At 41.5% G+C, this 72,089-nt stretch overlaps 2 protein-coding genes across 3 annotated transcripts; one reads left to right on the plus strand and one right to left on the minus strand.

Moving 5' to 3' along the window:
- Positions 1 to 1,094: 1,094 nt before the first annotated feature.
- Positions 1,095 to 27,521, minus strand: LOC139401840 (uncharacterized). 2 transcript variants are annotated; one of them, XM_071145824.1, is made up of 9 exons: positions 27,403 to 27,521; positions 19,674 to 19,766; positions 16,834 to 16,902; positions 16,094 to 16,141; positions 15,464 to 15,511; positions 14,991 to 15,175; positions 14,696 to 14,794; positions 5,260 to 5,337; positions 1,095 to 4,885 (listed from the first exon to the last, which is right to left on the minus strand). In XM_071145824.1, the coding sequence occupies exons 1-6, from the start codon at positions 27,489 to 27,491 to the stop codon at positions 15,079 to 15,081; spliced, it is 444 nt and encodes a 147-aa protein (XP_071001925.1). In that variant the 5' UTR covers positions 27,492 to 27,521; the 3' UTR covers positions 1,095 to 4,885; positions 5,260 to 5,337; positions 14,696 to 14,794; positions 14,991 to 15,078. The 2 variants fall into 2 exon arrangements, with proteins under 2 accessions (XP_071001925.1, XP_071001924.1); XM_071145823.1 differs by lacking the exons at positions 19,674 to 19,766; positions 27,403 to 27,521 and having other exon boundaries at positions 1,106 to 4,885.
- A 128-nt stretch (positions 27,522 to 27,649) lies between these two features.
- Positions 27,650 to 32,413, plus strand: LOC139401841 (heat shock 70 kDa protein 12A-like). The gene is made up of 4 exons (XM_071145825.1): positions 27,650 to 27,981; positions 29,531 to 29,755; positions 29,921 to 30,092; positions 30,863 to 32,413. The coding sequence occupies exons 1-4, from the start codon at positions 27,700 to 27,702 to the stop codon at positions 31,915 to 31,917; spliced, it is 1,734 nt and encodes a 577-aa protein (XP_071001926.1). The 5' UTR covers positions 27,650 to 27,699; the 3' UTR covers positions 31,918 to 32,413.
- Positions 32,414 to 72,089: the final 39,676 nt, after the last annotated feature.

Consider the following 72,089-nt stretch of genomic DNA (forward strand, 5'->3'; position numbering starts at 1 on the left):
TAGAATGAATATAGTAGTAAAGTGCTTAAAAAGGTGAGTTGGTCTAGTTGACTCAAAGAGAAACACAAAATACATTTCTTCAAAAATGAAGAAAAATCAATAGAGAGAGCTAGTTATATTTCTTCGTATTTTTTTTCCACTTACTTTGCTAGCGAATGCTAGCTAGTTTAGCATACTCAAAACACCCGGCTCAAACAGAGAGGGATGTTATGTTAGCTAACTGGCTATGGCTATCCAACACTGGATCTCTTCCAAGTCTAGGTTTATTCATTTATTGCCACAGTGTAAGTTTCTAAACTGCTTGCTTACTGTACTGCATGACTGTAGTGCGTTTACTCATGCGTTAGTTCTAGTAGCTATATTGACTATGATGATAGCTAAAATGGTGACAAGGATGTAGGCTGTGTGCAACGGTTATGGTATGCATGTTTAAAAAATGTTTTTGCCTGGTACCAGACAGCTGATATGTTGAGCACTGAAGCGAAGGGAAAAGGTGAGAAGAGAGGGCGTAGATGCGAGAAGGAATTAAACAAAGCAAAGTGACTAATGTTGGACTAATGATTACACCCTAGATCAGCTTTGAGCAGGCAAGAGGGTACAATCCGGTATTGAATGTGTCACTGTCTGTCAACTCGATTACAAAAATGTATCTCGACCTATGCACATACGTTGTAAACTTTCACTTATGATGGGTATAGGGAATATAATATCATGTAGTAGCCTAAACCTATCGATGTTACATTGAACTGGGTGAATGGGATATGAATGACAGTCATCCAATATGCTGTAATAGAAATAAGGCCATGCTCATTAAATATTTTTAATTGTCCTCCCTCATCTTAAAACGGCACCAACTACCACACACGGAAAGGACAGTGTATGGCCTCTATTAGATGCCGTAGGGTAGTAATGTGATTGTGAACTGTGAGCTCCCTATTGGTCCTTTTCAACTAATTGTTTGTGTAAATATATTGCAGGTGTGACTGACCAGCATTTCCACCTGTTAAAATGGCTGCATTTCCTGGAGCCAGGCTGAAGGGAAAGACAGGGACAGAACTGCTGTCTCCAAGACAAAATGTTAGATTAGCAACAAATTCCATGTGTATTTTAAACAGTGGTTTATTTGTTTTGCATTGATACATAGTACATATCCCATTGATTTAAAATAGACTAATATACAATTACACATTTGACAAAATGAAATTACATTTAAAAAAAATACAGCAGCAATTTAGCAATCATAACAAACAACAATTACTGACCACTATGCAGGTAGCTTAGTGGACTAGTAACCGAAAGGTTGCAAGATCAAATCCCCAAGCTGATAGGGTAAAAATCTGTCATTCTTCCCCTGAACAAGGCAGTTAGCCTAGGAACAGTGGGTTATCATTGAAAATAAGAATTTGTTCTTAACTGACTTGCCTAGTTAAATAAAGGTATAAATAAAAAATACCTTCTGTTTAACGTCATTTGTCATAGATTATTTACTGTAATGACAAATTACAACATCAAAAGAAGTGGTGTGTAGGTGTGGTTGGAAATCTACTAATTTTAAATGTATAAATGAATTGATCAGTAATCAGGAAAAAATATATATTTGTGTTGTTTAAATGTGTGTGTGAATGTGCACGTGTGTGTGTGAGAGTTAGGCTATATGGAGATGATTATGGAGTAGTTTGGTCCATCAGGCTGACCCCCAGTCTCCGCTTGAATCTATTGAGGGAAGATGATATTTTGCCAATGTGGATTCTAGGAGTAAGTCAATTCTCTATCAGATATAGAGGTGCCAATGTGAGGTACGGCAGTGGGGAGGGTGAAGGTTATCACTGTGTCTTGTGTTATATAGATGGATTTCAGAGTTAACCTGGAAGAATCCATTGAAAAGTAAACTGTCTGGGAAGTATAAAAGTGTGGAGATGGAAGTGCATCATTGGCATACATTAATGCGGTACATAGACAAGATATTGAGTTTCTTAAACAAAGGTGCAGATGGAGCCAGGCAATTAGAGGAGGTAGCTAGTCTTGCAAATGTCTTTTGTAGTATGACTAATTTGTGCAGGTAGGAGGCATAAGATATAGTAAAGAGCTAGGAAGCAAATCTGATGAAACAAACCAGTAATCTTTCTAATGATACCAACACTTTGATCAGACAAATTGAATATGATCTTTCCAGGATAACTTTTCATCAATTAGAACTCAGAGAAATCTAGTGGATATGACTGGTTTGATTTCATTCCTACCAATTGAGATTCTGGCTCTTTATTTAACAATATTTCTTATTCTTAATAGTGAATACAATATAGTCAGATGTTTACATTTAAAAATTAACAAATTATCTGGAACAATTCAGAAAATTTGACCATGCCCGAGTTGGCTTCATTAATTAGTGAGTCAAAATTATTGTGTGTTAAAATCAAAATGGTATCATCACCAAAGAGAATGGTTATTACGGTATAGATTGATATAGATTAGGACTAACAAAGGTCCAATTATCAAACCCTGTGGCACGCCACAGGATATCTTGGCCCAGGTAGATGCACAGCCGTTTGCATAAACAAATTGTTCTCTATCATAAACATAAATATATAGCCAATTATATGAAAACCATAATGCAATTTAGAAAGTCATATTTCATGATCAAACGCTTTGTATAAATCTAAAATGATGCCAAGCACGTATTCATTGTTGTTCAGGACTGTAAAGATTTTATCCACAAGTTGCAAAAAGGCCATATCTGTGGAGTAGTTTTTACGAAAACCATATTGGTGCTCATATAGAATACAGTGTTGATTTAATGTTTCAACATTTTTTTACACACCGATTTTTCTAGAAAAACATGGTAGTACAGATATTGAGTGATAATTTGTCAAAGATCTGGGATACCAGATTTATAGAGGGGGATAAGTTGGGCAATTTTCTACTCTTTAGTAACAATACCAGTTTGCATAGATATTTGTTGAAGATATACGTTAGAGGCTCAGTGATCAAAGAAGACACTGACACTCACGAAAGAGGCACCAATCTCATCATGACCTGCTGCTGATATCTTTAAGTTACCAATTACCTCCATCATACCAGGAGGATCGAACTGAAGCAGAGAAGGGAAATAATGTAATCCATGGGATTTCGATCATTTTTCTCTAATGTGTTTGACAGGGAGGAAGCCATATTCACAAAAAAAGTAAAGTTGGCATGAAATAACATTTATCTCCATATTCCATGGAGTTTGCTTTATTTTTTATAAAAGATTACATTAGATTGTTCTTGAATAAGTTCCTCCAGTTCTTTGTTTTTTCTCTCTCTTGTATTGTACTTTTGTAGTACCGTTTCTAATGTAATCTACCTGTACTGTTAGTTCCTGTTAGTCTTGTCTCTAGGCAGAAACTGCTTTTTCTAATGTGTCCATAATATTTGTGATCTCGTTAATGGCACAATGATAGTTTGTAGAGTGATTTTACCAGCTTCAGCTATAAAGCTAAAAGTACTTCATTCTCCATTTTCAAGTTAATTCTACCATGCCATCTAGAGCGCGACAGTCAGGATATTTTGTGTGTAGTAAATCTGAGTAGGTAGATGTGTGTGATGTTGGACGTGATATCTGAATAAGAGTAAGACTAATGTGTTGTCTAAATAGATAATAATCCAGCCAATTAGCATGGCTGTGTGCCTATGTATAACTAGCTAACTTTGACAAACAACCATAAATAACTGTTTATTCAGCTAAACTGTAGGTTAAGCTGAATTTAGATATGTGTTTTTGTTGTTGTTGAGTCAATTAGACCATGCCAATTTCAAGCTTATCTTTCAAAAAATCTAAATGTATTTCAAAACATTTAGGTAAGTTAGCTGGTTTACTCGTTAGTTCTGCTTTTTTTTAGTATACCACTCAGTTATGCCTTAATGAGTAGAGCCCTGTACTTTTGTTATTCATGTCACATGACCTGTATTTGAACCTTTCTTTTAAGTCTTTTCCAGGAATGAGAATTAGAACAAAAATGTCAGCACTCGTCTGAGGATGGTGCTAGAAGATCTGACGTAAAAAGAAAAGAGGACAGTTTGATAAAAAAAAAGCCTTAAATAAAAAAGATTAAATTCCAGGTCATGTGACATAAATAGCCAAAACACACAGCACTACTCATTAAGGCATAAATGATATGTAAGTTATATTTTAAGTTATAGGGCATGTTCCTCTGCCCAGGAGTTGCGGATACTGACCAGGTCTTACGCCAGGATAGGTATTTTACATTATTAGCTAACAACACCATATGGTATAGCAATCTGTCAGTTGATGACAGTCAATAACATGGCACGCAACCATTGGTTTAAGCATGCAACGTCTGCAGGGGAAATGGACCAAATTGTTGAGCTTTAGTTCAACTGTCTTACCCATCGGAGGGGTATATTACAAAGCATGTTTAATGAGTTAGCCAGCCAGCTAACTTGCCCAAATATTCTGAAATAACTTATTTTTTATTTGGGAAAGATAAGCTTGAAATGGGCACAGTTTAATTGACTCAACAACCAAAAACACATGTCTAAGTTTTGCTTTCTTAATGAACCAGAAAATCTAAAGTCATTTCAGTTTTTTGAAAATCAAAGTTAACATAATCTCATTGATCCTGCTTTATAGTTTATCCCTCTGAACCGAATGCTTCGTTAACAATGTAATTAATTGTTAAAGTTCCATTGAAACTTTCTCCACCTCACTGGGGATTATAAGAGGTGGAAAATTGACACTCCTATTGGCATCACAACACTGCCAGTTAGGTTTAAGAGGTGGGTTGTGCAGAGCCATCAAACTACCCAACCAGTAGCACTCTGCAAAAATGTGGTTTCGAATCCCTTTGACCTGAAGATCTGTGATGCGTAGACTGGAGAGTTGATCCTGTGGAAGAGAATTACATTTTTTAAATAATGAATTTTGGGCAACATTCTGTCCACAAAATACTGATCTATGAAATCATCTTAACACTTACAATATTATAGCAGAAATCATCTTGTGGCTTTCCTTTTACGATGTCCATGAGAAAGTGAATATTCATGCAGATGAATGTAAACAACGGTAAAATGTGTTTCACACTCATTGCTAGACGTAATATTCCAAAGTTGTGTCCAATGAATTTGAAAATGTTCCCATCATTTTGGGGTAACTTTGCACATGCAGAGAGCTGTTTTGTTGGCAGTGTGCCCAGGTTGATTTAATCAGAATTACAAATGTAAGAAGAATGATTCAATTGCATTAATTGTCTTAAATATTACCTTAACAACATCAGCTTTCTGGCTGTAGAACAATGCCATTTGAAGATTCCGGACTGCTGCTTGCATATATTCTGAGACCTTTAGGAAAGAGAAAACATCTTTCAAACCATAAATAAGGTACTATTACAAAACTGATAACAAACCTGCTGAAATTGTTGCACTCACTGTGTCTAGGGGTACTAGGCCTAGCTACATGGTCTGTAACCTTGGTGTGTGCATTAACGTGGGAAGTAAGCACATGCGATCAGGTGTTGAATGATTGTACTCAGGAGACAGCAACCGTACCTTAGGTCCATGGCCAGCTCTGTTTGGACCCCTTGGTCGGCCAGCCCAAGTGGATTATTGATCAGTTTATGTGACGAAAATAAATATATACTAAAAAGGGGAAACTACAAACAGGCCTACCCAAACGAAAGATTCACAATCACCTGATTTTCTCCACCTGTATGCTTATCAAGGCTTAATGTTGAATAACCGACTACCTTGCCTGCTAATATTTTTGCACTCGCTAAGTCTAGGGGTCTTAGGCCTAGTTACATGTTCTGTAATCTGAATGAAGTTGTGCATTTATGTGAGAAATCAGCATATGTGCCTAAGTCTTGAATGTACATGTGCCCAGGGAGACAGCAACCTTACTTCTCTCTTGACCTCTTGGTCAGCCAGTTCAAGAATATTATTATTTGTTCAGATGGTGACAAAACAATACACAAGCACAACAATGAAAAATATCAAAGGCAAGATAAAAAAAATGAACGGAAGGCCTCATGGCCACCAAACAAAACCTCCAGGCTTGCAAGCTGGAACACTGACTGATGATCACCCTTATCAACCAGACTTTCACAGACACCCAACCAGAACCTCATCTTCGTCAATCGCTGGAGAAGGAAATTTAGATTTTGTGGAAAAAGATCCGGGTGTCTTGTGAGGATCAGGCGACAAGCGGCTAATCTGCCCTTGCCTTCCATCCTGCTAGCCAATTTTCAATCGCTGGAAAATAAATGGAACAAGCTGAACGCACATATATCCTACCAACGGGATATTAAAAACTCTAATATCTTATGTTTCACAGATTCGTGGCTGAATGACAACATTAAGAGATAAGGGGCAGCATTTCCACTTTTGGATAAATAGCGTGCACAATTTCAACTTCCTGCTAATCATGCCAGGAATATATTATATGCATATGATTAGTAGGTGTGGATAGAAAACACTCTGAAGTTTCTAAAACTGGTTCAATCATGTCTGACTATAACAGAACTTATGTAGCAGGCAAAACCCCAAGGAAAAACTGTTCAGATTATTATTATTTTTTTCTCTGACCGTTCCCTCAGTTGTCTTTGCCAAGGGAAATTAGATAGCGACCATTTTACAGTTCCTACGACTTCCACAGGATGTCACCAGTCTTTGGAATTAGGTTGAAGTTAATCATTGGTGAAACGAAGAAGAGGCACATCCTGGAACAACGTTACACTGTTGATAGTTATGCAAGAGGGAAAATGGTGCATGTTTTGTTTACTTGCTCTATTGAATACAGATTGCCCCGCCTACAATTTGATCGATTATTAACGTTTAAAAATACCTAAAGTTGTATTACAAAAGTAGTTTGAAATATTTTGGCAAAGTTTATAGGCAACTTTAGAAATGTTTTGTAGGGACGTTGTGTTTTGGAAAGCAGTTTTTTTGCCGGATAAAGCCTGCTTTATAAATGGACATTTTGGGTATACATGGACGGAATTAATCGAAAAAAAGGACCAATTGTGATGTTTATGGGACATATTGGAGTGCCAACAAAGAAGCTCGTCAAAGGTAATGCATGTTTTATATTTTATTTCAGCGTTTTGTGTAGCGCCGGCTACGCTAATTATTTTGTTTACAAATGGTTCAGCTGGGTGCATACTATCAGATAATAGCTTCTCATGCTTTCACCGAAAAGCATTTTTAAAATCTGACATGTTGGCTGGATTCACAACGAGTGTAGCTTTAATTGAGTACCCTGCATGTGTGATTTAATGAAAGTTTGAGTTTTAACGCGTTTTATTTGAATTTGGCGCTCTGCATTTCCCGAGGCTATTGGCCACTTGAGACGCTAGCGTCTCACTATCCCCAAGAGGTTTTAAGAACATGCAGCTGGCAGGTTATACACTATTGGCAGGATAGAACAGCAGCGTAAGACACAAGGCGTGGATATGCATATTTGTAAACAACAGCTGGTGCACAATATCTAAGGAAGTCTCGAGGCTTTGCTCGCCTGAGGTAGAGTATCTCATGATAAGCTGTAGACCACACTATCTGTATTTTTCGTAGCTATCAACATACCACTACAGACCGATGTTGGCACTAAAACCACGCTCAATGTGCTGTATACCGCCATAAGCAAACAGGTTAACGCTTATCGCTTAGGCGGCACTCATAGTAGGCGGGGACTTAATGCAGAGAACCTTAATCAGTTTTACCTCATTTCTATCAGCATGTGCAACCAGAGGGGAAAATTAAATCTAGACCACCTTTAATCCACACACAGAGACGAGTACAAAGCTCTCCCTCGCCCTCCATTTGGCAAATCTGACCATAATTCTATCCTCTGATTCCTGCTTACAAGAAAAAATTAAAAGGAAGCAGGAAGCACCGGTGACTCGGTCTATAAAAAAGTGGTCAGATGAAGCAAATGCTAAACTACAGGTCTGTTTTGCTAGCACAGACTGGAATATGTTCCGGGATTCTTCCGATGGCACTGAGGAGTACACTACATCAGTCACTGGCTTTATCAATAAGTGCATCGACGTCGTCCCCACAGTGACTCTACGCACATACCCCATCCAGAAACCATGGATTACAGGCAACATTCACACTGAGCTAAAGGGTAGAGCTGCCGCTTTCAAGAAGCGGGGCTAACCCGGAAGCTTATAAGAAATCCCACTATGCCCTCTGACGAACCATCAAGCAGGCAAAACGTCAATATAGGACTAAGATTGAATCGTACTACACCGGCTCCGACGCTCGTCGGAAGTGGCAGGGCTTGCAAACTATTACAGACTACAAAAGGGAAGCACAGCCGAGAGCTGCCTAGTGACACGATCCTACCAGACAAGCTAAACTTCTTCCATGCTCGCTTCAAGGCAAGTAACACTAAAACATGCATGGGAGCATCAGCTGTTTCGGACGACTGTGTGATCACGCTTTCCACAGCCGATGTGAGTAAGACTTTCAAACAGGTCAACATACACAAGGCCGTAAGGCCAGATGGATTACCAGGACGTGTACTCCGGGCATGTGCTAACTGGCAAGTGTCTTCACTGACATTTTCAACCTCTGTCTGAGTCTGTAATACCAACATGTTTCAAGCAGACCACCATAGTCCCTGTGCCCAAGAATACTAAGGTACGGCCTAAATGACTACCGACCTGTAGCACTCACATCGGTAGCCATCAATTGCTTTGAAAGGCTGGTCATGGCTCACATCAACACAATTATCCCAGAAACACTAGACCAACAGTTTGCATATCGCACCAACAGATCTACAGATGATGCATTCGCTATTGCACTCCACACTGCGTGTCCAGCCCCCTCCTGTACTCCCTGTTCACTCATGACTGCACGGCCAGGCACAACTCCAACACCATCATTAAGTTTGCAGATTACAACAGTGGTAGGCCTGATAACCGACAACGATGAGACAGGCCTATAAGGAAGTGGTCAGAGACCTGACTGTGTGGTGCAAGGACAACAACAACCTCTCCCTCAACATGATCAAGACAAAGGAGATGATTGTGGACTACAGGAAAAGGAGGACCGAGCACACCCCGATTCTCATTGATGGGGCTGTTGTGGAGAAGGTTGAGAGCTTCAAGTTCCTTGGCATCCAGGTCACCAACAAACTAACATGGTCATGACAAGAGATATTCCCCCTCAGGAAACTGAAAAGATTTGGCATGGGTTCTCAGATCCTCAAAAGGTTTTACAGCTGCGCCATCGAGAGCATCCTGACGGGTTGTATCACTGCCTGGTATGGCAACTGCTTGGTCTTTCCGACCACAAGGCTCTATAGAAGGTAATGCGTACGGCCCAGTACAAAAGACTCCTGAACAGCTAATCAAATGGCTACCCAGACTATTTGCATTGCCCCCCCGGAACATTGCTGCTACTCTGTTACTCTGTTATTATCTATGCAAAGTTACTCTACCTACATGGACATATTACCTCAATTATCTCGACACAGGTGCCCCCGCACATTGACTCTGTACCGGTACCCCATGTACGCTATGGTCACAAGACGCAGGCCACCTAATTGTCCATAGAATTTCTAAGCAAACAGCTGGAAGCAGGGCTTTCTCCTATAGAACTCAATTTTTATGGAATCGTCTGCCTACTCATGTGAGAGACGCAGACTCGGTCTCAACCTTTAAGTCTTTATTGAAGACTCATCTCTTCAGTGGGTCATATGATTGAGTGTAATCTGGCCCAGGAGTGTGAAGGTGAACGGAAAGGCACTGGAGCAATGAACCGCCTTTGCTGTCTCTGCCTTGCCGGTTCCCCTCTCTCCACTGGGATTCTCTGCCTCTAACCCTATTACAGGGGATGAGTCACTGGCTTACTGGTGCTCTTCCATGCTGTCCCTAGGAGGGGTGTATCACTTGAGTGGGTTGAGTCACTGACCGTAATCCTCCTGTCTGAGTTGTGGTAAAGTGGTAAAACAGGGAAATGGTTTCATTCGTTTTTCCACCATTCATTTTTCCCATAGAGGACTTTAAAAACCCTTAAAATAAGGGCTGTGTTTCATGCAGGCTTACCTTGGCGTGATGTTTTCAACTATGTAAATCTCTCTGAATATTACCGAAGGTGGCTCCTCTTCTTGTTCGGGTGGCGCTCGGTGGTCGTCGTCGCCGGTCTACTAGCTGCCACCGATCCTTTTTTCCGTGTTCGTTTGGTTTTGTCTAATTGGTTTCACCTGTTCATTGTTTGGTTGTTAGGGTGGGGTTATTTAAGTTCGTTTAGCCCGCTTCTGTTTGTGCGGGCTTGTTCTTCTGTATTTGTGAGAGGTGTTAGTGTTTTGTTGGGTTTTCTCGCTGTCCTAGTATTTCACATCAGGGTACTATTTTGTTTTATAGTTACGCCTGTGTTGGGTATACTATTTTGTTCCTGTGATTTTTTTGGACATTAAAGCGTGTTTTTTCCCGCATCCTTTGCTCTCTGCGCCTGACTCCACACCTATTCACTCATTGAGCGTTACATTCTCTTGGACAAAGTGACTGTAATCAATATACAGTACCTTGCGAAAGTATTCGGCCCCCTTGAACTTTGCGACCTTTTGCCACATTTCAGGCTTCAAACATAAAGATATAAAACTGTATTTTTTTGTCAAGAATCAACAACAAGTGGGACACAATCATGAAGTGGAACGACATTTATTGGATATTTAAAACTTTTTTAACAAATCAAAAACTGAAAAATTGGGCGTGCAAAATTATTCAGCCCCCTTAAGTTAATACTTTGTAGCGCCACCTTTTGCTGCGATTACAGCTGTAAGTTGCTTGGGGTATGTCTCTATCAGTTTTGCACATCGAGAGACTGAAATTTTTTCCCATTCCTCCTTGCAAAACAGCTCGAGCTCAGTGAGGTTGGATGGAGAGCATTTGTGAACAGCAGTTTTCAGTTCTTTCCACAGATTCTCGATTGGATTCAGGTCTGGACTTTGACTTGGCCATTCTAACACCTGGATATGTTTATTTTTGAACCATTCCATTGTAGATTTTGCTTTATGTTTTGGATCATTGTCTTGTTGGAAGACAAATCTCCGTCCCAGTCTCAGGTCTTTTGCAGACTCCATCAGGTTTTCTTCCAGAATGGTCCTGTATTTGGCTCCATCCATCTTCCCATCAATTTTAACCATCTTCCCTGTCCCTGCTGAAGAAAAGCAGGCCCAAACCATGATGCTGCCACCACCATGTTTGACAGTGGGTATGGTGTGTTCAGGGTGATGAGCTGTGTTGCTTTTACGCCAAACATAACGTTTTGCATTGTTGCCAAAAAGTTCAATTTTGGTTTCATCTGACCAGAGCACCTTCTTCCACATGTTTGGTGTGTCTCCCAGGTGGCTTGTGGCTTGTAACACTTTTTATGGATATCTTTAAGAAATGGCTTTCTTCTTGCCACTCTTCCATAAAGGCCAGATTTGTGCAATATACGACTGATTGTTGTCCTATGGACAGAGTCTCCCACCTCAGCTGTAGATCTCTGCAGTTCATCCAGAGTGATCTTGGGCCTCTTGGCTGCATCTCTGATCAGTCTTCTCCTTGCATGAGCTGAAAGTTTAGAGGGACGGCCAGGTCTTGGTAGATTTGCAGTGGTCTGATACTCCTTCCATTTCAATATTATCGCTTGCACAGTGCTCCTTGGGATGTTTAAAGCTTGGAAAATCTTTTTGTATCCAAATCCGGCTTTAAACTTCTTCACAACAGTATCTCGGACCTGCCTGGTGTGTTCCTTGTTCTTCATGATGCTCTCTGCGCTTTTAACGGACCTCTGAGACTATCACAGTGCAGGTGCATTTATACGGAGACTTGATTACACAAAGGTGGATTGTATTTATCATCATTAGTCATTTAGGTCAACATTGGATCATTCAGAGATCCTCACTGAACTTCTGGAGAGAGTTTGCTGCACTGAAAGTAAAGGGGCTGAATAATTTTGCACGCCCAATTTTTCAGTTTTTGATTTGTTAAAAAAGTTTGAAATATCCAATAAATGTCGTTCCACTTCATGATTGTGTCCCACTTGTTGATTCTTCACAAAAAAATACAGTTGTATATCTTTATGTTTGAAGCCTGAAATGTGGCAAAAGGTCGCAAAGTTCAAGGGGGCCGAATACTTTCGCAAGGCACTGTATTTGTCTCATTTACTAACAGATTCGAAAATGCCAATTAACATCAAAGTAGACATGTAAAATTACATATCCCTGCAATCTCTAGCTGACACCTTTGTAAACAGGTATTGTGTAAATTTAAACTTGCACAAGACTGTTCACAGAATTGTCAATTCATTTAAAGAAATGTATCCAATTTATTCATCACATAGTTAATAAAGAGATTCTTACCTTTGCCTCGATTCAGCAGTCTCATCCAGATCCTCATGACATGTTTAGTTCTTTATGATAGCCACTTTAGCAGCTAATTATTTTCTGGTGTAAATACATTGATAAAGGTCACCTTGTCCTAGAAAGATTCACACAGTTATCAAAACGTCATGCCAAGGAAAGCCTTCACGAAACACATCCCTTATCTAAAGTGTTTCTAAAATTAATGATGGAAAAACAATTGGAACCATTTCCCTGTTTTACCGCTAGGGTTAATGGGTATTATGACTCATACTCATATTAGAGTACCACACTCTATAAACAAGACTTGGCACGGGACCTGGAGCAGGTTGCTGCTGCCCCCTTGGGATGGAGTGTGGAAATGGCAATGTAGTGTCTAATCGTGTTCCTACTAGAATTATAGATTTTTAACCAATTCATTCTTAAATAAGACTTTAATGCTTCACAAACTTAGCATAGCGGTCTTCTGCTATCCAACTGCTAGGCTAATTGCAACCAACATTGGCCACCATATCACTGCAAGGGGATTGCTCGTTAAACAATCAATGAGAGCTTTGATCACCCTTCACAGCTCCATCTCAATTGCTTTCAACATTTCAAGCTCCTCTTACTGTTTGGCAGTTATTCCCTCTTTTACCACAGCAAATCTACTGTGGTAATTTACCCTACACATTTTATGAATGGAAAATGCATGTTAGTTTTTTATTTTGATGCATTCTATTAATACTAAATTGTCTTAATACAGTATGGTCATTACTTACCAAGAGAGATATCCCTGACCTGTCCACAAAATTGGTACACAAATACCACGTTCACATGCAATTGGAAACTCAAAACCTCAAACTAAAATTAACATACTATTTTTAATAGAGCTTCCTATTGGTTGATTCTGATACTTCAAGTTGGAAACTCGGGATCATCTTTCTACAATGATTTAGCAAGTCGGATATTTCCGAGTTTTGACTAGCATATGAACACGGCATAAATCAAGCCAATCGTGATTGAGTTTGAGTAACTGAAATCACTATTTCTTGAGTATAAAAGCTATTTCAAAGCCAATCAAATGTCACATGAATGTTACTTTTGACAATTTTTCCAATAAGTATTTATTGAAACAGCTTTTATGAATTGATCAAGTTCTCTGTGTTGACAACATTCATGAATTCAGGTTGACTGACAGCCCATTCCCTGTACAGCTGCTGCCCATGTTAGCTAAAGTTCAAGACGAGCAACTTTTCACCGGTCAACCCATAAACAGTTCAAAGTGAAAGTCTACACACCCTTTGCACAGTCTTCACATTTGCTGTTTAAAATTAAATATAAAAATATATTAAATTAGATTTTATTCCTACTGATGTACACAACCAACTCTGCACCTTCTCTTTTGAAAATTATCCGTCGCCATTGTTGCAACCCCTATTACCAGTCTGTTCAACCTCTCTTTCATATCGTCCGAGATCCCTAAAATTGGAAAGCTGCCGCGGTCATACCCCGCTTCCAAAGGGGTGACACTCTAGACCCAAACTATTATAGACCTATATCCATCCTGCCCCGCCTTTCTATAGTCTTTGAAACCAAGCTAATAAACAGATCACTGACCATTTCGAATCCCACCGTACCTTCTCCGCTGTGCAATCCGGTTTCCGAGCTGGTCATGGGTGCACCTCAGCCACACTCAAGGTACTAAACGATATCATAACCGCCATCGATAAAAGACAGTACTGTGCAGCCGTCTTCATCGACCTGGCCAAGGCTTTCTACTCTGTCAATCACCGTATTCTTATCGGCAGACTCAATAGCCTTGGTTTCTCAAATGACTGCCTCGCCTGGTTCACCAACTTCGCAGACAGAGTTCAGTGTGTCAAATCAAATCGCTCTTGCTGCGGGTGATTCCCTGATCCACCTCTATGCAGACAACACCATTCTGTATACATGCGGCCCTTTTTTGGACAATCTGTTAACAAACCTCCAAACGAGCTTCATTGCCGTACAACACTCCTTCCGTGGCCTCCAACTACTAAAATCAAATGCATGCTTTTCAACCGTTCGCTGCCCGCACCCGCCCGCCCGACTAGCATCACCACTCTGGACGGTTCTGACCTAGAATATGTGGACAACTACAAATACCTAGGTGTCTGGCTAGACTGTAAACTCTCCTTCCAGACTCATATCAAACATCTCCAATCCAAAATCAAATCTAGAATCGGCTTTCTATTTCGCAACAAGGCCTCCTTCACTCACGCCGCCAAACTTACCCTAGTAAAACTGACTTAGAGCTGCATTCAAAAGCATGGGAAACAGCAACCTTAGACAATCGAAAATAAGCATCACTCCAAGATGGTGTACCTTTTTTGTGCTTTGTTGTGTGGTGCTGTGCAATGAAAACAGTTGTTTCATGTCCTTTTTCTTCTTCTCCATATCACCCCATGCCACCTCGAACGTGTCCTATCACGATACCATAAAATGGTATCCACAAAATGCACAAACAAAAGCACAAATATTATTATATCTGAGCTTGAATAACGTTTGTGCTATAAAGATAAAGCAAGACTGAAGTCATTCAGCCAAAGTTGTTCTACCTCTGGCATGAACCACATTCAAATGAATGTAAAGCATTTTAAAATGTTACCAGATGTATTACCTTCACCAAGCGTTCTGCATTGGATGGGTCATAACCCAGTGACTTGACTGCTTCCTTGAACTTTGGCAATTCAACAAGTTGCAGTTGATCATACATCTTTCTGAGTTGTTTCTCTGCAGGGGTTGGTGATGTCTTCAGACAAATCTCCTCTGCTTTCTATCTCAGGGGACAATTCACTTGCCATTCTAGATTAAGTTGAAGTAAGAAGATAAAATATTTAGGCTTCATGAAAGAGTCCACCTAAAAAACAATCTCATTTACCTATAGCACTTAACTGTCACTTTATATTAATGAATTAACAATTATCTATACAGTATATTCATTTCTTGAACATCCATTGACTCTTACAGCTGCTTCAAATTCTTAATTTTAAAAATGTAATACTGAATTCATGTGCAGTAGCTACAATGCCCTCTGAATATCCTTGAATTAGGCGAATGTTCCAAATGGTTGTATAGTTCTGAATACTATACCTCTGTTTAAAGGAATCATGTTTCTTTCGTTCTGCTTCAAGATCAGATCTGTGATTGGAAAATGTGAAGAACATTTGATCAACGGTATGCAGTGGTTTTGTGGTCAACATGTCATTGACCTGCCATCCATCCAGGTAACCACATCATATTCAGTCTGTAGAGTGTAGGCTACTGTAAAACCCCAAACAGACAAGTTCTAAAGATTAGGGATGGGCAATTGAAAGATGTCTTGTTTGATTACTCTCATAAATTATTTTGAGTACTTCAGTTAAAGAGAAATAGTTTGCGGTATGCTGTCGGCTGACAAACAACTGAAAGTGAAACTTAACATATTTTCTTTGCACTTGACATACTCCACAAAGGATAATCACATTTTAAAAGTTTGAGTACTCGATTATTAGTCAAAATACAAACCTTAGATCCAGTATTCGAGCAAAAATACTCCCTTAGAACACAGAGCCTGCATCCCAAACAGCATAGTATTACCTATTTAGTACATTACTTTTGACCAGGTCCCATAGGGCTCTGGTCGACAGTAGTGCACTAGGGAATAGTGTGCCATTGGGTTGCACAATAGATACTGTAGATACAAAAGCGGTTAGTATTATTTAGTGCCAGAGTAGTATTTACCTCACTTTGTCAAGCTCTGTTTTGTAAAAGTTTTCCATCTCGGCAATACTGTGTTAAGAGCAAAGTCAACAATCATTATAAGTATTTGATGAGCACAATAAATACATTTGTGGTGTTTGACACACTAATACTTGGTTAACACTCCTCCGAGCAGTCTATTTGGCAAAACCTTATTAAAGCACATGTTGGCATGCAGGCAATTCCATGATAGCAGAGTTACGCGGAGACTCAGATGTTTCAGCTAAAAATGTATTTCAAACAAAAAACAATGATTGCAAATATTTGTGCTGATTTGTGCTGTTTGTGCAGTCATTCTTTTACCAATCTTTGCATCTCCACTGTTCTTCAAGTAAATGTGTTTTTGTAAATATTTTCAGTGGAAATTGTTAAAAGTAGTATTGTGCATATAAGTGAATGGTTTGTTCAACTTTGCAATCATTGTTTTTTGTTTAATTAACGTACTTTTTAAAATGAAAAATCTGAGTCAGTGTCACCGTGGAATTGCACTGAATGCCACCCATGCAGTGTGGTGAAGTCACAAAGTGGCTGTGGAGCTTCTACAGAGTAATGAAGTATACTGTAAATCCAGCCTAACAGCTGCGTTAACTTAATGCATTATGTAACATTCAATTATTTTTTTTAAAGTTCAATGAATTTCCAGTATATCTCTCTACATTTAGCCAAGTATGGTGTGGATAAATTACATAATCTAAGTTCAATTGAATAAATGTTAATAACACCTTTGTTTATGCTCTCGGTCCTTCTCAATCTCCGTGTCTTTCTTCTCATACCAACGGCATGGAAGCATTCTACAAAAAGAGCACATTAAATATGTAGAATGAAGTAACATTTTACAAAAATTATTGAAAAAAGTACAGTGTGTCATAACACCATTGTGTCCTCTACACCAACTGTTATCCAAGCATAGTTCAGTTTCTACACGGAGTTGGTTTCAGGCTGGAATGGGCCTGAAAGTTTATGAATACACTTGGGCCTGGTCAGGTTTGGGCTTAGAAATAACATTATGACAAAGAAAATTCAGTGGACGAAGGACTCTGTATTTGGAAAATAATGTCATTAGTACATTTTTTGTATGATCAAAATTTCAAAAGTACAGGTATATAAAATATTAACCGATAGCAAATTATATGGGATCGTTGTGGAGGTATTCTTTTGCAGTGACTTTTTTAGTTGGAAACGCTGCCTGCACATTCTGAAATATTACTTGCTGACTTAATGTCTTACTGAGGTGTGTGGAGAATCCAGTATCTTTCCTTGTAGGCGGTACAAATCACATTATTGTGGAAGCACTAAGTGCTAAGAGTATGAATGAGGCTGTTTGAGAAGGTTTGAATCCTAAGCAACTTGCCTACACATAGTTTGAAGTACAACACCAACATAGCTACTATAGTAGGTCAAAGCTATGTGCTGGAAAACCTTGGTAGAGCATGGGTGGAATAGGCATTGTGGTGCTCATGTGAATTTCCTTTATTTTTTGGCTTCAGACCACTGCCTATTGTTTTTAATGTCCAAGATTTTTACACTGGAAGGTGATTATGCAACATTACACAAAATTATAATTCCACAATAAGGCCCGAGGGGGTGTGGTACAGTGCATTCGGAAAGAATTCAAACGCCTTGACTTTTTCCACTTTGTTGCGTTACAGCCTTATCCTAAAATTGATCAATCTACACACAATACCCCATAATGACAGGTTTTTAGACATGTTTTGAATTAAACAAAGTGTCAGAATACATAAGTATTCAGACCCTTTGGTATAAGACTCGAAATTGAGCTCAGGTGCATCCTGTTTCCATTGATCATCTCGCAGGTTTCTACATTTTGATTGGAGTCCACCTGTGGTAAATTCAGTTGATTGGACATGATTTGGAAAGGCTTAAATAGTTACATTAGGTTAAATAAATAATAATATTAAGAATTGCTCACACCCCTCTTTACAAGGTGCCACAGTTGACAGTGCATGTCAGAGCAAAAACCAAGCCACGAGGTCGAAGGAATTGTCTGTGGAGGTCGCTGACAGGATTGTGTCGAGGCACCGATCTGGGGAAGGGTACCAAAAAATGTCTGCAGCATTGAAGGTCCCCAAGAACACAGTGACCTCCATCATTCTTAAATGGAAAAGTTTGGAACCACCAAGACTCTTCCTACAGCTGGCCACACTGAGCAATCAAGGGAGAAGGGCCTTGGTCAGGGAGATGTTCCTCTGTAGAGATGGGAAAACCTTCCAGAAGGACAACCATTTCTGCAGCACTTCACCAATCAGGCCTTTATTGTAGAGTGGCCAGACATAAGCCACTCCTCAGTAAAAGGCAAATGACAGCCCGCTTGGAGTTTGCCAAAAGGCACCGTAAGCACTCTGACATGAGAAACAAGATTCTCTGGTCTGATGAAACCAAGATTGAACTCTTTGGCCTGAATGCCAAGCATCACGTCGGAAGGAAACCTGGCACCATGGTGGTAGCAGCATCATGCTGTGCCGCAGTGCAGGCCTGCTGAAGAGAGTGTCATCAGTCCGGTGCCATCTGTCCCGGCTCCACGCACTAGGCCTCCAGTGCGCCTCCCCAGCCCGGTACGTCCTGTGCCGTCTCCCCGCATTCGCCCTGAAGAGCGTGTCATCAGTCCGGTGCCATTTGTGCCAGCTCCACGCACCAGGTCTCCAGTGCGCCTCCCCAGCCCGGTACGTCCTGTGCCAGCTCCCCGCACTCGCCCTGAAGAGCGTGTCATCAGTCCGGTGCCACCTGTGCCGGCTCCACGCACCAGGTCTCCAGTGCGCCTCCCCAGCCCGGTACGTCCAGTGCCAGCTCCCCGCACTCGCCTTGAAGAGCGTGTCATCAGTCCGGTGCCACCTGTGCCGGCTCCACGCACCAGGCCTCCAGTGCGCCTCCCCAGCCCGGTACGTCTTGTGTTGTCTCCCCGCACTCGCCCTGAAGATCGTGTCATCAGTCCGGTGCCACCTGTGCCGGCTCCACGCACCAAGCCTCCAGTGCGCCTCAGCCCGGTTCATCCTGTGCCGGCTCCCCGCACTCGCCCTGAAGAGCATGTCATCAGTCTGGTGCCACCTGTGCTGGCTCCACGCACCAGGTCTCCAATGCGCCTCCCCAGCCCGGTACGACCTGTTCCGGCTCCCCGCACTCGCTCCCAGGGCCAGAGCCTTCCTCTGCCCAGTCCAAGCACAGTGTTCAGCCCGGCTCCATGGCCGGATCCGTGGTTTGGGCGGGTGCTAAGACCCGCACCGGAGCCGCCACCAACGCTAGTCAACCTCCCCTAACCCTCCCCATTTTGGTTTCAGGTTTTGCGTCCGGAGTCCGCACCTTTAGGTCAGGGTATCTAGTATTTTGTATGTGTATGTTGATTGGTGAGTGTGGTTCCCAATTAGAGGCAGCTGTTTATCGTTGTCTCTAATTGGGGATCATATTTAAGTTGCCCATTGTTCCCAACTGTGTTGTGGGATATTGTTTTCAGTTAGTGCCTAAGTGCGCTCTGTACTGGACGTTCGTTTATTCTTTGTTGTTTTTGTTAAGTTTCACTTTGAAATAAACTATGTGGAACTATACGCACGTTGCGCCTTGGTCCGCTCCTTTCGACGATCGTGACACCGTCTTCTCACTCTCTCCGTCTTTCTTCGCACACGATGGACAGCTCGAACCCTTACTACAAAAAGAGGACAATAAATATTTAGAATGAAATATGCTATGGTAGATGTTTCATCTCATCACTTATCACTATACAGGTACAGTTTGTCATACACCATTGTGTCCTCTACACCAACTGTCATTATCCAAGTTCAGTGTTTATACTGAGTTGGTTTCAGGCTGGAACGGGCTTTGGGTTTAGCAATGATGTTATGACAAATAAATTGGGGGGGGGGGGGGGGGTCACAATGGCCGAAAGACTGTATTTGGCAAATAACGTCATTGGTTTATTTTTTGTATGATCAAAATCTCAAAAGTAGAGGTATATAAAATAAACAATAGCACATATGGGGTTGTTGTGGAGGTATTGGCTGAACGTTTTCATTCAACAATATTTTGCAGTGACTTTTTTAGTGGGAAACGTTGCTTGCACATTCTAACATATTACCTACCGACTTGAGAAAGAGAGGACCGTAGCCTTTGCAGATGTACAGTAGCCCACACTTGATGAACGGTCAATGAAAATTCTACTGGCTGACAGATTGTATTTCTCCGTCTTATTGTGGTATGGCGCTGAGATTAAATATGGTTATACTTATGTACCGCATCCCATAGGCTACTAATAGTGACTAGTATTTACTGACAAATTAAATAAAAGTTTATTGGTCGCTTACAAAGTTTTAGGTTATAGCGGGTGCAGCAAAATGCTTGGATTACTAGTTCCTAACAGTGCGGCAAAAATGTCAAAAAAATACACAAATAATAATCAAAAACTAGAAACAACAAAACAATCATAAAGGGCAATTTAATGAGATATGGATGAATTGTGTTAAATTGTTTTGAAGACAGAGCAACGTTGGGAAAATATAGTTGGTATAATAAATATTCATCCATGTGGATGTTTTGCTCTGTTACAACCTGGAACTAAAATGGATTTAATAGGGATTTTATTCTCACTGATCTAGACAAATTTATGGAAGCCTGTCCCCCCCCCAAAAAAACAAAAGTCTGACTACTAGTTATAAAATAGTAAGTCATAATTATGATATATAATAATAGGTCGTTGTTATGAGGTAGAAAGTCATAACTAGAAAAGTACATTTCCTGAAGGAAATATGGTGTGCTTGCTAGTATTTATGGTTGTGAAATACATTATTAAAGTGGTAGTGACTGCAGTAGTAATGGTATTGAATGGTTGTAGTTAAATGTAGGTAGATGGAAAGATTGAATAATTGATTGCAGGAATAGGATAAGATAAGTTAGGAAAGCCTGAACATGTGAAAGTTGGATTGGTATCTCTAGCTTGAACGGTTTATGAGTTACTGATGGTGAGTTATTTTATGCTAATTTATACAGTTATAGTTGATCTAAGAATGTAAAATGAGGATAGCTTGAACATATAAAAGTTGGTTTGGTATTTCTAGCTTGAACGGTTTAAGAGTTACTGTTGATGAGTTACACTATATATACAAAAGTTTGTGGACAACCTTTTAAATTAGTGGATTTGGCTATTCCAACCACACCCATAGCTGACAGATGTATAAAATCGATCACGCATCCGTGCAATCTCAATAGACAAACACTGGCAGTAGAATGGCCTTACTAAAGAGCTTAGTGACTTTCAATGTGGCACCGTCATAGGATACAACCTTTCCAACAAGTCATATTTTTACCCTGCTAGAGCTACCTCGGTCAACTGTAAGTGTTGTTATTGTGAAGTGGAAACATCTAGGAGCAACAACGGTGGCCAAGAAAGTGGACAATGAGACCGTCGAGTGCTGAAGCATGTAGCTCATAAAAATTGTCTGTGCTCGGTTGCAACACTCACTACCGAGTTCCAAACTGCCTCTGGAAGCAACGGAGCAATTAGGACTTACAGGAGCAATTATGGTTAAGTGCCTTGTTTAATGGCATAGACAGATTTTTCACCTAGTCGGCTCGGGGATGCGAAGCAGCGACCTTTTGGTTACTGACCCAACGCTTTTAACCGCTAGGATACCTGCCGCCCTTCATGAAATGGGTTTCCATGGGCAAGCAGCCGCACACAAGCCTAAGATCACCATGCGCAATGCCACGCATCGACTGGAGAGCTGTAAAACTCGCCGCAATTGGACTCTGGAGCAGTGGAAATGTGTTCTCTGGAGTGATGAATCACGCTTCACCATCTGGCAGTCCGACGGACAAATATAGTTTTGGTGGGTGCCAGGAGAACGCTACCTGCCAGCATGCATAGTGCCAACTGTAAACTTTGGTGGAGGAGGACTAATGGTCTGGGGCTGTTTTTCATGGTTCGGGATAGACCCCTTAGTTCCAGTGAAGGGATATCTTAACGTTACAGCCTACAATGACATTCTAGATGATTCTGTGGAGTTATTTTATGCACATTTTTATAGTTATAGTTAATAGATTTTAAAGAATTACCAATAAAAAGTTGCATAAAATAACTCACCAACAGTAACTGTTGAACAGTTCAAGCTAGAGACACCAAACCGACGTTCACATGTTCAGGTTATCTTAACTTCAAATTCTCTAAAGTCTGTATAACTACACTGAACAAAAATATAAACACAGAGCTGTTGCCAGATAATTTAATGTTCATTTCTCTACCATAAGCCGCCTCAAGTCATTTTAGAGAATTTGGCAGTATGTCCAACCAGTCCCACAACCGCAGACCACGTGCAACCACGCTAGCCCAGGACCTACACATCCGGCTTCTTCACCTGCGGGATCGTTTGAGACCAGCCACCCGAACAGCTGATGAAACTGTGTTTGCACAACCAAAGAATTTTTGCACAAACTGTCAGAAACCGTCTCAGGGAAGCTCATCTGCGTGCTTGTCGTCCTCACCAGGGTCTTGACCTGACTGCAGTTTGGTGTCATAACCGACATCAGTGGTAAAATGCTCACCTCCAATGGCCCCTGGCATGCTGGAGAAGTGTGCTCTTCACAGATGAATCCCGGTTTCAACTGTAGTGGGCAGATAGCAGACAGCGTATATGGTGTGTGGGTGAGTGGTTTGCAGATGTCAACGTTGTGAACAGAGTGCCCCATGGTGGTAGTGAGGTTATGGTATGGGCAGGCATAACCTACGGACAATGAACACCATAGCATTTTATTGATGGCAATTTGAATGCTCGCGTCGAGGCAAGCAACACCGAAGCATGCATGAGAGCACCAGCTGTTTCAGACGACTGTGTGATCACGCTCTCTGTAGCCGATGTGAGCAGGACATATAAACAGGTCAACATTCACAAGGCCGCAGGACCAGACGGATTACCAGGACATGTTCTCAGAGCATGCACAGACCAACTGGCAAGTGAATGTTGACCTTTTCAGACATTTTCAACCTCTCCCTGACCGAGTCTGTAATACCTACATGTTTCAAGCAGACCACCATTGTCCCTGTGCCCAAGAAAGTGAAGGTAACCTACCTAAATTACTAAAGCCTTTAGCACTCACGTTGGAAGTCATGTAGTGCTTTGAAAGGCTGGTCATGGCTCACATCAACATCAACACCATCAGTGTTCAACAGCATAGTGCCCACAAAGCTCATCACTAAGCTAAGGACCCTGGGACTAAACACCTCCCTTTGCAACTGGATCTTGGACTTCCTGACGGGCTGGCCACAGGTGGTAAGGGTAGGCAACAACACATCTGACACACTGATCCTCAACACAGGGGCCCTTCAGGGGTGTGTGCTTAGTCCCCTCCTGTTGTCCCTGTTCACCCACGACTGCATGGCCAAGCACGACTCCAACACCATCATTAAGTTTACTGACAGCACAACAGTGGTAGGCCTGATCTCCAACAACGATGAGACAGCCTATAGCAGTGTTACTCATAATATTTTGTAAAGGGGCCACTTTGGGTTGAGACAATCATTCAGAGGGCTATCTTTAATTGATTGTACTTTTTGTTCCAAAATAATCAATGATCAATTGAGAGCAAATTCAGAGCAATAAAGCATGTGCAACTGATTTGATGTACAGCACATCACAAATATATACATACACACATCAAATAGGCTATATCACATGTATAAGACCCATATTAAGGGTTACCTCAGTTGGATGAGTGAAGATGTCCCTTCTGCTCCTTGACTGAATTCATTCTAAATTTGTAGTCTGTTGTTGCTATCCTTGTTCATTGGTCAGTCTGTTTTTCTGAGATGATTGTGAACTACAGGAAAAGGAGGACCGAGCAAGGCCCCATTCTCATCGTTGGGGCTGTAGTGGAGCAGGTTGAGAGTTAAGTTCCTTGGCGTCCACATTACCAACAAACTAACATGGTCCCAGCACAACAAGACAGTTGTGAAGAGGGCACGACAAAACCTATTCCCCCTCAGGAGACTGAAAAGATTTGGCATGGGTCCTCAGATCCTCAAAATGTTCTACAGCTGCACCATCGAGAGCATCCTGATGGGTTTCATCACTGCCTGATATGGCAACTGCTCAGCCTCCGACTGCAAGGCACTGCAGAGGGTAGTGCGTACGGCTTCCTGCTATCCAGTATCTCTATACCAGGCGGTGTCAGAGGAAGGCCCTAAAAATTGTCAGACTCCAGCCACCCTAGTCATAGATGGTTCTCTCTGCTACTGCACGGCAAGCGGTACTAGAGCGCCAAGTCTAGGTCCAAGAGGCTCCTAAATAGCTTCTACCCCCAAGCCACAAGACTCCTGAACAGCTAATCAAATGGCTACCCACTCACAAATGCATCATAGCTAAAATGTTGTATTATGTCTGGGTTGGATGTGGTGACTGCTCTGAGTTTTAGGAAATGAACAAACTGTCAAGTATGAACAGTGTGGTGATTTTATTTTGAAATGCTGTGACCACACACAGCATTTTGCCAGGAGTTTTTAGCTTTCCCAGGAGATTCACCATGTTCAGGTGGCAGGTGAAAAAAAAGCCACCTTTAATATCCACTGTGGATCATCCAGTTCTGGCTCCTCTCTCCCCTTGCTTCCAACACATTTATGGATTTGGGAGGAGAGAGAGAGAAATCTTTCCAAAACGCTTTCACAAGACAGCCATCTCACCTCATTGTGATATATCAGAATTCAGTCTGGTATTCCTTCAGCAACTTGCGGAATTGCCGGTGATTCAGTGCCCTCGCAATAATAATGTTCACCACGCACACGACTTGCTGCATTACATCCTGTAAATCACAGTCTTTGAGTTTAGCCACAAGTGCTTCCTGATGAATGATACAAAGAAACATAACAAATTGGGGAACATTCTCTCTCTCTCATCAGGCCCTTCTCCTTCCCTCGCATGTTTGGGGCGCCGTCAGTGCACACGGATGCCAGATTTGACCCAATATTATCAGCAAAAAAATGTAACAAGAGCTTTCAGAATATCCTCACCTAGTGTTTGTCCCTGAAGGGGCAGTAAACATAAAAGTTTCTCTCTGAACGACTCATTTTGAGGGAAGCGGACACAAACACATAATTGGGAAATGTCCCTTACATCAGTGATTTCGTCAAGCGCAATACCAAAACACAGCGCTACGGATATGTCAGTAATCAGTTGCTTACCGATGATGTCTTCTATGCTTCTTGTTATGGTCAAGTCTGAGAGTTGCAGTCTCTTAATTGACTTTAAAATAGCTTCCTTGTTTGTGAAATCAGCATACAATATTTCTAGCTAGCTGAATTTCCCCGCCACCATCTTCCTGATTTTCCGGTGGTGTCACGTTCTGACCTTAGTTCTTTTATTATGTCTTTGTTTAGTATGGTCGGGGCGTGAGTTGGGTGGGTTGTCTATGTTCCTTTTTCTATGTTTTGGGATTTCTGTGTTTGGCCTGGTATGGTTCTGAATCAGAGGCAGCTGTTTATCGTTGTCCCTGATTGAGAACCATATGTAGGTAGCCTGATTTCACTTTTGAGTTGTGGGTGATTATTTTCCATGTTAGTGTTTGTTTCACTTTGTTATTTTGTATTTGTATAGTGTTCAGTTTGTCTTATTAAAATGGACACATGCCACGCATCATCAGAGGAAGACGACGAACCTTACAGGTGGATGTTTATTCATAGCTGTCACGTTCTAAAGCTCTTGCCCATCATTTTCATTGTCAATAAATTTACGTTTCTTTTTTACAATAAATCGATCCATGTCGACCTGACTGCAAAATTAGCTAGTAGCAAACTGATGTGTAGGTCGCTGTAACTGAGCAGTTGCGTTCTATTTCGGCCTTTCTGTTCAACAGCTGCGCAATACTGTTATCTGCTTTCCAGGGAACAATAGATTCAGATTCAGTGAAGTGATTCAGTTTAATGATGATCACTTCAAGTCATCAGGCTGGGTTTCATAATTGTTCTCAATATAACAGATGTGCATTTGGGGTACTTGACACACTTTTTAACAGTTGCATGAATTTAATTACATTTGTAATTACTTACTCTTCCTTTTTCTTCTCGCACATCAGACACTGTAGGTTATAGCTATCACTATCAAAATAGAAATGTTCATATTCGTAATTAGAATTAGTTGAACACGTCTGTCTACTATGCATCTTCTGCACTTCATTGATTCTGAAACTATTTGTGATGAATTTAGTCACCCAATGGACTGTTTTCTCTGCTACCGCATGGCAAGCGGTACCGGCGCGCCAAGTCTAGGACCAAAAGGCTCCTCAACAGCTTCTACCCCCAAGACTGTTGAACAATTCATAAAAATCGCCACCAGACAATTTACATTTTACATAATTGCCAATAATTGGGAAAAATATCAGAATTGGGCACAATGAGGTCGTATGTGGAGTATCAGAATTGTATCAAAATTGAGATTCACATTTGTGGTATAAATTGGAACTCTAAGGCAGGCAGACCAGTTCTGATATTTTGCACAATTATTGGCAAAATTGATTGGTCTGATTGGTCAAAAGACCAATTATTGAAAAAAATATCTGAAATGGGCTGCCTTTGTAAACGCAGCATAAATATCACATTCCATTATTTTTTTAATATATTTTTTTTGCTGTTTACTAATCATGGATGATACATGCCAAATATTTGGAAAAGGAAAAGGATCGGAAGTATAAAGCCTGCATAAACAGCCAAAGTACCACCATTTTAAATTCGTTTATGGTGTAGTGTACAGTGCACTGCTAAAATACCTAGCTTGTATTTGACAGAAATATTCCACTTATTATCAGAATTTCTTTGATTCATTTTGTCAAGCAAAGACACCGTTGATTCTGTAGCACTTGAAGTCATATTACAAAACGTGATCTTCAACAAAAGGGGCAGAAATGGAATACAGACAGACGGTGCTACACTAATACTTTTTCTGTACTCCTTTACAATACACCTACAATATATCTCATGATTTATTCTAAGGATACTAAAACTACAGTGTGACACCTTTCTCATCTTTTTCAAAGAAAATCTATACAGAATGAACGGTTTTAGACATAAGAACATTGTGTTAAAACATTCCCTGGCAACCCAAAAACATGAACCTTAGGGGAATGTTCTGGAAGTTGTTTTACTTGAATGTCAGCAGTGTTTGTTTTGTGTGAAGAGTTTTCAAAATAGACCACAGACATGTGAAATTAGTAAAAAAGCAATTAAAATGTTTTGACATATTTACTACTTGAATGTAAATAAATGTATTGAGAAAAAAAAATTGTGGGTAGATGGAGATACTACTTACATGTTGGCAATCAAGGTCTCAAACTGATTTTTAATTCCCTCCAAGTCCTTTTTTGTCGATTCCAAACATGGACACTGCTGATAGCTCATGTTTGGCACGTTTTCACTGTCCACCTTGCTGTGTTTAGTAGTGATACTGTTGTGTTCCTGCTAATATACCCCTTCACACAAGGGTTGGGCTTCTCAAGCGTTGAAAGTGAAAGCCAAACTTTTACCTATAAATACAACCGCTTGTCAAACTAAGGTTTAGAGAAGCTGGAAATAAGTCATTGTTTAAAACATAAGGCTTGGTTCTAAAATGGGTGGATGGTTTCTTATCGCCATTGACTTTGGCACAGCATACAGTGGCTATGCCTTCTGTGTGTCATCTGAAAATTCCGAACCAAGACCCAGGGTTCCGAAGTGGGGACAGGAACATGGATTCAACTCCCCAAAGACTCCCACCTGCATTTTGTTTGATGAACATGAAGAATTTAAAAAGTTTGGCTATGACGCTAAAATGGCGTACACAAAAATGCATGGAGCTGACGCACAGAAACATTATCTTTTTGAAAACTTCAAAATGGAACTTTATGGCAAAGTAAGTACTTAGTAGGTTACTTACTAATGAAATGACAAACAACCTAATGATTGAACTGCCATTGTATTAATACAAAATGTGGCCTAGGTGGATGGTACTAGTAGAGGGGCCTACTAAAGGCATCGGTTATGTAATTAGTACCCCATCATGTGCGTTATTCCTGAGGGTGATTCATAGGGGATACGTTTTTGTAATTATTATGACGGAAGCCTGTACATTTTTATTCTAGGCGTGAAAATATTTTAACATCATGGCTAGACGATCATAATCTATACAGGTAATCCATACTCATTATTTTAGCGATCCACAGTAGACGTCTGTCCCATCCTAATGGAAATCCCCCAATCCTGTTGATGTGAGCTAAACAGTACACTTGCACATGAAATGCGTTTATAGATGAGAAAGTGAACTTGCCATTTCCAAAAAGTTTAGCTCAGTGGGGAATCGAGGATGCCCTGCTTTGCGATCTATTTCTTACAGCCAGCGTTGAATTATATAGGCCTGTGAACAATACTTTTTTGCACATTTAATTAAACTGATTAATTCTAAAAATGTTCAACTTTAATTCAATGGCACAACATGTAAACACAAGTATTCACTGTGAACGTTGATACATGTAGACCATTCATACGAAATACATGTGCTGCACTTTGTTTTAAGAGTCAACTCTAATGTCGCGCAAAACATACGGATGCCAGAATATGTGCACGGAAATAGTATCAGAGGACGGTGGAGTTATCCGAAAAAACTTTTTCTGGTGTTAAATGTTAAACCCTATTCAATGGGATTAGTTTATTTAAACGGACGCATTTTGTTTTGCTTTGGGAGTTCGGGTAATTAAATGAATGTCATCAATGTGCAATACAAAATAATTGTTCCTATAGGCTTATTTAATGAAACCCTGGCTGTTGGTGTAGTAGTCAATATATTTAAAGAAGGGAATCCCAGATTCCATTACTGAGCCAAACTTTTTGGAAATGGCACGTTCACTTTCTCATCCATAAATGCTTCTCAGGTGTAACTACTGTCCAGCAGCTTAAATCAGCAGGATGGCTGGCACGTACAGTATATTAGGATGGACATATCGCTAAAATAATTATACTTCCTCAATTTAAATATCATGGTACACCTATACATTTGGTAGCCAAATAAGAGTAATCAGTGTAGCCTATTATCGTCTTGACATTATGTTTAAATATCTTCAAGCCTAGAATAAAAACGTCCAGGCTTCCTTCATGAGTCAATTGAATAAAATCAATTATAATAATTAAGGGGCAGTTTCACACTAAACCTGTACAAATTGTCTGGAGCACATGCTGGAATAATAATGGCATAACCAACATCTCAAGTAACACTAGTTCCATCCGAACAGAGCTCTACTCTCCAGCCGTTTAAAAATGACCGAAATGGCAGATTCGCATGGGACAAAATGTACTTGGATGTGGTGGTGCACATCATTACAATACCCGACCTGCTGTAAAAAGTAATGTAAAAGGTGTCACTTGTTTCAATATGTTATTTTGGATTTATGTTGTATACTCTTTTTCAGACAATCAATAAGAACTTGATGATTAAAGCACACAATGGGAAATCGATGAGTGCTTTGAAGATAATCGCAGAAACCCTGCGGTATCTGAAGGACCATGCACTGAAAACGATTGGTGATCACACAAGTGGCAGGCAGTTCATTGCCTCAGATGTTACCTGGGTCCTGACTGTGCCAGCCATATGGGATGCTGCAGCCAAGCAGTTCATGAGAGAGGCAGCAACAGCGGTGAGCTCTGGGACATTTATGTGTTGTGATTGTCTTATTTTACATGTAAACATTTAGCCATCATTTGGAAGTATGATTTTATTGAGTTCAGTACATTTGTCAGCTTTACCAATACAGTTGTTCCTTCCAATAACTACATATAATTGTGTTTTAACTCATTTCCAGGCTGGTCTTGTGACAGATCTAAACTCAGACAGCTTGATACTGGCTTTGGAACCAGAGGCAGCATCAGTCTGGTGTAAGAAGCTTCCATCCGATGGTTTTATAGCAGAAGAGATTAACGAAGACACATTGGAGCAAACCCCTGGAACCAAGTACATGGTTGTGGACTGTGGCGGTATGGTGATAAGAGAATCCCAAACAATTCACAATTTTTATTTATTTATTTCAAACAAGTGTTTACTATATGCATGGTCATTCCAATCCCAAATGGACTGTCAGCCTCAGTAGGTCATCAACCTAGCAGCCATAGAGCAGGGAAAGGCAATAGGTGGCCTTCAGACCAAATCCAAATCTGCTGGTTTTATTTGGCTCTGCAAACTCGTCTGTTTTTAGAATATTCATTGTTAATTAAGGAATAAAAACACAAACAATACCAGGAATTTACTTCAAAATAACTTGACTTTGGGAATTCTGTTCCCAATTATTCCCACAAATAAATGTCATATGATCATGGCTCAATGTAACGAAGGTATGAAATGATTGTAGAACTGTATTGACTATAGAACAAAATAAGTTGATGCTGGATACTCAAATTCAGAAAAAGCATATGTGCACAAATAACTTCCAGAAGTAATTAAGGCAGTCAGTTTTTTTTCGGCATTGTTTACTATACAGCATCAACTTATTTTTATTGTATAGTATTTAATCCAATGATCAAAGACCATCTCATGGTTTACATTTATAACCAAAGAAACGCTCCTCTCCTGTGTCTTTGAAATGTTGGCTACTTGTCAGTCTGGGCTTAGTTGTCAGTTTGCAGTGTATAAATAGTTATAAACTGTATTTCAAATTATTATTTTGGTATACTTTACAAAAAGAGCTGCATTACAGGAAGAACATATGGCTTGTAGTATATTTAACAGGTCTGATATTGTGCTTTTTCAGGTGGAACTATTGACATAACAGTGCATGAGGTGCTACAAGGTGGAACACTGAAGGAGCTGCACAAGGCCTCTGGAAATGACATGGGAGGGGGGACTGTTGACAAGAATTTGAAAATGTTCCTAAGAGAAATATTTTCTGATGAACTATGGGATGACTATGAGAAATATTATGCCCCTGAGCTGCAAAAGCTGATGTATGCCTTTTCTCTACTTAAGGGTACAGATGATGACATAGACATATCCTGCCCTTACAACTTCAGAGAATTAGCAAAGAAATACCACTCAGAAATGTCAGACTTCTTCAAGACAAGTCAGGGAGCTTCCTGGGAGGAGGGGTCAATCAAAATCACAAAAGAAAGAATGCGGTCCTTCTTTGATGATAGTTTTAAAGGGATTACTGAGAGCATCAGACAAATCTTGAACAGTGAAAGTAAAGACAATCCTGAAGGCCTCAGCATTGACTTCATTCTCTTAGTGGGAGGTTATGCCTCATGTAACACACTGCGGAGTCACATTAAACAGCAGTTTAGTGGTCAATGCAAAGTGCTCTTTCCAACTGATCCCCAGGAGGTCATTATCAAGGGGGCTGTTCTGTTTGGGAAAAACCCCAAGGTAGTGTCGTCACGAGTCAGTGCCCTGACTTATGGAATCACTGTATATCAGAGGTTTGATGAGTCAAAGCACAAACCTGAGAAGAAATTCACAACTCATGAGGGAATTGAGTACTGCAGTGATGTTTTCAATAAACTGGTGCAGAAGGGTGAGTCAGTGGGTTGTGATGAAGTCAGGAAACACACCTTCTTTCCCATATCAAGTGATCAGACGGAAATATCTTTCCGTTTTTTCAGCACAGAGAGACTGAATGCCAAATATGTTGATGAGTGGGGAATGGATCAGATTGGGTCTTTCACTGTTCAAAGTCCTGACACCACAAAGGGTCTGGACCGCAGCATCAGGTTAGAAATCAAGTTTGGTTTCACAGAAATGCAAGCCACGGCTACTGACATAGAATCAAAACAAACTCAATCAATCAAACTGGACTTTTTGAGGAATTAAAAGCACTAGCACTTAAGATGCAATACTTTTTGCAAGTGAGCAAGAATTACAGCAATGCATTACAGCAATAAATCAAAAGACTAGATGCATAAATCTATACAATACAGACACTCAAAAACAGAAAACTGGAATGTGAGTTATTGTTATATTCAGCTCTTATTATTAGTAATGTTCTTGTTAATGCCAGTGTCTCCTATCCACAGGAATCAACCCATTGTAATGTGTCATACAAGTTCAGTATAGACAAGAAGAAATCTTCACTTTTTCATTATTATACAAACACTGTATATGTGTTAACTATGGACAAAATATGTTACAGAAGTCATTTGCATACAGGAAACATATAATGTAGTAATTATTTTTGTATTTAGACCTCTCACGTGAATGAATGCTGTGTTGGTCCTGTACTCTAAAAAGATGTAAGTTACTTACACTGAGATGTATTTGGCATGTCAAAAGATAAATAAACAGTTGTGTTCTGTGCTTGAAATTAAAAGTGTTTTGTACTTGCTTCCATGCCCTATACTGTATGTGGTTTCTGACCAATACATTTATAAACATGTAAATATAATAATAATAATAATAAGATGTTAAATGAGGATTACTAACTAGCTGTATTTTGTATCTAGAAATACTGAATCTAGTAGGTGAATATCAGTGGCGTATTTTTAAGCAATGTATATCAAGTTGCAAAGTAACTCGCAGCAACAGCTAGCAAGCTTACTTAAGCTCTGATGAAGGACATTGATGAAGTCCAATATCATGTTTTTAGAAGTTGATTTTAACACCTAAACTGCATGTGACTTTGTATGAAGATTGGAAAAAGTCTATTTTTGGTGCTCCAGGGAAAAAATGTCCCTCTTAAATACTGCTTATAACTCAAATTATGTTAATGATATTGAAAATCTAACAACGTAAGTGTGTTAAATAGACTTATTTAGGAAAAGTCAAGGACGGAGGGCTGTTTGACTTAAAAAATGTCAGAGATGTTACAATTTTAAAGTCATATGCAGTCAAAATGACTGCCTCTGTGCTTCTAGTGTTAATAGTTGCACCTTGTCTCACATTGGTTGAGCTCCTTCCATTTCTTTACTAACATAATCATGTTATACAGGAATTCTCTCAACACGGAGAAGCCTTTGGATGGCCTTGGGTACATTCTGAAAAGGTGACCAAACCAAACCAAATTACATTATACCTGGCTGTAAATCTTAAAACTGAGAATGGCAGTTGCCTAACCTTGGAGTTTAACCCTGTATGCAGAGACAGCTGACTCAGTGCTGTACAGAAACCCAGCCTAAAATCCCAAACAGCAAGCAATGCAGGTGTAGAAGCACGGTGTCTAGGAAAAACTATGTGGGATGGCCAGTCCTCTTCTGGCTGTGCCGGGTGGAGATTGTAACAGAACATGGCCCAGATGTTCAAATGTTCATAAATGACCAGCATGGTCAAATAATAATAATCACAGGAAGAACAGTTGAAACTGGAGCAGCAGCACGGCCAGGTGGATTGGGGACAGCAAGGAGTCATCATGTCAGGTAGTCCTGAGGCATGGTCCTAGGGCTCAGGTCCTCCGTGAGAGAGAAAGAAAGAGAGAAAGAGAGAATTAGAGAGAGCATACTTAAATTCACACAGGACACTGGATAGGACAGGAGAAGTACTCCAGATATAACAAACTGACCCTAGCCCCCCGACACATAAACTACTGCAGCATAAATACTGGAGGCTGAGACAGGAAGGGTCAGGAGACACTGTGGCTCCATCCGAGGACACCCCCGGACAGGGCCAAACAGGAAGGATATAACCCCACCCACTTTGCCAAAGCACAGCCCCCACACCACTAGAGGGATATCTTCAACCACCAACTTACCATCCTGAGACAAGGCCGAGTATAGCCCACAAAGATCTCCGCTACTGCACAACCCAAGGGGGGGCACCAACCCAGACAGGAAGATCACATCAGTAACTCAACCCACTCAAGTGACGCTTATAGATGAGGGGATACATATAGCTGGAGTATAGAATATTCAAAAAGTCAGATGTCAGTGAGTGGTTCTCACTTTTAAATATGTTTGTTGTAATCACCCAATAGAAAACAAATTGTATCTTCATTATTAATCAAATCCAAGGTTGATGCAAGGATATCAATAAAACTACCAATGTCAGAATCGGGTGGTTGATAGATGCATCCAATTACCACTTTTTACCACCAAAACATTAACAGGAGGGATTTCTATGAAAAGAGATTCAATGTCAGATGTAAGTGCGAGGTCCTCTCTTACAAAGAATTGAAAATGTTTATGAACAAATATGGACAAACCTCCCACTCTTGAGGTTCCACAGTGGTGATCAGCATTATAAGGAGACATGTCATAAAGCATGGTTGTCTCTCCAGTCAACAACGTTTCTCAAGGGGCAACAATGGAAAATTCATGATGGAGAGAAGACAATGAACAAGGTGGTCATGATTTTTAGGAAGATTTTGAACATTCAAATGAAAAGGTAGAAAATAAGCTTATCCTGAAATTAACAATTTAACAACCTGTATATCAGTTTAACATCACAGTAATCCCAAGTGATACTCAGCCATGGTAAATCTCAGGAAATTTGAATCTGGATCAACACAATCATTATATATATTGATTCATTAATGGGTTAAATACCATGATATCAGGGTTGACATCCTGCTCAACTAAGAGAGATACACAGTCAAAATCATTCAGAGAATAGAACGGAAACATGCCTCACATGCCCAATACAACCACAGTTTTATCAATAGGGGTGCACTTCCTATGGAATGCACATTGCCACAGTCCACAAAACACCACTGCAACCTTCACAGGGTTATCTTATAATTTGGAGAATCATGGATGACCCTGTCTTTAGTAACAAGTTTCTGCAAATAATTTTTGGTTGAGTTCTTGTATTGACGATTCAGGAAGAATTTTATGCATTTTTCTCCATATTCTATCCAGTTTGCTTTATTTTTTATAATAGATTATATTAGATTGTTCTTGAATAAGTACTGTTAGTTCCTGTTAGTCTTGTCTCTTTAGACAGAAACTGCTTCTTTCGAATGTGTTTATAATATTTGTGATCTCCTTAAGGGCACGAGGATGATAGTTTGTAGAGTAATTTCCTTTAGTTCATTGAGGTACGTAACACAGTTGTAGTCTCTCACCATAATGATTTGATTGTTTGTTGCCTGTAAATTCAATACATTTGTATAAATATTTTCTAAAAGGTGTGGATCATCTTTTAGCAACGTAATAACTGACCGTCTTTTCTTATCTGCTAAACCGTTACAATTATAACTGGCTATACTTATTATACCCCTTACCATAACTAGATTCTATTCACAGTCTAAATGTACCATAATTAGTGCTTGTAAAGTTACTGCCATAAGAGATATCATGATGGTCAACAACAGATTTAAAATGTCTGATGTTTAGAACTCAACAAACAGGTTCTAGAAATATGCACAAAGCAACGGGTGTTTTCACATTATTTTTGTTCATTTTGTTTTTTTATTCCATTGCCTTTTTGCCTGTGAGAGAAGGCCAGAACCCCACAATGTTCTGTTAGGTCTTTAAAGACTGGTTAAATAACAAGAGAGAAGGAGATTCCCACAGTACCTGTTAGGCTGCATTCCATGTGGTTGAAACCAGAGTAGAAGTTGACAAGCCAGCAGGGTTTGTCAATGATATGCTCTGAAAAATACGCTTTTGAATGATATAAATCAAATCAAATTTTATTTGTCACATACACATGGTTAGCAGATGTTAAGGTGAGTGTAGCGAAATGTTTGTGCTTCTAGTTCCGACAATGCAGTAATAACCAACAAGTAATCTAACTAACAATTCCAAAACTACTACCTTATAGACACAAGTGTAAGGGGATAAAGAATATGTATATAAAGATATATGAATGAGTGATGGTACAGAGCGGCATAGGCAAGATACAGTAGATGGTATTGAGTACAGTATATACATATGAGATGAGTTTGTAAACAAAGTGGCATAGTTAAAGTGGCTAGTGATACATGTTAGATAAAGATAAAGATGCAGTAGATGATATAGAGTACAGTATATACGTATACATATGAAATTAATAATGTAGGGTATGTAAACATTATATTGGGTAGCATTGTTTAAAGTGGCTAGTGATATATTTTACATCATTTCCCATCAATTCCCATTATTAAAGTGGCTGGAGTTGAGTCAGTGTGTTGGCAGCAGCCACTCAATGTTAGTGGTGGCTGTTTAACAGTCTGATGGCCTTGAGATAGAAGCTGTTTTTCAGTCTCTCGGTCCCAGCTTTGATGCACCTGTACTGACCTCGCCTTCTGGATGATAGCGGGGTGAACAGGCAGTGGCTCGGGTGGTTGTTGTCCTTGATGATCTTTATGGCCTTCCTGTGACATCGGGTGGTGTAGGTGTCCTGGAGGGCAGGTAGTTTGCCCAGGTAATGCGTTGTGCAGCGCCTTCTTCACGATGCTGTCTGTGTGGGTGGACCAATTCAGTTTGTCTGTGATGTGTACGCCGAGGAACTTAAAACTTACTACCCTCTCCACTACTGTTCCATCGATGTGGATAGGGGGGTGTTCCCTCTGTTGTTTCCTGAAGTCCACAATCATCTCCTTAGTTTTGTTGACGTTGAGTGTGAGGTTATTTTCCTGACACCACACTCCGAGGGCCCTCACCTCCTCCCTGTAGGCCGTCTCGTCGTTGTTGGTAATCAAGCCTACCACTGTTGTTTCGTCCGCAAACTTGATGATTGAGTTGGAGGCGTGCGTGGCCACACAGTCGTGGGTGAACAGGGAGTACAGGAGAGGGCTCAGAACGCACCCTTGTGGGGCCCCAGTGTTGAGGATCAGCGGGGTGGAGATGTTGTTGCCTACCCTCACCACCTGGGGTGACTTCCGTCAGGAAGTCCAGTACCCAGTTGCACAGGGCGGGATCGAGACCCAGGGTCTCGAGCTTGATGACGAGCTTGGAGGGCACTATGGTGTTAAATGCCGAGCTGTAGTCGATGAACAGCATTCTCACATAGGTATTCCTCTTGTCCAGATGGGTTAGGGCAGTGTGCAGTGTGGTTGAGATTGCATCGTCTGTGGACCTATTTGGGCGGTAAGCAAATTGGAGTGGGTCTAGGGTGTCAGGTAGGGTGGGGGTGATATGGTCCTTGACTAGTCTCTCAAAGCACTTCATGATGACGGAAGTGAGTGCTACGGGGCGATACTCGTTTAGCTCAGTTACCTTAGCTTTCTTGGGAACAGGAATAATGGTGGCCCTCTTGAAGCATGTGGGAACAGCAGACTGGGATAGGGATTGATTGAATATGTCCGTAAACACACCAGCCAGCTGGTCTGCACATGCTCTGAGGGCGCGGCTGGGGATGCCATCTGGGCCTGCAGCCTTGCGAGGGTTAACACGTTTAAATGTTTTCCTCACGTCGGCTGCAGTGAAGGAGAGTCTGCATGTTTTGGTTGCGGGTCGTGTCAGTGGCACTGTATTGTCCTCAAAGCGGGCAAAAAAGTGATTTAGTCTGCCTGGGAGCAAGACATCCTGGTCCGTGATGGGGCTGGTTTTCTTTTATACATATACATATATATCACTGAAAATCACCATAGACCCCATGTGAGGATGGTTCTTCTAGCCCACGGACGTGGACTTAATTATGAAGCTCTAAAGAAAATAAGCAAAGTCCTAGGGATTCCTTCCTCATGTCTCAGCTCATATCAGAGACATGACAGGAAAGTGACGAGTAAATAAAAAGGGAGAGTAACCCATTATTGTCAGGTGACTGGCTGTGTATAAATTATATGTATTTCCTTGCTCCAGCAAATACATTCAAAGTGAATAAAACAGTGATAAGAAAACATAACAATACTATGAGACTGTCACATAGCCCTACAGTGTCATAGGGCTGTAGCCTACTTTCATTACTGAGAAATTAACTTTACATGATGATATGTTAATATTTACATAGGGTAACATGGTGATATGAGTGTCCTGCAGTTATGACTGTAATGTCGACAGACATAATAAGTACTTTTTCCCCCCACTTCAGTTTCAGAGATTCAGAGAGGGCTACAGTCAATGGAGAGTGCTGCAAAGATAATTAGAAGAGCATAGGCAGCTATAGACCCAGACATAGCTGAGTTGCTGAAGGAGGAGGAGATCACATACATTCATGTATCCTTTGATGGTACTTGGCACAAGAGAGGATTAACATCGTACTACGGGATAGGTGTGTTCATTGGTGCTGGTACCAGCGAGCCCTGGAAAATGGTGAAGATCCACCCAGTCACAAAAACCATTGAGGCCATACATTTTTTTTAGAGAGGCTGCACAGAAAATGGTACCTGTACATCATAGGATGTCAAATGATAACCTCCTCAAAAGAATGTAGCATGGAGGATCCCAGAATGCAAATTCATGTCTGAACTCAAACATGGTCGCGATGCACCAAAACTGTCTTCGTGGGCAAAAGCCGCATCGCCGCAGCAGCCAGTGTGGCAGTAGCCAACGTTCAATGAGGGAGCCACTGCTATATCAATTGTGGTGGACAAATTGTGGATTGACAACACTTTGGTGACACTTGGAAGCGATCAGAGAGGAGGATACGAGGCGTGTTGTGAGAGCTGATGCTGCTTCAATGGAGTATGCCAAGCGTAGGCGCAGGTCCCATGACAGTCAAGAAAGTAAAGCGGCACCAGCAACGCTCAAAGGGCCTTACATAAGGGGCAGGCATAGCTGAATAATGTTCTGCACATTTCAACAGCCATACCAAAAGCCTTGTAGGTGACAAATTGACGAAGTAATATGAGAATATGCCCAAAACTGCATATCTGCCCGACAGACCAGTATTCAAAGCACATGCTCTATTGCTTGAAACAAATGTATTACATGTGCTGATGTATTTGTAAAAGGTATATTTTATGTTTATTTGTCAGTTTAGAAGTGATATATGAATAAGAGATAAATTCATGTGACATAAAGGGTTATATTTATGGAAAGTACATTTTAATTTCATACGCCTACCTTTATCGGCCATTTTCTCAAAATGACATGTTCCCCATGCACCAATTCATTTTTCTCAGTCTTCAAAGGACGTACATTCACATTATTCCACACACAGGTTCTTAGGTCTTATAGTCAGACTAATACAGAGGCTAATTTTAAATTTTGAATTTAAGGGTCATTTTATTTGTAAATATTAGCAAAATATCCATCTGGCACACGTAGTGTTGTTTAAATAATTCCATGAAATTACAATATTTTGATAAATTGTTCTGGAAAAGTCTGACCGGTTATCTTATCACAATAAAACAAAAACAAAAATTCTGCCTTGAAGCAATGCGTTGAAAAATGGATTCTAGTAATATGCAAATAAGTGCATATTTAAGGAGGTTTTTCCTCATTTGCATACTTAAATTTTAAAATAAATAAAACTTGTAATACACAAATATATTGTATTCATGTATAGGTTCAACTGGTAAAGTTTCAGTCAGATGAGAGTAAAGGGAGAAAAAAAATACCTATTAGCCTGTGGTAGTTGGCCTTAAACACTTCAATGTTCTGAGAGATATGCGGAAGTGCTGGTTTAATAACTAAAGAGAGGTAGATTCCCACATCAGTATCTGTTTGGCTGCATTCCATGTGGTGGAAACCAGAGTAGAAGTTGACAAGCAAACAAGGTTTATGGAGCTCATGATGAGCATGCTTAAAAATTAATCCTCTTAAGGATCCGCCCCTTTGTTTCAATTTTCACCTAAAATGACCTACCCTAATCTAACTGCCTGTAGCTCAGGCCCTGAAGCAAGGACATGCATATTCTTGGTACCACTTGAAAGGAAACACTTTGAAGTTTGTGGAAATGTGAAAGGAATGTAGGAGAATATAACACATTAGATCTGGTAAAAGATAATACAAAGAAAAAAACATCCGTTCTTTTGAATTTATTTTGTACCATCATCTTTAAAATGAGAAAGGCCATAACGTATTCTTAACGTTATAACGTATTTAAGGAAACAAAGTCAAGATGACCAACACAGTATTTCAGATGGAGTTGTTATTATTGACAATAATAATAAACTGTACCAAATTCCACAGCATTTGTCATTTAGGAGATCAGAGTTGTCAGTATTATACAGTACCAGTCTACATTTTGGACACACCTACTCATTCAAGGGTTTTGCTTTATTTATACTATTTTCAACATTGTAGTATAATAGTGAAGACATCAAAACTATGAAATAACACATATGGAATCATTTAGTAACCAAAAAAAGTGTTAAACAAATCAAAATATATTTTATATTTGAGATTCTTCAAAGTAGCCACCCTTTGCCTGGATGACAGCTTTGCACACATGGCATTCTCTCAACCAGCTTCATGAGGTAGTCACCTGGAATGCATTTAAATTAACAGGTGTACCTTGTTAAATGTTAATTTGTGGAATTTCTTTCCTTCTTATTAATGCGTTTGAGCCAATCAGTTCTGTTGTGACAAAGTAGGGGTGTTATACAGAATATACAGAAGATAGCCCTATTTGGTAAAATACCAAGTCCATATTATGGCAAGAACAGCTCAAATAAGCAAAGACCCTAAGCCTAACCCTGGAATGAGTAGGTGTGTCCAAACTTTTGACTTGTACTGTATGTATTATTCATTTATATTAACGAGGAGAACTCTCTGGAAGATGTTGAAACCACTAGAGGTCTTCAGGGATGGGTTTGAAAATGTACCATCTCTGTGAGAGCATTCTATTGGTCAATTTTACCTTGGGAAAAGCCGAGGACATTAAAGATTCAAAAATGTTTGTGGGATTAATCATCAATTGAAAGCGGTGTTATATATATCCTCAGCTTTTGGCCAGTTTATTCAGCTTTTAGATGAGAAATGGTATTGAATATTACACTTAGAATAAAGGGTTCATAAAGGGATCTTCGGCTGTCTCCAATGGATAGCCCTTTTGAGTTCCATGTAGAACCCTCTGTCGAAAAGGCCGCATTCGCCCACCAAGTTCAGCAGCTTAAAAACCCCCCAAAAGCTTGAAAACCCAATTGAAACCCCTAATAGATTTTAAACCAAAGTTAAGATATTTAACTAAAACTGAACATAACTCATTTTTGTAATTTTTTACTTTAGTTTGTTTTGGAGTAAAATATCATAGTTTCAGTACAGTTTTGTTTTTTCATGTGGGTTTGTACATTCTTTTATTTCAATTTACTAAATCGTTTTTTCATGATTGGTTTCAGCTTTAGTTTACTTGAATAACCTTGCTGAGTACTAATCATATAACATACCAATTCCAAAGTACTGTTTAGTTAAAATGTGCTAGGACCCCTAAAGCTGCATCAGCATTTCAGAGTTCTAGCACAAGGCCAGAGCCCCACAATGATCTGTTGTTAAAAACTTCAATGCTGTGAGAGATATGAGGAAACGCTTGTTTAAAAACAGGAGAGAGGTAGATTCCCACATCAGTATCTGTTAGGCTGCATTCCATGTGGTTGAAACCAGAGTAGAAGTTGAGATTCCAGCAGGGTTTGTTGAGCTCATGATGAGGATGCTTAAAGCTACACTCTTTAATTTGTGAATACCCTCAAAGACTGGGCCACCATCTAAAATGTTAACAATGGGGCAACGTGATATATCTGTAGTTCTTTATAAGTAATGCCTGAGTGGAAAAATTCAAGTTCCTTAGAGGGCCATCATGCTCTTTTAACATTAAGCTAAATTCAGGACTCTGATTGGTGTGTGCCCACACCCACACGTGACGCTTCTTTCCAACACAGGCATCGTGCGCAGATAAATTAAACACAAAAAAAAGATGCAGGCTGAAAAGGGTTACAAACGTAACGTTCTGAGAGATATGAGGAAACACATTTTTAGTAAAGAGAGAGCTAACTGAATAAAATATATAGTAAAACAGCTGCATCTGCTGATTACAGAATACGTTTATATTCTGATTGCTCATTCATAATGCAAAGAAGTAGACTTAAGGGATTTCCAGACATGCAGAGGCGGAAGTAGTGGCCCATTCATTTTCAATGGTGCTAGGCAGGTGACGGATTTCAGCCCAGGTGGAGAGATCGTTGGTGCTCTTGCCCGTCATAGAAATCTGCTCTATTTATCAAACACGCCCTCATTGTGGACCAATCACTGTAGAAAACATGATCTGCATGGTGATACGTCAGCACGTACGTGCAAAAGCAGGACCAGCTAACTTGCCACTCTAGCCGGCTGGCTAACATTATCAGTTCACAAAGTCACATATAACATAGACAATTTTTTACCTGTTAGTTAGTGATAGTGACAGTGATGTCCAAACTAGGCCTATTTGAAACATCACCATATCCTGGCCGGATTTACCCGCCAGATTAGTAGCTTGAAAACCCCCCAAACGATTGAAAACCCGACTATATTTTTAACAAAAGTTAAGAAACAAAAGGAAAACTGAACATAATTCAAAATTTATTTTTTGGTTTGAGTAAAAATAGTTTCAGTGTAGTATTTTAATTATTTTGTTTCAGTTTACTAAATAGTTTTTTCATGATTGGTTTTAGTTTCAGTGCTAAGACAGCTGCTAGGACCCCTAATTAAAGCTGCATCAGCATTTTGGGGTCCTAGCACAAGGCCAGAGCCCCACAATGTTCTGTTTTTAATCCTTTAATGTTCTAAGTGATATGAGGAACTGTTGGTTTAATAGCAAGAGAGGTAGATTCCCAGGTCAGTTCCTTTTAGGCTGCATTCCATGTGGTTGAAACCAGATTAGTAGTTGACAAACCAGCAGGGTTTGTGGCGCTCGTGATGAGGATACACTAAAATTGGCCACTAACTCAAATGTTAACAATGGGGCAAATGCATTCCATGACATTTTCACATCCAAATATCACCTGATACCTCTGTAGTTCTTAATTAATGACTCAGTGCCAAAGTGAGAGTTCATCAGAGCAGCCATCACGCTCTTTTAACAATTGGCCATCAAATTTGATCTGATCTTCATCTAAGTCACAACAACAGAGAAACATAATGTGCTTAAGCTAATAACACACCAATTATTGTATTTTTCTTGTCTATATTGAATATCTTAATTTAAACATTCACAGTGTTGGTTGGAAAAAGTATGTGAACCCCTAGGCTAATGACTTCTCCAAAAGCTAATTGGAGTCAGCTAACCTGGAGTCCAATCAATGAGACGAGATTGGAGATGTCGGTTAGAGCTGCCCTGCCCTATAAAAAAACAGTCACAAAATGTGTGTTTGCTATTCACAAGAAGCATTGACTGGTGTGAACCATGCCTCGAACAAAAGAGATCTCAGAAGACCTAAGAATTGTTGACTTGCATAAAGCTGGAAAGGGTTACAAAGTATATCTTAAAGCTTTGATGTTCATCAGTCCAAGGTAAGACAAATTGTCTATAAATGGAGAAAGTTCAGCACATTTGCTAATCCCCCTAAGAGTGGCCTTCCTGCAAAGATGGCTGCAAGAGCACAGCACAGAATGCTCAACAAGGTTAAGAAGAATCCTAGAGTGTTAGCTGAAGATTTACAGAAATCTCTGGAACATGCTAGCATCTCTGTTGACGAGTCTACGGTACGTAAAACACTAAACAAGAATGGTGTTCATGGGAGGACACCACGGAAAAAACTACTGCTGTCCAAAAAAACTATGCTGCATGTCTGAAGTTTGCAAAAGTGCACCTGGATGTTCCACAGCGCTACTGGCAAAATATTCAGTGGATAGATGTTGTTTGGAAGTTGTTTGGAAGGAACACAAAACACTATGTGTGGAGAAAAAAGGCACAGCACACCAAAATCAAAACCTCATCCCAACTGTAAAGTATGGTGGAGGGAGCATCATAGTTTGGGGCTGCTTTGCTGCCTCAGGGCCTGGACAGCTTGTTATCATCGACAGAAAAATGAATTCCCAAGTTAATCAAGACATTTTGCAGGAGAATGTTAGGCTATTTGTTCGCAAATTGAAGCTCAAGAGAAGTTGGGTGATGCAATAGGACAACGACCCAAAACAGAAGTAAATCAACAATAGAATGGCTTCAACAGAAGAAAATACGCCTTCTGGAGTGAACCACAGTGTTTACACTAACTTGTAGTTTACCAAAAAAATGGGCAGATGGTGAAATCAATTTTTATTGGTAACATACACACGGTTAGCAGATGTTAATGCGAGTAGAGCGAAATGCTTGTGCTTCTAGTTCCGACAGTGCAGTAATATCGAACAAGTAATCTGAAAAGAATCACAAACACTACCTTATCCACACAAGTGTAAAGGGAGGAATAAGAATATGTACATATAAACATATAGATGGACGATGGCCGTGAGGTTTAGGCAAGATGCAGTAGATGGTATAGAATACAGTATATGCATAAGAGATGAGTAATGTAGGATATGTAAACATGATTAAATTGGCGTTATTTAAAGTGACTAGTGATACCTTCATTAATCCATTTAATAAAGTGGCCAGAGATATGAGTATGTATGTTGGCAGTAGACTCTCTATGTTAGTGATGGATGTTTAACAGTCTGATGGCCTTGAGATAGAAGCTGTTCTTCAGTCTCTCGGTCCCAGCTGTGATGCACCTGTACAGACCTCGCCATCTGGATGATAGCAGGGTGAACAGGCAGTGGCTCAGGTGGTTGTTGTACTTGATTATCTCTTTGGCCTTCCTGTGACATCGGATGCTGTATGTGTCCTGGAGGACAGGTAGTTTGTCCCCGGTGATGCGTTGTGCAGACCGCACTACTCTCTGGAGAGCCTTCCGGTGGAGGGCGGTGCAGTTGCCGTACCAGGCGGTTATGTAGCCTGACAGGATGCTCTCGATTATGCATCTGTAAAAGTTTGAGTGTTTTAGGTGAAAAGCCAAATTTCTTCAGCCTCCTGAGTTTGGAGAGACGCTGTTGCGCCTTCACTACGCTGTCTGTGTCGGTGGACCATTTCAGTTTGTCTGTGATGTGTACGCAGAGGAACTTAAAACTTTCCACCTTCTCCACTACTGGGGGGGGTACTCCATCTGCTGTTTCCTGAAGTCCACGATCATCTCCTTTGTTTTGTTGATGTCGAGTGAGAGGTTATTTTCCGGACACCACACTCCAAGGGCCCTCATCTCCACCCTGTTGGTCATCTCGTCGTTGTTGGTAATCAAGCCTACCACTGTAGTGTCGTCGGCAAACCTAATGATTGAGTTGGAGGCGTGGGTGAACAGGGAGTACAGGAGAGGGTTGAGAACGAACCCTTGTGGGGCCCCAGTGTTGAGGATCAGCGGAGTGGATCCTCAACGCTGGGGATGCCGTATGGGCCGGCAGGCTTGCGAGGGTCAACACGTTTAAATGTTTTATTCGTGTTGGCCACTGAGAAGGAGAGCCCACAGGTTTTGGTAGCAGGCCGTGTCAGTGGCACTCTATTGTCCTCAAAGCGAGCAAAGAAGTTGTTTAATTTGTCTGGGAGCAATGTGTCGATGTTCGCGACGGGGCTGGTTTCCTTTTTGTAATTCGTGATTGTCTGTAGAACCTGCCACATACGTCTCTTGTTTGAGCCATTGATTTGCGACTCTACTTTGTCTCTATACTGACGCTTTGCTTATTCCCTCCTTTTGGAGGGAATAACTACACTGTTTTTATTCGTTCATGTTTCCAATCGCCTTGCCATGATCAAAAGCGGTGGTTCGCGCTTTCAGTTTTGCATGAATGCTGCCATCAAACCACAGTTTCTGGTTAGGGAATGTTTTAATAGTCACAGTGGGTTAAACATCTCCGATGCACTTGCTAATAAACTCACTCACTGAGTGAGTGTATATATCAATGTTGTTGTCTGAGGTTTTGCGGAACATGTCCCAGTCCACGTGATCAAAGCAATCTTGAAGCGTGTAATCCGATTGGTCAGACCAGCGTTGGAGAGACCTGAGCACGGACGTTTCCAGTTTTAGATTCTGCCTTTAGGCGGGGAGCAACAAAATGGAGTCATGGTCAGTTTTGCCTAAGGGAGGGCGGGAGAGGGCCTTGTATGCATCGCGGAAGTTAGAGTAGCAATGGTCGAGAATGCTACCAGATCTTGTCGCGCATTCGATATGCTGGAAATATTTAAGTAGCCTTGTTCTCAGATTAGCTTTGTGAAGTAGACATAATTGGTATTCACATCTCAAAAAATATAAATGAACTTAACACAATTTCAATAGAAAGTTAGCCAAACAGATACGATTCTGCATCCATGGAGAGGTAAATACTTGTCTATTTATGGAAAAATCACAACTCTTTGGTCCTATCACAGTTTACTAACTTACTAATAGCATTGCCTACTCCAGACGACTAATTTTTTAAATCAAATATTTAAATGTATTTTGAATGCTCACCCAGACAAAATTAAACGTGCCAATTTATATAATGAATATGAATTTGGGGGACAAAAATGATTAAATATTAAAGCTTTAAACCTCCCACTAAAAGCTTCACTCATACATAAATTATACTTAAACCCAAAATGGTTCTCAGGTAGATTATTAAGAAAGGCTCATCCTTTGTTCAAAAATGGACTTTTTGCTAATCAAAATAAAATGTAGTTTAAAGTATCACCCTTTCTTAAGCAAGCCATACAAAGCTGTTTACAATTTCAGTTTATCCTCCAGAAAAGATAGAACAAATATTACAACAAATGTTAAGGTTTAACTCAAATGAGATGAATGACTGATGGTGTTGGAGGGGATGGCTGCCGTCTTATCGGCTCTTAACCAGCCATGCTATTTTGTTAGTTTTTTTGCGTTGTTTTGTACGTAATGTTGCTGCTACAGTCTCTTATGACCGAAATGAGCTTATAGACATCAGAACTGTGATTACTCACCTCAGATCAGACCAAGAGTTTTTCTTCAATGAGTCGGAGGGGAGGGATATACTACAGACACTCGACCAGGCCCAGTTCCCCTTCATTAGCTTGAGAAGGAAAGATTTTGCGGAAAAAGATCAGGGTACCTTGTGAGGATCAGGCGACGAGTGGCTAATCTGCCTTTACCTTGCGTCCTGCTAGCTAATGTTCAATTGCTGGAAAATAAATGGAATGAACTGAAAGCACGTATATCCTACCAACGCGACATTAAAAACTGTAATATCTTACGTTTCACAAGTCGTGGCTGAACGACGACATTAAGAACATACAGCTGGCGCGTTATACACTCTATCGGCAGGATATAACAGCAGCCTCTGGTAAGGCGGTGGCCTATGCATTTTTGTAAACAACAGCTGTTGCATGATATCTAAAAAAGTATAGAGGCTTTGCTCACCTGAGGTAGAATATCTCATGATAAGCTGTAGACTACACTATCTACCTAGAGAGGTTTTATCTGTATTTTTCGTAGCTGTCTATGTACCACCACAGACCGATGCTGGAACTAAGACTGCACCCAATGAGCTGTGTACCGCCATAAGCAAACAGGGAAACGTTCATCCAGAGACGGCGCTCCTAGTGGCCGGGGACTTTAATGCAGGGAAACTTAAATCAGTTTTACCTCATTTCTATCAGCATGTCTATCAGCATGTGCAACCAGAGGGGGAAAAATCGAGACCACCTTTACTACACACACAAAGATGCGTACAAAGCTCTCCCTCGCCCTCCATTTGGCAAATCTGACCATAATTCTATTCTCCTGATTCCTGCTTACAAGCTCAAATTAAAACAGGAAGCACCAGTGACTCGGTCTATAAAAAAGTGGTCAGATGAAGCAAATGCTAACCTACAGGACTGTTTTGCTAGCACAGACTGGAATATGTTCTGGGATTCTTCAGATGGCATTGAGGAGTACACCGCATCAGTCACTGGCTATATCAATAAATGCATCGAGGATGTCATGCCCACAGTGACTGCACGTACATACCCCAACCAGAAGACATTGATTACAGGCCACATTCACACTGAGCTAAAGGGTAGAGCTGCCGCTTTCAAAGAGCGGGACCCTAACCCGGAAGCTTATAAGAAATCCTGCTATGCCCTCTGACGAACCATTAAACAGGCAAAGCTTCAATACAGGACTAAGATTGAATAGTACTACACCTGCTCCGACGCTCATCAGATGTGGCAGGGCTTGCAAACTATTACAGACTATAAAGGGAAGCACATTCGAGAGCTATCCAGTGACACAAGCCTACCAGACAAGCTAAATAACTTCTATGCTCACTTCGAGGCAAGTAACACTGAAACATGCATAAGAGTATAAGCTGTTCTGGACGACTGTGTGATCACTCTCTTTGCAGCCAATGTGACTAAGACCTTTAAACAGGTCAACATTCACAAGACCGCAGTGCCAGAGTGTCTTCACTGACATTTTCACACACTCCCTGTCTGAGTCTGCAATACCAACATGTTTCAAGCAGACCACCATAGTCCCTGTGCTCAAGAACACTAAGGTAACCTGCCTAAACGATTACCGACCTGTAGCACTCACGTCTGTAGCCAACAAATGCTTTGAAAGGCTGGTCATGGCTCACATCAACACCATTATCACAGAAACTCTAGACCCACTCCAATTTGCATACTGATGAGGAACCACAGAGTACGGGAAAGCAGGTCTTCCAGCATCCTGGTGCTCAGGTGGTGAGTTTAATGGCGTTGGAGCAACGGGAGGCTGAGGATTACTTTGTGTATGGGTGCGATGATGATGAGGAAGGGAAGTCTTTCCTGGTGCATAGGTCTCACGGTGAGGGTGAGTGGTGCTGTGATGTGATGTGAGTGATTATCCAGGGGTTGGACCGGAAAAGGACAGGAGAGTGGGTATGAGGTTATGTTCAGGGAGGAGGCGAGGGCCTGGTCGATGAAACTCCCTGCGGCACCGGAGTCCACTAGAGCTGTAGAGACAACACCTAAGAGACAGAAATAGAAACCAGATTTTGCCGTAAAACGATGATGGAATACTCATGCCTACCCTGGGAGACGGATGACCACGGAGCTGCCCCTTTGCCCTAGTGGACCCCAGGATGGGGCGCCCTGGACACTACTGAAGCTGGGGACCTACTGGCCGCGATAGGGACAGAGTCCCAGTATCTCGCCGCTCGGCTGCGGAAAGGTGTGTGGCCCCTACCTCCATGGGTTCAGGCTCTGCCTCAGGACAGCCAAAGTAGGAGGGCGAGGAGAGAGATACGTGCCGTCTTTCCCGATGAAGGTTGTCCAGATGGATCGCCATCGCAATGAGCGTGTCCAAAGAAAGGTTGTAGAACAACATGTACTATCTTTATTTTCGACAGAAGTAACACATTCTCCAAGCACTGTAATTTACAAATTGATAAGAGCTATAAAAGATATGTCAATTAGTAATATGTTTACATAAGGGATTGTGCAGATACGCTGAATTCTGACGATGACTTAATTCCCTCATCATTCCACCAACTTTACGCGAGATGAAATTATGAATAAGGTCGAGCAACCTGCTGGTTCCAAGGGGAACAACATCTACCACCTGTTATCCGATAGAAATAACACCATTCTCCATGAACTTCTACATGAATGAGGATTTAACCATGGTTAGGGAGAGTCCTGAATGAATCCTGAATAATGATGAGTGAGAAAGTTAGATACAAAAATATCATACCCCGCAAACAATGCTAACCTCCCCTGTTATTGTAATGGTGAGAGGTTAGCATGTCTTGGGGGTATGATATAAAATGCTAACCTCCCCTGTTATTGTAATGGTGAGAGGTTAGCATGTCTTGGGGGTATGATATAAAATGCTAACCTCCCCTGTTATTGTAATGGTGAGAGGTTAGCATGTCTTGGGGGTATGATATAAAATGCTAACCTCCCCTGTTATTGTAATGGTGAGAGGTTAGCATGTCTTGGGGGTATGATATAAAATGCTAACCTCCCCTGTTATTGTAATGGTGAGAGGTTAGCATGTCTTGGGGGTATGATATAAAATGCTAACCTCCCCTGTTATTGTAATGGTGAGAGGTTAGCATGTCTTGGGGGTATGATATAAAATGCTAACCTCCCCTGTTATTGTAATGGTGAGAGGTTAGCATGTCTTGGGGGTATGATATAAAATGCTAACCTCCCCTGTTATTGTAATGGTGAGAGGTTAGCATGTCTTGGGGGTATGATATAAAATGCTAACCTCCCCTGTTATTGTAATGGTGAGAGGTTAGCATGTCTTGGGGGTATGATATAAAATGCTAACCTCCCCTGTTATTGTAATGGTGAGAGGTTAGCATGTCTTGGGGGTATGATATAAAATGCTAACCTCCCCTGTTATTGTAATGGTGAGAGGTTAGCATGTCTTGGGGGTATGATATAAAATGCTAACCTCCCCTGTTATTGTAATGGTGAGAGGTTAGCATGTCTTGGGGGTATGATATAAAATGCTAACCTCCCCTGTTATTGTAATGGTGAGAGGTTAGCATGTCTTGGGGGTATGATATAAAATGCTAACCTCCCCTGTTATTGTAATGGTGAGAGGTTAGCATGTCTTGGGGGTATGATATAAAATGCTAACCTCCCCTGTTATTGTAATGGTGAGAGGTTAGCATGTCTTGGGGGTATGATATAAAATGCTAACCTCCCCTGTTATTGTAATGGTGAGAGGTTAGCATGTCTTGGGGGTATGATATAAAATGCTAACCTCCCCTGTTATTGTAATGGTGAGAGGTTAGCATGTCTTGGGGGTATGATATAAAATGCTAACCTCCCCTGTTATTGTAATGGTGAGAGGTTAGCATGTCTTGGGGGTATGATATAAAATGCTAACCTCCCCTGTTATTGTAATGGTGAGAGATGGTGAATAAGGATGAGTAACTTTCTCACTCATCATTATTCACCATTCACTCAGGACTATCCGAAATTATGGTAGCATCCACATTAATGTAGAGGTGTGTAGAAACATATTGTAATCTAATTTACAATAAAAGTAACTCCAAAATGACAATGACATGACAAAATACATTATTTACCACTCATTTCTATTGGGCACAAAATTATCTGAAAAAGACCAAAACAAACAGCAAATGCATCCAACAAGTGTGTAGAGTCATAAGCTTGATGTAAGCATTGTGTGCTATGAATTGGGAACCAAATACTAAACGTTTGACTACTTTAATACACATAAGTGAATTTGTTCCAATACTTTCGGTCCCCACTTTAACCACAGTCATTGTAGCATTTCAAATCTAAAGTGCTGGAGTACAGAGCCAAAACGACATCAAATGGTTCACTTTCCCTATAGTTACAGAGGGCACTGTATATGTTATGCGTAAAGAGAGAGGGGGTGTATTTGTGCTCTAGTAACCCTCCTCTTTGGAAAGGGGCCAAGACAGACCAGACACATGGCTGCTCTACTGCTAAGGATTAGGACGTCTGGTTAACCAGTATGCTTCCTTCTTCCTTTTAGCTACACTGTCTGATGGCCTACGTCATTCAGCCATCTGCTCTCTCTTGCAGAAACTCCCCTCTCACTTGGGTTGATGGCCCCACCCTCTCTGGAGCACTTTGAAGGTCACTGAGGATGTGGAAAAGCCCAGTTTGATCTTGTGCCTGCAACGTTAGCCTTGTCTCTTTACCCGAGATGATATTGAAATCCATCTCAAGTCTCCATCCTCTCTCTACTCCAGTCTCTAAATAGAGTGCCAGGTAGAGATCCGCCTGGCTCATATACCTCAGACCTTTTACGAGGTATGCCATTTACTGGAATACACTCTCTGCCGCCTCTGAAGTGACTTTGGGTGCGCTTGACACGCAAGCACTGGCACATTCTAACCTTACATTTCAACTTCTAAGGCAGAGCCTGCTTTTTGAGTCTATCCAGACTGATACCAAGACTGATGGAAGTGACAACCCTGTGGGTGTTTGGAGACTCCACCCCCAAGTGGTGGATACGCACCACTGGGAATGAGCCCTGGCAGCTACTTTTACGCAGTGATCTGCTTACCCATTGAACAAAGAGATTTTCCACGGCCCTCTGGGTCTGGCCAGTGAGAGGATGACTCTAATACGTCAGACTTACCTCTTAAAGTCATTGAGACTTTCCAGAGTGCTCGAGCCCCTTCAACGAGGCACTGTAGATGTGGAACATTTTCGAGAAGTGGTGAGACCTAAGGTAGACCATTCCATTCCAAATGCTCTGTATGCTTTGGTTCTATGCTTGTTTCAGGACCCTTTTTGGATAGAGAGAAGTCCTTCTCCACTGTAAAGGTCTATTTAGCCACTATCTCCGCTTTTTATATAGGCTTAGACAACAACACAGTAGGGCAGCTCCCTCTGTTATGTTGTTTTATGAAGAGTGCTTGTAGCTTATGTCCAGACTCCAAACCTCAAAGCACAATACACAGGCCAAAAGAAAAGCTGGAGGCAATTTCACAGCAGCCTTTTGACCTTCTGGAAAGGTTATGTAATATCTGAGCTGTTAACCTGATTTACAATTGCCCTTGAGCTGCAAAGGCTTTCAGTAATATATTGGTGCATACAGTTTGCCCCACGATTTTTCAAAGGTAACTCTGCTACTTACCCCACATTTATACCTAAAGTCAACGATAGTAATAATTATCTCGCCTTGGCGCTTGTCGCTTCTATGGAAGGTCAAGTAGCTAGATAGAAAGATGGCGCCGACAGAGATGGTCGCCTCGCTTCGAATTCTTAGGAAACTATGTAGTATTTTTGTATTATTTCTTCCATTGTTACCCCAGGAAATCTTATGTGTTATTACATTCAGCCGGGAAGAACTATTGGATATAAGAGCAACGCCAACTTACCAACATTACGACCAGGAATACGACTTTCCCGAAGCAGATCCTCTGTTCAGACCACCACCCAGGACATTGGATTTAATCCCAGTAGCCGACCCAAAACAATGGCAGGGCAGACAGCAAGGCAGAAGGGGCAGGCGGAGCGGCCTACTTGTCAGGCTCCGTAGACGTGCACATCGGCCACCGCTCCCAAGTATACTACTTGCCAATGTCCAGTCTCTTGACAACAAGGTAAACAAAATTCGAGCAAGGGTTGCCTTCCAAAGAGACAAAGTGTATGCTTCATAATTAACAAATCATGGTGTAATCATAACAACATACAGGAACTCAAGTCCTTCTGCTCACCCAACCTAGAATTCCTCACAGTCAAATGCCGGCCATTGTACCTACCAAGAGAAATCTTGTCAGTTATAGTCACAGCTGTGTACATTCCTCCTCAAGCAGACACCAAGACGGCCCTCAAAGAACTTCACTGGACTCTATGTAAACTGGAAATCATATATCCTGAGGTTGCATTTATTGTAGCTGAAGATTATCTCAAAGCAAATCTGTGAACAAGGTTACCTAAATTCTATCAGCATATTGATTGCACCATGCACAGGAGCAATATGCTCGGCCACTGCTACTCTAACTTCAGCAAATGCATACAAAGCCCTTCCCCGCCCTCCCTTCGGCAAATCTGTCCACAACGCCGTCTATCTCCTACCGACTTATAGAAAGAAACTCAAACAGGATGTACCAGTGACGAGAACCATTCAACGCTGGTCTGACCAATCAGAAGCCACGCTTAAAGGATTGTTTTGATCACGCAAACGAGAATATGTTCCGGTCAGCCTCAGAGAACAATATCGACCTATATGCTGACTCGGTGAGCAAGTTTATAAAAAAGTGCATTGGAGATGTTGTACCCACTGTGACTATTAAAACCTACCCTAACCAGGAACCGTGGATGGATGGTGGCATTATCTCAAAACTGAAAGTGTGAACTATCACGTTTAACCATGGAAAGAGGTCTTGGGAATATGGCTGAATATAAACTGTGTAGTTATTCTCTCCGTAAGGCAATCAAACATGCGAAATGCTGGTACAGGGACAAAGTGGAGTTGCAATTCATCGGCTCAGACACGAGACATATGTGGAAGGGTCTACAGGAAATCAGGGACTACAAAAAGAAAACCAGCCACTTCACGGACACTGACGCTTCCAGACAAACGAAACACCTTCTTTGACCGCTATGAAGATAATACAGTGCCACCTTCGCGGCTCACTAAAAAGGACTGCACCCCCCCTCCATCTCCCTCTCCGTGGCCGACGGCATCCCTAGCCGCGTCCTCAGAGCATGCGCAGACCAGCTGGCTGGTGTGTTTATGGACATATTCAATCGCTCCCTATCCCAGTCTGTTGTCCGCACATGCTTCAAGATGGCTACCATTGTTCCTGTACCCAAGAAGGCAAAAATAACTGAACTAAATGACTACAGCCTCGTAGCACTCACTTCTGTCATCATGAAGTGCTTTGAGAGACTAGTCAGAGATCATATCACCTCCACCTTACCAGCCACCCTAGACCAACTTCAGTTTGAATACCGCCCCAACAGGTCCACAGACCACGCAATTGCCATCACACTGCACACTGTCCTATCACATCGGGACAAAAGGAATACCTATGTAAGAATGCTGTTCATTGACTACAGCTCAGCATTCAACACCATAGTACCCTCCAAGCCCATCATCAAGCTGGAGGCCCTGGGTCTCAACCCCACCCTGTGCAATTTGGGCCTGGACTTTCTGACGGGCCGCCCCCAGGTGGTGGAGTTAGGAAACAACATCTCAACTTCGCTGACCCTCAACACCGAGACCCCACACGTGCTCAGCCCCCTCCTGTACTCCTTCTTCACCCATGACTGCATGGCAATGCACGCCTACAGCTCAATCATCAAGTTTGCAGACGACGCAACAGTAGTGGGCCTGATTACCAACAATGACGAGGCAGCCTACAGGGAGGTGGTGAGGGCACTCGAAGTATGGTGTCAGGAAAACAACCTCTCAATCAATGTCAACAAAACAAAGGAGATGATCTTGGACTTAAAGAAACAGCAGAGGGAGCACCCCCACATCCTTATCCACATTGAAGGGACAGCAGTGGAGAAGGCATAAAGTTATAAGTTAATCAGCGTACACATCACAGACAAACTGAAATGGTCCACCCACACAGACATTGTGGTGAAGAAGGCACAACAGCGCCTCTTCAAACTCAGGAGACTGAAGAAATTTGGCATGTCACTCCAAACCCAGATTAACTTTTACAGATGCACAATTGAGAGCATCCTGTCAGGCTGTATCACAGCCTGGTATGGCAACTGCAACGCCCTCAACCGCAAGGCTCTCCAGAGGGTGGTGCGGTCTGCACAATTTATCACCGGGGGCAAACTACCTGCCCTCCATGACACCTACAGCACCCGATGTCACAGGAAGGCCAAAAAGATAACGAAGGACAACAATAACCCGATGCACTGCCTGTTCACACCACTACCATCCAGAAAGTGAGGTCAGTACAGGTGCTTCAAAGCTGGGACCGAGAGACTCAAAAACAGCTTCTCTCTCAAGGCTATCAGACTGCTAAACAGCAATCACTATCTCAGAGAGGCTGCTGCCTACATTGAGACCCAATCACTGGTCACTTTAATAAATGGATCACTGGACACTTTAACCAGCGCCATTTTAAATAATGCCACTTTAATAATGTTTACAAATATTACATTACACATATCACATATATATATATATATACTGTATTTTATTCCATCTACTGCATCTTGCCTATGCCGCTCGGCTTTCACCTATCCATATACCAAAATGTACATATTCTCATTCACCCCTTTAGATTTGTGTGTATTGGTAGTTGTTGAGGAATTGTTAGATTACTTGTTAGATATTACTGCACTGTCGCAACGAGAAGCACAAGCATTTCGCTACACTCGCATTAACATCTGCTAACCATGTGTATGTGACCAATACAATTTGATTTGATTCAAGTACACGTGTTTGTACATTTACTTGGACAGAATGAGACCAACTCTTCGTTTTTTTTAAGGGTGGGCCTCCTCTCTCATAAACAATTTTCCCATGGGATAGTGGAGGCTATTATATTGGCATTATATTGGAGGCTATTATATTGGCATGTGAAAAGGGTTCTACCTGGAACCAAAAAGGGTTCTCTGGAGCAGTAATAATAAAAAAAGGTATACAAATAAATACAGTTATATAAATACAGATAAATGAAACGGAAAGCGTTTAAACCCGAACGGTCAAAAGAGAAGATTCAAGTGTGAAAGATAGTCTAGGCCTTTGCACAATCTATACAAAATATATTATTTAGGACAGAAAGCATGCATGGGAGGCTAGGAGCCACTTATGTTGTACAGGTTTATTGGTGTTTTTTGGATGTCCCTTTTTGCAACTGGAGGGCAGTAATATATATGGTGACTGGTCAGGTCATAGGTTATAATGTACATTTCAATGTGACTTGAATAGAAACAGAACAGTGGGGGAACTGTTACAAACAATATTGAAAGGAAACTCACTTGCTTATGTTTACACCAATCCAGTGATTGTTTTACTTTAGTAGATAGTACAAAATCAAGTTAGCTACCTAGACATTTTTTGACACGTTATCTAGTGATAGTGATCTCCAAACTAGGCCTATTTGAAACATCGCCATCTCCTGGCTGCATTTACCCGCCAGATTCAGTAGCTATTAGAAGTTATGAATTAAAACTAAAACTGAACATAAGTCATGATGGTTTTAATTTTATTTTTAAAACCTTCAGTATATTTTCTGTTTTTCAAGCGGGTTTGTTAATTATTTTATTTCAGTATGCTGAGGCCAGTACCCGAATGTGAGGGTGGCCGTGAGACCATGTCCTCCAGTAGTCCATAGTGCCAGAAGACTTGCTGAAACAGTGCCCCAGCAACATGGAGAGTGGTATGGAGAGGGATAAAACAGCAGGATATGGAGAATCTCTCCTCAACAACCATAACAGTGGTGAAACCATCAGACGGGGGAGATTAGTAACGAAGTCTATGGTCAAATGTGACCTAGGCCATTGAGGCACAGGAAGGAGTTTCCCTGCTGGAGGGTGACGGAGGGATTTGGTTTGTACACATACGGAGCAAGAGTTGACATAAAGGGTGATGTACTGCGCCAAGGTGGGCCACCAGTACTTATCGGAGATGGATTGAATGGCGCAGGTAATACCTGGGTGCCCAGCGGCAAGGGACAGCCAATCTCTCACCTCCGTGGGGACGTAGATGCGCTCAGGAGGGAATGTTGCAGGAGCGGGTTTCCTATCCAGAGCCTGGCAGATGTCCACATCTACGTTCCAATACACGGGACCGCTGATTTGAGAGGACGGAATGGTAGGCTGGAGGGCACTCACAGGACTCTCTGCCAATGTGGAACCACAATGTAAGGGAAAGCAGGTCTTCCAACATCTGGGTGCCCATGCAGTGATTTTCATCCTCGACCAGGAGATGGTGTTGTCATAATGTTGGAGCCACGGGAGGCAGAGGATGACTTTGTGTATGGGTGCCGTCGTGATGAGGAAGGGAAGACTTTCTTGGTGAAAGGGTCCCACAGGGAGGATGAGTGGTGCTGTGATGTGCGTAATAGTGCCAGATCCCAATGGTCATTTATCCAAGGCTTTTACCGGAAAAGGACAGTGGGTACACGGTGATGTTCAGGAAGGAGACCAGGGCCTGGTCGATAAAATTCCCTGCAGCACCAGAAGACACTAAATCTGTGGAGACAACACCTGAGGGACAGCCAACCAGTGAAATGGAAACCAGGAAGAGTTTGGCGGTAAACAATGATGGAATACTCACGCCTACCCTGGGAGAAGGAGGATCATGAGGCTGTCACTCTACCCCAGTGGACTTCGGGTTAGGACGCTCCGGACACCGCTGAAGCCGGTGCCCCTCCTGGCCCCAAAAGGGACGCAGCCCCAGCTGTCTCTGGAGACGTTGCTCTGCCGCAGAGAGGTGTCTGACCCCTATGTCCATAGGTTCAGGTTCTGCCTCAGGATGGCCAACCGAGGGTGAGGGGGGCTCCTGAAGAAGGTTGTCTAGACGGATGGCCAGAGCGTCCCGGCACGCCAACTCCGTCTGGACCATCTTGCGCAGTCCTCTTTGGGATAGGTTCCGGAGCGTCGGCTCATCCCATCTGCTGGAGGCTGCCACAGTTCGGAATGCATGAGATTACTCCACACAGTCTATGCACCATGCCGGAGTCGCTCACCTCCCGGGCTACCCTCCGGTGGATGGTCGAAGACCCGGGCTACCCTCCTCTCCTCTCTCCCAAACTGTCGTAGCCCACTCCAACGCCTGCCCGGTCAGCACAGAAATTACCATGGCAGCCTTGGACCTCTTGGTGGTGGGGGCTTCTGTCTGATGGGTGAAATAGAGGGGGCACTGGAGTAGGAAGCCACAACATTTGGAGGGTGTCCCGTCATACTTATCCAGGAGGGACAGTTGGGCATCGCTGACCTGGGCAGACTTCTGGGTTGGATGGGGGACTGGCTCGCTGGGACGACTCGTGTTAGAAGGCCCTCCGCTAGGTGCTAGGAGCCCTAATTAAAGCTGTATGTCGGGGTCCTAGCAAGAGGCCAGAACCCCACAATTGTATGTTTAGTCTTTAAATACTGGTTAAATAACAAGAGAGAAGGATATTCCCACAGTACCTGTTAGGCTGCATTCCATGTGATTGAAACCAGAGTAGAAGTTGACAAGCCAGCAGGGTTTGTCAATGATATGCTCTGAAAAATACGCTTTTGAATGATATATATCACTGGACTGAAAATCACCATAGACCCCATGTGAAGATGGTTCTTCTAGCCCACGGACGTGGACTTAATTATGAAGCTCTAAAGAAAATAAGCAAAGTCCTAGGGATTCCTTCCTCATGTCTCAGCTCATATCAGAGACATGTCAGGAAAGTGACAAGTAAATAAAAAGGGAGAGTAACCCATTATTGTCAGGTGACTGGCTGTGTATAAATTATATGTATTTCCTTGCTCCAGCAAATACATTCAAAGTGAATTAAACAGTGATAAGAAAACATAACAATACTATATCACATAGCCCTACAGTGTCATAGGGCTGTAGCCTACTTTCATTACTGAGAAATTATCTTTACATGATGATATGCACATTTTTACATAGGGTAACATGCTGATATGAGTGTCCTGCAGTTATGACTGTAATGTCGACAGACATAATAAGTACTTTTTCCCCCCACTTCAGTTTCAGAGATTCAGAGAGGGTTACAGTCAATGGAGAGTGCTGCAAAGATTATTAGAAGAGCATAGGCAGCTATAGACCCAGACATAGCTGAGTAGCTGAAGGAGGATGAGATCACATACATTCATGTATCCTTTGATGGTACTTGGCACAAGAGAGGATTAACATCGTACTACGGGATAGGTGTGTTCATTGGTGCTGGTACCAGCGAGCCCTGGAAAATGGTGAAGATCCACCCAGTCACAAAAACCATTGAGGCCATACATTTTTAAATAGAGAGGCTGCACAGAAAATGGTACCTGTATATCATAGGATGTCAAATGAAAACCTCCTCAAAAGAATGTAGCATGGAGGATCCCAGAATGCAAATGAATGTCTGAACTCTAACATGGTCGCGATGCCCCAAAACTGTCTTCGTGGGTGTCACGCCCTGACCTTCGAGATCCTTTTTATGTCTCTATTTTGGTTTGGTCAGGGCGTGAGTTGGGGTGGGCATTTTATGTTTTGTGTTCTATGTTTTCTATTTCTGTGTGTTTGGCCGGGTGTGGTTCTCAATCAGAGGCAGCTGTCTATCGTTGTCTCTGATTGAGAACCATACACAGTTAGCCATTTCCCGCCTGTGTTTGTTGGGTAGTTGTTTTCTGTTTTGTGTCTTTCTGCACCTGACAGGACTGTTTCGGTTTTCGTTCATTCTCTTTGTGATTTTTGTTATTTCAGTGTTCAGTTCAAATAAAAGTATGAACACTTACCACGCTGCGCTTTGGTCCACACCTTCTTCAACAGATGATCGTTACAGAATGCACACTTACCACGTTGTGATTTGGTCCACACCTTCTTCAACAGACGATCGTTACAGAATGCACACTTACAACGTTGTGATTTGGTCCACACCTTCTTCAACAGACGATCGTTACAGAATGAACACTTACCACGCTGCGCTTTGGTCCACACCTTCTTCAACAGACGATCGTTACAGAACTACCCACCACCAAAGGACCAAGCAGCGTGGAGGAGAGGACTGTACATGAGAGGACATTCTGGACGTCAAGGGATCCTACACATGGGAGGAGATCCTGACTGGAAGGGATCGCCTCCCATGGGAACAGGTGGAGGCAGCCAGGAGAGCGGAGGCAGCAGGAGAAAGGAACCAGCAGTATGAGGGAACACCGCTGGCAAGGAAGCCCGAGAGGCAGCCTTTTTATGTCTCTATTTTGAGAGACACGGGGAGTGTGGCGGAGTCAGGTTGGAGACCTGAGCCCACTCCCCGTGCTTACCGAGGCGAGGATGTGACTGGTCAGGTCCCGTGCTATGGGGTGATGCGCATTGTGTCTCGGCTGTGCATTCACAGGCCAGTGTGCTCGGTGCCAGCGTCCCGCATTTGCCGGGGGGGGGGGGGGGGGGGGAGCTGGCATCCAGCCAGAATGGGTGGGGCCAGCTCTGCGCTTGAGACCGCCAGTGCGCCTCCACGGCCCAGTGTGTCCAGTGCCTCGGCCAAGGAGGAGGCCGCCTGTATGTCTCCCCAGCCTGGTGAATCCTGTGCCTGTTCCCAGAACAATGTCTTCTGTGTGTTTCCCCAGCCTGGTGAGTCCAGAGTCGCCCTCCTGTCCGGAGCTGCCAGAGTCGCCCTCCTGTCCGGAGCTGCCAGAGTCGCCCTCCTGTCCGGAGCTGCCAGAGTCGCCCTCCTGTCCGGAGCTGCCAGAGTCGCCCTCCACAGACGATCGTTACAGTGGGCAAGAGCCACATTGCGGCAGCAGCCAGTGTGGCAGTAGCCACATTCAATGAGGGAGCCACTGCTATATCAATTGTGGTGGACAAATTGTGGATTGACAACACTTTGGTGACACTGGAAGCAATCAGAGAGGAGGATACGAGGCGTGTTGTGAGAGCTGATGCTGCTTCAATGGAGTATGCCAAGCGTAGGCGCAGGTCCCATGACAGTCAAGAAAGTAAAGCGGCACCAGCAACGCTCAAAGGGCCTTACATAAGGGGCAGGCATAGCTGAATAATGTTCTGCACATTTCAACAGCCATACAAAAAGCCTTGTAGGTGACAAATTGACGAAGTGATATGAGAATATGCCCAAAACTGCATATCTGCCCGACAGACCAGTATTCAAAGCACATGCTCTATTGCTTGAAACAAATGTATTAAATGTGCTGATGTATTTGTAAAAGGTGTATTTTATGTTTATTTGTCAGTTTAGAAGTGATATATGAATAAGAGATTAATTCATGTGACATAAAGGGTTATATTTATGGAAAGTACATTTTAATTTCATACGCCTACCTTTATCGGCCATTTTCTCAAAATGACATGTTCCCCATGCACCAATTCATTTTTCTCAGTCTTCAAAGGACGTACATTCACATTATTCCACACACAGGTTCTTAGGTCTTATAGTCAGACTAATACAGAGGCTAATTTTAAATTTTGAATTTAAGGGTCATTTTATTTGTAAATATTAGCAAAATATCCATCTGGCACACGTAGTGTTGTTTAAATAATTCCATGAAATTACAATATTTTGATAAATTGTTCTGGAAAAGTCTGACCGGTTATCTTATCACAATAAAACAAAAACAAAAATTCTGCCTTGAAGCAATGCGTTGAAAAATGGATTCTAGTAATATGCAAATAAGTGCATATTTAAGGAGGTTTTTCCTCATTTGCATACTTCAATTTTAAAGTAAATAAAACTTGTAATACACAAATATATTGTATTCATGTTGTCACGTTCTGACCTTTATTTCCTTTGTTTTGTATTTATTTATTATGGTCAGGGCGTGAGTTGGGTGGGCAGTCTCTGTTTGTTTTTCTATGTTTTGGGGCATTTCTATGTTTTCGGCCTAGTGTGGTTCTCAATCAGAGGCAGGTGTCATTGGTTGTCTCTGATTGAGAATCATACTTAGGTAGCCTGGGTTGCACTGTTTGTTTGTGGGTGATTGTCTATGTTAGTGGCTTGTGTCAGCACAGGTCTCATTTTGTAGCTTCACGGTCGAATTTGGTTTATTGTTTTTGTTACTCTTTTGTATAGTGTTCAGTCTTTCTTTATTAAAGATTTTACCATGGACACTTACCACGCCGCATATTGGTCCTCTGATCCGTCTCGCCTCTCCTCTTCAGACGAAGAGGAGGACGACCGTGACACATGTATAGGTTCAACTGGTAAAGTTTCAGTCAGATGAGAGTAAAGGGAGAAAAACAATACCTATTAGCCTGTGGTAGTTGGCCTTAAACACTTCAATGTTCTGAGAGATATGCCGAAGTGCTGGTTTAATAACTAAAGAGAGGTAGATTCCCACATCAGTATCTGTTTGGCTGCATTCCATGTGGTGGAAACCAGAGTAGAAGTTGACAAGCAAACAAGGTTTATGGAGCTCATGATGAGCATGCTTAAAAATTAATCCTCTTAAGGATCCGCCCCTTTGTTTCAATTTTCACCTAAAATGACCTACCCTAATCTAACTGCCTGTAGCTCAGGCCCTGAAGCAAGGACATGCATATTCTTGGTACCACTTGAAAGGAAACACTTTCAAGTTTCTGGAAATGTGAAAGGAATGTAGGAGAATATAACACATTAGATCTGGTAAAAGATAATACAAAGAAAAAAACATCCGTTCTTTTGAATTTATTTTGTACCATCTTTAAAATGAGAAAGGCCATAACGTATTCTTAACGTATTTAAGGAAACAAAGTCAAGATGACCAACACAGTATTTCAGATGGAGTTGTTATTATTGACAATAATAATAAACTGTGCCAAATTCCACAGCATTTGTCATTTAGGAGATCAGAGTTGTCAGTATTATACAGTACCAGTCTACATTTTGGACACACCTACTCATTCAAGGGTTTTTCTTTATTTATACTATTTTCAACATTGTAGTATAATAGTGAAGACATCAAAACTATGAAATAACACATATGGAATCATTTAGTAACCAAAAAAGTGTTAAACAAATCAAAATATATTTTATATTTGAGATTCTTCAAAGTAGCCACCCTTTGCCTGGATGACAGCTTTGCACACGTGGCATTCTCTCAACCAGCTTCATGAGGTAGTCACCTGGAATGCATTTAAATTAACAGGTGTACCTTGTTAAATGTTAATTTGTGGAATTTCTTTCCTTCTTATTAATGCGTTTGAGCCAATCAGTTCTGTTGTGACAAAGTAGGGGTGGTATACAGAATATACAGAAGATAGCCCTATTTGGTAAAATACCAAGTCCATATTATGGCAAGAACAGCTCAAATAAGCAAAGACCCTAAGCCTAACCCTGGAATGAGTAGGTGTGTCCAAACTTTTGACTTGTACTGTATGTATTATTAATTTATATTAACGAGGAGAACTCTCTGGAAGATGTTGAAACCACTAGAGGTCTTCAGGGATGGGTTTGAAAATGTACCATCTCTGTGAGAGCATTCATTGGTCAATTTTACCTTGGGAAAAGCCGAGGACATTAAAGATTCAAAAATGTTTGTGGGATTAATCATCAATTGAAAGCGGTGTTATATATATCCTCAGCTTTTGGCCAGTTTATTCAGCTTTTAGATGAGAAATGGTATTGAATATTACACTTAGAATAAAGGGTTCCAAAAGGGTTCTTCGGCTGTCTCCATTGGATAGCCCTTTTGAGTTCCATGTAGAACCCTCTGTCGAAAAGGCCGCATTTGCCCACCAAGTTCAGCAGCTTAAAAACCCCCCAAAAGCTTGAAAACCCAATTGAAACCCCTAGTAGATTTTAAACCAAAGTTAAGATATTCAACTAAAACTGAACATAACTCATTTTTGTAATTTTTTACTTAAGTTTGTTTTGGAGTAAAATATCATAGTTTCAGTACAGTTTTGTTTTTTCATGTGGGTTTGTACATTCTTTTATTTCAATTTACTAAATCGTTTTTTCATGATTGGTTTCAGCTTTAGTTTACTTGAATAACCTTGCTGAGTACTAATCATATAACATACCAATTCCAAAGTACTGTTTAGTTAAAATGTGCTAGGACCCCTAAAGCTGCATCAGCATTTCAGAGTTCTAGCACGAGGCCAGAGCCCCACAATGATCTGTTTTTAAAACCTTCAATGCTGTGAGAGATATGAGGAAACGCTTGTTTAAAAACAGGAGAGAGGTAGATTCCCACACCAGTATCTGTTAGGCTGCATTCCATGTGGTTGAAACCAGAGTAGAAGTTGACATTCCAGCAGGGTTTGTTGAGCTCATGATGAGGATGCTTAAAGCTACACCCTTTAATTTGTGAATACCCTCAAAGACTGGGCCACCATCTAAAATGTCAACAATATAAGTAATGCCTCAGTGTAAAAATTCAAGTTCATTAGAGGGCCATCATGCTCTTTTAACATTAAGCCAAATTCAGGACTCTGATTGGTGTGTGCCCACACCCACACGTGACGCTTCTTTCCAACACAGGCATCGTGCGCAGATAAATTAAACACAAAAAAAAGATGCAGGCTGAAAAGGGTTACAAACGTAACGTTCTGAGAGATATGAGGAAACACATTTTTAGTAAAGAGAGAGCTAACTGAATAAAATATATAGTAAAACAGCTGCATCTGCTGATTACAGAATACGTTTATATTCTGATTGCTCATTCATAATGCAAAGAAGTAGACTTAAGGGATTTCCAGACATGCAGAGGCGGAAGTAGTGGCCCATTCATTTTCAATGGTGCTAGGCAGGGGACGGATTTCAACCCAGGTGGAGAGATCGTTGGTGCTCTTGCCCGTCATAGAAATCTGCTCTATTTATCAAACACGCCCTCATTGTGGACCAATCACTGTAGAAAACATGATCTGCATGGTGATACGTCAGCACGTACGTGCAAAAGCAGGACCAGCTAACTTGCCACTCTAGCCGGCTGGCTAACATTATCAGTTCACAAAGTCACATATAACATAGACAATCTTTTACCTGTTAGTTAGTGATAGTGACAGTGATGTCCAAACTAGGCCTATTTGAAACATCACCATATCCTGGCCGGATTTACCCGCCAGATTAGTAGCTTGAAAACCCCCCAAACGATTGAAAACCCGACTATATTTTTAACAAAAGTTAAGAAACAAAAAGAAAACTGAACATAATTCTAAATTTATTTTTTGGTTTGAGTAAAAATAGTTTCAGTGTAGTATTTTAATTATTTTGTTTCAGTTTACTAAATAGTTTTTTTATGATTGGTTTTAGTTTCAGTGCTAAGATAGCTGCTATGACCCCTAATTAAAGCTGCATCAGCATTTTGGGGTCCTAGCACAAGGCCAGAGCCCCACAATGTTCTGTTTTTAATCCTTTAATGTTCTAAGCAGTAGGAGGAACTGTTGGTTTAATAGCAAGAGAGGTAGATTCCCAGGTCAGTTCCTTTTAGGCTGCATTCCATGTGGTTGAAACCAGATTAGTAGTTGACAAACCAGCAGGGTTTGTGGCGCTCGTGATGAGGATACACTAAAATTGGCCACTAACTCAAATGTTAACAATGGGGCAAATGCATTCCATGACATTTTCACATCCAAATATCACCTGATACCTCTGTAGTTCTTAATTAATGACTCAGTGCCAAAGTGAGAGTTCATCAGAGCAGCCATCACGCTCTTTTAACAATTGGCCATCAAATTTGATCTGATCTTCATCTAAGTCACAACAACAGAGAAACATAATGTGCTTAAGCTAATAACACACCAATTATTGTATTTTTCTTGTCTATATTGAATATCTTAATTTAAACATTCACAGTGTTGGTTGGAAAAAGTATGTGAACCCCTAGGCTAATGACTTCTCCAAAAGCTAATTGGAGTCAGCTAACCTGGAGTCCAATCAATGAGACGAGATTGGAGATGTCGGTTAGAGCTGCCCTGCCCTATAAAAAAACAGTCACAAAATGTGTGTTTGCTATTCACAAGAAGCATTGCCTGGTGTGAACCATGCCTCGAACAAAAGAGATCTCAGAAGACCTAAGAATTGTTGACTTGCATAAAGCTGGAAAGGGTTACAAAGTATATCTTAAAGCTTTGATGTTCATCAGTCCAAGGTAAGACAAATTGTCTATAAATGGAGAAAGTTCAGCACATTTGCTAATCCCCCTAAGAGTGGCCTTCCTGCAAAGATGGCTGCAAGAGCACAGCACAGAATGCTCAACAAGGTTAAGAAGAATCCTAGAGTGTTAGCTGAAGATTTACAGAAATCTCTGGAACATGCTAGCATCTCTGTTGACGAGTCTACGGTACGTAAAACACTAAACAAGAATGGTGTTCATGGGAGGACACCACGGAAAAAACTACTGCTGTCCAAAAAAACTATGCTGCATGTCTGAAGTTTGCAAAAGTGTACCTGGATGTTCCACAGCGCTACTGGCAAAATATTCAGTGGATAGATGTTGTTTGGAAGTTGTTTGGAAGGAACACAAAACACTATGTGTGGAGAAAAAAGGCACAGCACACCAAAATCAAAACCTCATCCCAACTGTAAAGTATGGTGGAGGGAGCATCATAGTTTGGGGCTGCTTTGCTGCCTCAGGGCCTGGACAGCTTGTTATCATCGACAGAAAAATTAATTCCCAAGTTAATCAAGACATTTTGCAGGAGAATGTTAGGCTATTTGTTCGCAAATTGAAGCTCAAGAGAAGTTGGGTGATGCAATAGGACAACGACCCAAAACAGAAGTAAATCAACAATAGAATGGCTTCAACAGAAGAAAATACGCCTTCTGGAGTGAACCACAGTGTTTACACTAACTTGTAGTTTACCAAAAAAATGGGCAGATGGTGAAATCAATTTTTATTGGTAACATACACACGGTTAGCAGATGTTAATGCGAGTAGAGCGAAATGCTTGTGCTTCTAGTTCCGACAGTGCAGTAATATCTAACAAGTAATCTGAAAAGAATCACAAACACTACCTTATCCACACAAGTGTAAAGGGAGGAATAAGAATATGTACATATAAACATATAGATGGACGATGGCCGTGAGGTTTAGGCAAGATGCAGTAGATGGTATAGAATACAGTATATGCATAAGAGATGAGTAATGTAGGATATGTAAACATGATTAAATTGGCGTTATTTAAAGTGACTAGTGATACCTTCATTAATCCATTTAATAAAGTGGCCAGAGATATGAGTATGTATGTTGGCAGTAGACTCTCTATGTTAGTGATGGATGTTTAACAGTCTGATGGCCTTGAGATAGAAGCTGTTCTTCAGTCTCTCGGTCCCAGCTGTGATGCACCTGTACAGACCTCGCCATCTGGATGATAGCAGGGTGAACAGGCAGTGGCTCAGGTGGTTGTTGTACTTGATTATCTCTTTGGCCTTCCTGTGACATCGGATGCTGTATGTGTCCTGGAGGACAGGTAGTTTGTCCCCGGTGATGCGTTGTGCAGACCGCACTACTCTCTGGAGAGCCTTCCGGTGGAGGGCGGTGCAGTTGCCGTACCAGGCGGTTATGTAGCCTGACAGGATGCTCTCGATTATGCATCTGTAAAAGTTTGAGTGTTTTAGGTGAAAAGCCAAATTTCTTCAGCCTCCTGAGTTTGGAGAGACGCTGTTGCGCCTTCACTACGCTGTCTGTGTCGGTGGACCATTTCAGTTTGTCTGTGATGTGTACGCAGAGGAACTTAAAACTTTCCACCTTCTCCACTACTGGGGGGGTACTCCATCTGCTGTTTCCTGAAGTCCACGATCATCTCCTTTGTTTTGTTGATGTCGAGTGAGAGGTTATTTTCCGGACACCACACTCCAAGGGCCCTCATCTCCACCCTGTTGGTCATCTCGTCGTTGTTGGTAATCAAGCCTACCACTGTAGTGTCGTCGGCAAACCTAATGATTGAGTTGGAGGCGTGGGTGAACAGGGAGTACAGGAGAGGGTTGAGAACGAACCCTTGTGGGGCCCCAGCGTTGAGGATCAGCGGAGTGGATCCTCAACGCTGGGGATGCCGTATGGGCCGGCAGCCTTGCGAGGGTCAACACGTTTAAATGTTTTATTCGTGTTGGCCACTGAGAAGGAGAGCCCACAGGTTTTGGTAGCAGGCCGTGTCAGTGGCACTCTATTGTCCTCAAAGCGAGCAAAGAAGTTGTTTAATTTGTCTGGGAGCAATGTGTCGATGTTCGCGACGGGGCTGGTTTCCTTTTTGTAATTTGTGATTGTCTGTAGAACCTGCCACATACGTCTCTTGTTTGAGCCATTGATTTGCAACTCTACTTTGTCTCTATACTGACGCTTTGCTTATTCCCTCCTTTTGGAGGGAATAACTACACTGTTTTTATTCGTTCATGTTTCCAATCGCCTTGCCATGATCAAAAGCGGTGGTTCGCGCTTTCAGTTTTGCATGAATGCTGCCATCAAACCACGGTTTCTGGTTAGGGAATGTTTTAATAGTCACAGTGGGTTAAACATCTCCGATGCACTTGCTAATAAACTCACTCACTGAGTGAGTGTATATATCAATGTTGTTGTCTGAGGTTTTGCGGAACATGTCCCAGTCCACGTGATCAAAGCAATCTTGAAGCGTGTAATCCGATTGGTCAGACCAGCGTTGGAGAGACCTGAGCACGGACGTTTCCAGTTTTAGATTCTGCCTTTAGGCGGGGAGCAATAAAATGGAGTCATGGTCAGTTTTGCCTAAGGGAGGGCGGGAGAGGGCCTTGTATGCATCGCGGAAGTTAGAGTAGCAATGGTCGAGAATGCTACCAGATCTTGTCGCGCATTCGATATGCTGGAAATATTTAAGTAGCCTTGTTCTCAGATTAGCTTTGTGAAGTAGACATAATTGGTATTCACATCTCAAAAAATATAAATGAACTTAACACAATTTCAATAGAAAGTTAGCCAAACAGATACGATTCTGCATCCATGGAGAGGTAAATACTTGTCTATTTATGGAAAAATCACAACTCTTTGGTCCTATCACAGTTTACTAACTTACTAATAGCATTGCCTACTCCAGACGACTAATTTTTTAAATCAAATATTTAAATGTATTTTGAATGCTCACCCAGACAAAATTAAACGTGCCAATTTATATAATGAATATGAATTTGGGGGACAAAAATGATTAAATATTAAATCTTTAAACCTCCCACTAAAAGCTTCACTCATACATAAATTATACTTAAACCCAAAATGGTTCTCAGGTAGATTATTAAGAAAGGCTCATCCTTTGTTCAAAAATGGACTTTTTGCTAATCAAAATAAAATGTAGTTTAAAGTATCACCCTTTCTTAAGCAAGCCATACAAAGCTGTTTACAATTTCAGTTTATCCTCCAGAAAAGATAGAACAAATATTACAACAAATGTTAAGGTTTAACTCAAATGAGATGAATGACTGATGGTGTTGGAGGGGATGGCTGCCGTGTTATCGGCTCTTAACCAGCCATGCTATTTTGTTAGTTTTTTTGCGTTGTTTGGTACGTAATTGAAAGATTAGTGGAATCTGTGTGAGTAGCTGGACAGGTAGGATGACTGACAGTGAAGGTGAACAGGTGGTCACGTGTCAGGTGACAGAGGAATGGATGAGACTGAGGCAGGAATTCCTTTAACCATAAAGTGGTATATTTACTGAGTAGTCTGTGCTGCATCACAAAGGAAACAAATAACATGTATCCAATTAGATTCATAATCAAAGATCAAATCATATCATTCATTATTAACACAAGTTAGGGAGGTCAACAGTTCAGTTCATTAAGTCAATAGTAATCATCCGCGAGTCATTTAGGCTCGTAACTATTTATCATAAATCATGAAAGAATACAAACAGGGAATGGTTATACAATCTATAATCCCCATGATCAAAGTCTATCAGTTAGCAAACAATGACGTTTCTCATTTCACTCTTTCAATTATCTTCATGTGTACATATAATCAATTTCAATACATATGAACCATATCGGTTGCATAATTGGCCTATGAGGATCCGTAGGGCCGTGATCATTGACAATTCACATTACACAATATGTTTGAAGCGTGCGCTCCAAGCCGCGTTCCGCGGTAAAACCTATAAACAATAACTGAATGGCCCACTCTCCCGATCGCCACAGATAATTCAGATGAAAGGTAACATAGTCGGTGGACTTACGTGGATTCATGGACGCACAGAACTTCTGGATCAGATGGAGTTAAGGAAGAGAAAGCAGCGAGATCAGGCGATGGCAATTTCCTCCTTTTATGGAGTTGAGATCTGTCGGACATTTCCACCTGACCTAATTAGAGCGCCCCTGGTCCAGCTGAGTAAATGGCAATGAATTAAAGGAGTATTCCACCAACTCCATGGGCCTTTTCTACAGTAATGTTGCTGCTACAGTCTCTTATGACCGAAATGAGCTTATAGACATCAGAACTGTGATTACTCACCTCAGATCAGACCAAGAGTTTTTCTTCAATGAGTCAGAGGGGAGGGATATACTACAGACACTCGACCAGGCCCAGTTCCCCTTCATTAGCTTGAGAAGGAAAGATTTTGCGGAAAAAGATCAGGGTACCTTGTGAGGATCAGGCGACGAGTGGCTAATCTGCCTTTACCTTGCGTCCTGCTAGCTAATGTTCAATTGCTGGAAAATAAATGGAATGAACTGAAAGCACGTATATCCTACCAACGCGACATTAAAAACTGTAATATCTTACGTTTCACAAGTCGTGGCTGAACGACGACATTAAGAACATACAGCTGGCGCGTTATACACTCTATCGGCAGGATATAACAGCAGCCTCTGGTAAGGCGGTGGCCTATGCATTTTTGTAAACAACAGCTGTTGCATGATATCTAAAAAAGTATAGAGGCTTTGCTCACCTGAGGTAGAATATCTCATGATAAGCTGTAGACTACACTATCTACCTAGAGAGGTTTTATCTGTATTTTTCGTAGCTGTCTATGTACCACCACAGACCGATGCTGGAACTAAGACTGCACCCAATGAGCTGTGTACCGCCATAAGCAAACAGGGAAACGTTCATCCAGAGACGGCGCTCCTAGTGGCCGGGGACTTTAATGCAGGGAAACTTAAATCAGTTTTACCTCATTTCTATCAGCATGTCTATCAGCATGTGCAACCAGAGGGGGAAAAATCGAGACCACCTTTACTACACACACAAAGATGCGTACAAAGCTCTCCCTCGCCCTCCATTTGGCAAATCTGACCATAATTCTATTCTCCTGATTCCTGCTTACAAGCTCAAATTAAAACAGGAAGCACCAGTGACTCAGTCTATAAAAAAGTGGTCAGATGAAGCAAATGCTAACCTACAGGACTGTTTTGCTAGCACAGACTGGAATATGTTCTGGGATTCTTCAGATGGCATTGAGGAGTACACCGCATCAGTCACTGGCTATATCAATAAATGCATCGAGGATGTCATGCCCACAGTGACTGCACGTACATACCCCAACCAGAAGACATTGATTACAGGCCACATTCACACTGAGCTAAAGGGTAGAGCTGCCGCTTTCAAAGAGCGGGACCCTAACCCGGAAGCTTATAAGAAATCCTGCTATGCCCTCTGACGAACCATGAAACAGGCAAAGCTAAGATTGAATAGTACTACACCTGCTCCGACGCTCATCAGATGTGGCAGGGCTTGCAAACTATTACAGACTATAAAGGGAAGCACATTCGAGAGCTATCCAGTGACACAAGCCTACCAGACAAGCTAAATAACTTCTATGCTCACTTCGAGGCAAGTAACACTGAAACATGCATAAGAGTATAAGCTGTTCTGGGCGACTGTGTGATCACTCTCTTTGCAGCCAATGTGACTAAGACCTTTAAACAGGTCAACATTCACAAGACCGCAGTGCCAGAGTGTCTTCACTGACATTTTCACACACTCCCTGTCTGAGTCTGCAATACCAACATGTTTCAAGCAGACCACCATAGTCCCTGTGCTCAAGAACACTAAGGTAACCTGCCTAAACGATTACCGACCTGTAGCACTCACGTCTGTAGCCAACAAATGCTTTGAAAGGCTGGTCATGGCTCACATCAACACCATTATCACAGAAACTCTAGACCCACTCCAATTTGCATACTGATGAGGAACCACAGAGTACGGGAAAGCAGGTCTTCCAGCATCCTGGTGCTCAGGTGGTGAGTTTAATGGCGTTGGAGCAACGGGAGGCTGAGGATTACTTTGTGTATGGGTGCGA

This window comes from Oncorhynchus clarkii, unplaced genomic scaffold (assembly GCF_045791955.1).
Source record: "Oncorhynchus clarkii lewisi isolate Uvic-CL-2024 unplaced genomic scaffold, UVic_Ocla_1.0 unplaced_contig_2986_pilon_pilon, whole genome shotgun sequence".
NCBI classification, from domain to species: domain Eukaryota; kingdom Metazoa; phylum Chordata; class Actinopteri; order Salmoniformes; family Salmonidae; genus Oncorhynchus; species Oncorhynchus clarkii.

Coding starts and splice junctions, on each gene's coding strand:
- LOC139401840 (XM_071145823.1), bottom strand. CDS start 15,086: ATGTATGATCAACTGCAACTTGTTGAATTGCCAAAGTTCAAGGAAGCA. Junction 14,795..14,990: donor ATGCAGAACGCTTGGTGAAG/GTAATACATCTG, acceptor GTATCGTGATAG/GACACGTTCGAGGTGGCATG. Junction 5,338..14,695: donor CACAACAAAGCACAAAAAAG/GTACACCATCTT, acceptor TCTTTCCTAAAG/GTCTCAGAATATATGCAAGC.
- LOC139401841 (XM_071145825.1), top strand. CDS start 27,700: ATGGGTGGATGGTTTCTTATCGCCATTGACTTTGGCACAGCATACAGT. Junction 27,982..29,530: donor AAATGGAACTTTATGGCAAA/GTAAGTACTTAG, acceptor ACTCTTTTTCAG/ACAATCAATAAGAACTTGAT. Junction 29,756..29,920: donor TGAGAGAGGCAGCAACAGCG/GTGAGCTCTGGG, acceptor ACTCATTTCCAG/GCTGGTCTTGTGACAGATCT.